At 42.8% G+C, this 72,089-nt stretch overlaps 2 protein-coding genes across 2 annotated transcripts; both read right to left on the bottom strand.

Moving 5' to 3' along the window:
• Nucleotides 1–2,395: 2,395 nt before the first annotated feature.
• Nucleotides 2,396–3,157, bottom strand: olig1 (oligodendrocyte transcription factor 1; the record flags this gene model as incomplete). Its single annotated transcript, XM_080497747.1, has 1 exon — nt 2,396–3,157. One exon carries the CDS (start codon nt 3,155–3,157, stop codon nt 2,396–2,398), a length of 762 nt encoding a protein of 253 aa, XP_080353873.1.
• A 16,080-nt stretch (nt 3,158–19,237) lies between these two features.
• On the bottom strand, nt 19,238–20,059 carry olig2 (oligodendrocyte lineage transcription factor 2; the record flags this gene model as incomplete). The annotated part of the gene is made up of 1 exon (XM_080498359.1): nt 19,238–20,059. The coding sequence occupies one exon, from the start codon at nt 20,057–20,059 to the stop codon at nt 19,238–19,240; it is 822 nt and encodes a 273-aa protein (XP_080354485.1).
• Between the last annotated feature and the right edge of the window lie 52,030 nt (nt 20,060–72,089).

Genomic DNA, 72,089 nt, shown 5'->3' on the forward strand with positions numbered 1-72,089 from the left:
AGTTTGCAGGAGTGAACCCCATTCAGACGGACACATTTTCTGGGCGTTTGAACATATTGTGGAGTGAGTGTAATGAGTAGCACCAAATCACCCCGTCCCAGCTCCTCCACACAGAGAAACATCAAGAATTTGAGTATGGAGGAGCAAGAGGGGGCGAATAATCAAAAGGCCTTCTTTCTGTGGAGCAGTAATTACACGGGTGCGTTTTGATCTTTTGCTTGTTGGAGCAGTGAATTGGTGGTGGTGGTGGGGGGGGTGGGGGTCCGTTTCACTGTTTTAGGGTGGGCCGGAGGGAGGATGATGCTTTTCAGCTCAGCGTCTGAATATATATATCCAAAACAAAGAAATCAAGGTGGCGAAGATCCAGCAGAAGTGGCTCCAATCCATTAGTATGATGAAACCTGTGTGGGATGATGGAGGGACGATTCTGTGTCCATCGAAGCTGAGATCGATCACTGGACACGACACCGCCAGGAAGGTTTCAATCAACAAATGTGAATTTGACTGCAAACCAGGAGAGGAACCAACAAGGCCTTTGTAGTTGTTGGATTTGTTGTTTTGGGGTTTTTGTTTGCAAGTTGTACTTCTGTGGAACTTATTGTATAATACAGGCATAAATTCACTGGCTTCCGCCTATTCCTTCTGTTGGTCATTAAAGTGAACATTATTTGTTGCTGGTTATATCTATGACTAGGAATAAACCATTCATTCAAACTATTCACTCATTCATTGAGTGTAGTCATGGAGGGTGTTTTGTGTTATAATGAGGTTAAACCAGGACTCCACAACCTTTATGACCAGTCGAGACGTTTTCACAATTTTCCTCCAAATAATGTTTGTCTGGAGCTGCAAAAAATGCTAATGACAAAAAACAAGGTTATATTAATGAAGTGGCTCAGTTTCCATTTAGATATATTTTATTAAATGCTTTGCTTTTGTTGCCAGTTTTGGCTATTTTAGCCATTTAGCTCGTCAGCTGTGTGTTTCCTATAGCATTGTCCTTTTAGTTTGACTTTTTTCATCTATCATTTCGTCTATTTTTCCTTTTTTTCTTGTATTTTTCCCTAAGAAAGAAAAGAACATGTTTATTTCCATGATATTTTGTGAAAGTTTCCTGGAGCCGCTGCAGAGGAGCTGCAGAGCCACAGGTTGCAGACCTGTGGATTAAACTAAAGCTGAATAACAAAAAAACAACAACCTGAAAAGAGAGCAGATTGTGGCAGTTTAGTTTTTCTGAGCTCTCCGCTATCAGGACAGAACCGACTTTCCAAACCGTCACATTGAAGATGGAGATGATTTAACATTTAGAGAATCCACCAGTAAACAGCAGTGAAGGTTTGCACAATCCTAAACAGCAAGTTTAGAGTTGCAAATGTAGAAAACTTGACAAAAAACACAAGTGCTGCAAACAGCTTGGAAAGGTATTGGTATTGGTTTTTAGGGAGAAATTGATGGGAGACAAAGATGGGAGTTTTATTTTCATTGGCATAAAGAAGCTTATCTCATTTCAAGTTAGCTGTTAAAACAACCATCAACCTGTTGCCATGTTCCTCGATTGTTTATTTTTATTTGCACTGTGAGAGGATCAGCTTTTTAATCTCCTTGCACATTGTATAATGATCATACATATTATTCTATTCTATTCTATTCTCAGTACTTGCAATGAGGTAATGAAGGAACATTCAGGCCACCTAAACTGCTCATCATATCAATTTTATACATTTTATACCATTTTGCTTTTTTTTTTATTATTATTTTTAAATACAAATTTGCACATCATCTGATAGGAAACACAAATTGTTAAAGTTGTCATGTTACCTCATTAATTGTTTTTTGTTACATCTCTATTCAGTTTCAGCTCTGAGACCTCTTGACGTCTTTACTTTGTCTCCACCACACGCCAACAAACCTGCACAAATTTGAACATAAAGATGAGACTTTTGTAAAACAATATTTAACGGTGGTTGGCAGTTTTAAGGTTATTAAACACCACACGTCTTAAATTGATCATAAAATGATCTCAAATGATTTTCTGAGTCTTGCTCAGAAAATGTTCACCCTTAAGCAGCAGTGTTTTCACTGGATTTTCCTTTATTCAGCCATTTCTTCCGACCAGCAGTCACGACAGTGAAGCACAAAACAGAGGATTTACGTTCAGTCTTCAGTCAAATTGGATCCGACTAGAATCAATAAACTAGTTCAGGACATGAGATGTTTAATAAAATTCCCGCAGCGAGCAATCAAAAGGTTTGGTCAAACTTCAAAAGGCAAAGTAAATTCAAAGGATAAGAGTGAGTATTGTAGTAAAATAGTATAAACGTTAAAATGTTAGAAAAATAACTTTTGATATAAAACATGCAGCAGTCGTTGAGTCCTTCACTCTGATGATAAAGTGTCACTTTGGGAATCTGGGCGCTGGGGTGGAGTGGGGGAATCTGGGCAGTCTGCAGACGCCGCAGGGGCACAGGGGCCCTGCCGGGGCCCCCGCCGAGCTCCACTGCACCGGGGCCATGGAGGCATCCATGGGACTGGGAGACAGCAGGGGGCATTTACCTACTGCCGAGGATGAGGAGGAGGCAGAGGAGGAAGAGGCAGAGGAGGAGGACACTGCTGAGGAGAGGAGGGACTCCTGGGTGAGGAGGAGAGGCCAGCCTCCGGCGAGCAGCAGCCTGGGAACCGGCCCCGCGTTCACCCCCATCCCCATGCTCACCTCCCCCAGCAGCCGCCGCATCTCCTGCAGCGACGAGCCCAGCAGCAGGATGTAGTTCCTGGCCAGGACCAGGGTGGAGATCTTGGAGAGACGGCGGCCCGGAGGAGCCCCGGGTTGGTGAGCCTGAGACGCACCGGGTGCAGGCGAAGAGGCGTATGGCACCATGACCTCCCTCAGGGCGTCCATGGCAATGTTCAGGTCCTGCATCCGCTTCCGCTCCCTGCTGTTGATCTTCCTCCTGAGCTCCTGCTGCTCCTCGGGACTCAGCTCCCTCTGAGCTTTAGCTGATCTCTGAGCACTCTGGAGGCTGAGCATAGCTGCAGGATTCAGGCGGGAGTTCAGGTTGAACCCCGGAGGGCAGCGGGACAAGTCCTGGACAGACGCAGGGCCGCAAAGTGGCCGGGTCTGCTCCTGGGCCCTGATGGAGGCGTTTGACAGCACATTCATAGTCTCCTGAGGACGGCCAGCTGCTTCACCAAACCACCGTGTTGCACCTGAAGCCAAAACACACTTAAGAAAAAATCCTCAAAGTGAAAAATGAAATCTTCATTCCTTCCGCCTGGCTGATCTCCACTCTGCTCGCAGACGACCTCCAGCTGACCTCCAACTCAACAAGAACAAATTCACGTCCGGCTTCGGAGGTTTGAGGCTTCATAAGCAGTGAGGAAATGAGAGGTTCCTAAAGTGGCCGCTCGGTTTTATCTCATTACCACGGCTGCCTGAGGCAAGAATGACAGCTCACATGGTGGAGAATTGAGCTAAACGCTCCCCTCACATACCCCCACTTCAGCTCAACTCCTCCCCACACACACCATGAATCACACACTTTTGCACGTCTGACTTTGTGATTCTCGACGCTTCCAGGAGAAACACAAGGATGTGCTGATGTGTGAATCCACACAATACCAGAGGATGATCGTTTAGTTTTAACCCCATAATAAACATGCTCACCAAACACCCAAATTACTTTTATTAGTATAATTAATAGAATCAGATTAATCAAGTGAATTGAAGTAAAAACATTAGAAAGTATTTGTTGATTGCTGTGAGTCAATGAAGTTGCAGCTATAATATTTATGAAAACAAAAAACATCAAGAATATTAAAAACAGATGTTATATTAGACATTTTCAAGAATACAAAGTGATAATTCCTTATTTGCAGAGAATATTAGATAAGACAGTAAAACAAATAATAGAGATTATAATTATCTAACTTTAGCAGCAATGATGATTACACAACGTTAAGGCTGAAATCTAAATTAAAGTACATTGAACTCAGTTCTGCTGTTCATAAACAAACATTTTAACAAAAGTATGGCACAATTACTGCTTTTGCTCTGCATTTGTAAGAGCCTTGTATTTATATTCACTAACATGTTTTGTTTTAGTTAAATTATCCCTGAAGAAAAAGATTTCCACACGCCAGCCCATATTTCTTTTTTTTTTTTTTTTTTACCTTGATGCATGCACAGTAAAGTAAATGTATTCATAAATTCAACTGAATGAATCAATGAAAGCCAAACATAGTAGAAAACTGATGAACCATGTTTGATACCATTATTAGCTTTTGATGCAACTCGGGGGATTAATATAATCTGTTTCTGACAGCACACATGCATTTTCTCTAGGTCTTTTTGGTTGGATTTCTTTGAACAAAAACAACATTGTGAGGTGAATTGAATGCACCACCAAAGCCATTTAACAGCTTGAAGGCCATTAAAGTCATCAAGACTTTGTGAAGTGATGGAAAGCAGGTATTAGCACCATTAGCATTGGTATTAATTGTGTCAGAGAACAGTTTTGGCAAACAGTGAATGGCTGCCTCATTGTGTGTGGGAAGTTAATTGACAATTTGGAGGTGGGGGTTATTGTTGCTGAGCCCTGAGCGACTACGCTAACCAAATTGGTTGGCAGAGGGCCGGGCACCGGTCCAGACCGGCAGACAACAGGCCAATTGACTCCAACCCCAGGTGAAGCTGGCTTGGGGCACCGAGCAAGGCTGGAAACCTCAAATGTGCCATTCATAAGCCACAAAAAGACCTCGGCATCACTCGGTCGCACAGCGAGCCCGGCCGTCCTCCGTTTGCCCTCCCCTCCCCACTCAGCTCCTTGTAAAACCCCATCTGAGGGGGAGAAAAGGAAGGCAGGGGGAAGAGGAGAGGGACAGCAGCGTCACAAACAGAAAGCAAGTTGTTTACGATGAAAGCAGAAGGAGACTCCGAGGAGGAAGACGCTTTCTTTCTTCCCAGCCGCTCCTCTCTTGTCGCTCAAGCAGTGAAAGATGTGTGTGTAGGCGCTTCCCTTCCCCACCAGTGGTCCGGTGGCGTCCGGCTGGTGCTGTGATTGAAGCTGAATGGACGGCTGCAGACGGACAGGAAAGAGAGGGCTGCATGAAAAGGGCCAGGCGGATGGCCCTCGCACCTGCAGGAGAACAGAGTGCAGGCAGCCAGGGTGTGTGCGTGTGTGTGTGTGTGTGTGTGTGTGTGTGTGTGTGTGTGTGTGTGTGTGTGTGTGTGTGTGTGTGTGTGTGTGTGTGTGTGTGTGTGTGTGTGTGAGAGAGAGAGAGAGAGAGAGAGCTCCATTTGATTTCTAGTACCCTGCCAACAATGGGATGTAATACACTGAATAATGAAAGAAAGCGAGCCACGATGGTTTTGACTGTATTTCGGGGTCGCTTCTGTGTCAATGGGGGGGGGGGGGGGGGGGGGGGGGTTGAGAAGAAGGACACCTGCAAGGAGCAACACATACAGAAGTCAGAAAAAAAGGAGAAATAAAGAAGCTGGTGTCTACCAGAATGGCGCACCTCCCCCACGTTTTCCCCACCACTTACAAGGGGATGAAAAGTGGGCTTGATTTGGGGCTGCAGCCCAGCATATCCGCCTCCCAGCTTCCAGGCTCCTTTTGATGAGGCTGGGCCAGGGCAGGAGCACCGGTGGCTTCAGGGCAGGGGAAGACTAGTGTCTTTATGGTGGAGGGAGTATTATCCATCTGGGCAAGGCCGTCCAATGGGGGGTCTGCACCTGGGAGCTAAATGCCTCGTCTGTGTGCAGCCGTTTCCTGCGGCTGACAGACAGGAAGACACCTCGGCCAAACTCCTGGCTCAGTTTGTCCTCCAGTACAGGATGAAAAATACACCATGAGCGATGCTACTGAGAATAACGTCTTGCTTGTTTTATTTTTGATAAACCGCAGTCGTTTCTCCTACGTCATGATGAATTTTATTTAAAGAGTCGTTTTTGCCAAATTGCAAATTCTACACAACATAAAATCTAAATTCATTGTTACTTCTTGTTGGTTTTACGTCATTTCAATAACTGAATTAAATCAAAGGTTTGGATAATCGGATCTCTACAACTCTGATCACCCACATTCACTCCTGGCAAAAGCAATTGGTTTGCTTTTCTCACACTTAAGAAAAGTAAACCCAATAATACGAAATATTCCCTTGATTTTGCAGAGAACGCCGACACAAAACAAAGTGATGATTTGTTGCACTGAAATTAAATTAAAAAACTCAAAGCCCCTTTGTTGTTACACTATTAATGATGATCATCTGCACTGATGGGACTCCGTTTGGACCCCCCACAGAGTTTCCTTTCTTGAGCATCATCTCTGACAAAAACATCTTCAATTGGCTGAATAATCGAACACTAATGGGAATAATTAGAAACGCAGTCTATTGGCTGGTTGCTGCACAATCTTGACTTAATGATGTAAATTTCCATCAGGTGTCTGATAGGGCTCTTTGTGTGTGTGTGTGTGTGTGTGTGTGGGGGGGGGGGGGGGGGGGGTTGTTGCCTCGGTGGGAGATCTTCTCATATCATTAGTGTCTCAAGGAGTCTTTCCAATTTCCAAATTTGGCACAATTACAAAGCTATTTATGTGTCTGTGTGGACATGCTTATATTCAGTCCTGTAGTGAAGACAATCTCTCTGTCTCACATTACGGACAGTTTCCATCCTTGTGCATAAAATTAAAAGGTTAAGATATGCTTGGAAGTTAGACCTACATTTAAAGTTAGGCAGATGTTCAGTTTCTGCAGCACATCTCAAAGATTCTGGATTAGATTTACATTGGAGGAATTTGGAGGCCGAGTGGTGTCCTTCCATCAGGCTGTACAAGAGCACAGCGATGTAGTGCATGTGTGTGTGGTTCAGCAGCTCACAGTCAAAACGGCCCAGAAGGTCGCTGGCTGTCGTCTCCAACACTCCAAGGACTACACTGTTCCGCTGCCTCACATCATCATCAAGCTCTATTTGAACCACTGCCGTCAGTCAGACGATTCAGAGCCTGAAGCACAAGTACAGTCAGGTCCAAGAACACGTTCTACACAACAGCAGCTGCCACACTGAACACTGAAAAAACATTTTGATGTGCAAAATGTTTCATAAGGCATCAGTGCAATGACATAATGACTGAATGTATCAAGTGGTGGCTGTCTGCTTGTATTTTCCTACTTTTGTTCAGAGCTTTTGTGGATTTTTAGAAATGATTTACAGTGAATTATCATGCTTCATAGATGAGATGACACTTTTCAATATTGGTGTACTTGTTACATGGACCATGCAGATATTCTATTCTATTCTATTCTATTCTATTCTATTCAGTTCTATTCTATTCTATTCTATTCTAAGTAAACACCTAAAGCCTGTTTTCTTCCTCCACTGCTGAATCGGTTTTTCTTTCCAGCAGTGTGAGCTGTCCTGCTGAAACAGGCCACTGCCATCAGGGAATATTTTTTTAGTCCACAAATGTTTGTGCCCTAAACACAGTGTGTATTCAGTCCAAGGGACATTGAAAAGCAGGACTCAAAGTTCCCCAGCAGGACATTCCTCAAAGCGTCACACGACACCCAATGCGTCTCGGAGCTCCAGAACCTATAGACGTGTTGTGTGATGAGCGGCTCCTGGCCAGCCACATGATGGGCACCAAGCAATGAGACCGTCTTCTATCAGTGCAGTTCTGATGCTCAGGCTCCCAGTGTTGATGTTTCCACGAGTGCACGAAAATTAGTATGAATGCAGTGCAGCGATGTCGACATCCTGGTACCTTTAAGGTCATCTGAGCCACTGAAAGTGCAACTTTTTGAAAATGCTCTCACTCTGTCTTCGTGGAAATGGTGGACATGCAACTTTTCTAAAATGCTGCACATGCACACCACAACCATACTAACTAGTTGATGTAGTAACTAGTCCATATTCTCCTGGACTTGGTAGTTTTATTTTGACAGTCAGGGTAATAACGATCCAACTTGGTGGTCTGTCCGTAGCAAACCTGGTAAAGGTCTGTAGACTTCATGTTACAAAAGTAAAATTTGAATCCCAAGAATAAATAAGCGTGCCTTGCTCCAGGAATAGTGTGCTAATCTTTTCAGACATTGACTGACAACCTGTTTCTGACGTTCTGAATGAGCGTCATCGTCAAAGCGTTACAAAAGGTGGTGCACCTGCTATCAGCTTTTCCATGCCAAAGTGTTTTCTGTTTACAATGAGGAAAGAGAGTTCAATGAGAAATTAACAGTTGCCAGTGACTGATTTTCTCCATGTGTCCCTGTGGACAAACAGGTGCAGCAGCAACAATGGAAAGTACAACAGAGCAGGACTTTTCAGAGGGAAACGGCTCGTCTGCATCAAAGCAGTGACGGAGCACATACTCCTCCATTGGCTCTAACTCCTGCTCTGTGAGGCCTGGCCAAAGACATGAGAAGATTACAAGCTGTTAATAAGGTGGAACCAATCGGCCGAAGGTCTGCTTTTGTGCTTCCCAGCATGCTTTGTGAGCGCCGGCCTGGGATAGTCGGCATTTGGTGCTGATCATAGTGTGGCAAGGATAATGACGGAGGGAGGGGTGTAAGGTTTTAGCCCTTGGGCCCTTTGTGAAAGAGAGCCTAAATGCTGCACTTTCAATAGCTGCACACGCTCAGTTGGTCACGGTTGTTTAAATACAGATGGGCATTTGTCACATTCATATTTCATGTTGTTAACTGCACCACGGACACTTTGTGCTATTTGACGTCTCGCTTTTTATGTGCCAGACGGCTCGATTTCCTGTCGCATTTAGATGTGTTGTCATTCCGAATGAACATCGATATCCAGCATGTTTCAGGATTTCACGACAAGCGCTTTTACATTTCGTTAGAATGCCTCTAAAATAGCCTCACCTTGTGATTTTCTGTTGTCGTGGCAGATGTTCCTCGTGAAACAATACCACGAGGGGTTTGCAGGCTGTCTGCTAATAGGAGAGTGTTGGTTAACCCGTCCCCCACAAAGTATCCTTGAAGCCTCCGATCCCATTTAACCGTGACATTGATGGATTCACAGTGACTCAACTTCCACAGGAATCCTCCCGAAAAGTCAAACACAGAGCTTCTTCTTCTCCTCACCAATTGATTGAAGGCAGGGGCAGCCCAGTTAAAGTCTGAATGTTGTTGAGGGCATTGAGGGCTCGATTCAGACGTTTCCTCCCAGGTTTTATTAGTGGTACAAGGCCAAGGGTGGGTTTTCAGGGTTATTTCCTTCTATACCGAGGGCGGCCAGCGAGACCAAAGTCACTGTTAAAGTGAAAGCCAATAGCTGTATGATGGATGAGGATACTTGGAACACAAATTAAACTTTCACATGCGAAGCAGTGCAATCAGTGAAGGGGGGTTGGAGGTGTGTGTGTGTGTGTGTGTGTGTGTGTGTGTGTGTGTGAGTGTGTGTGTGCGTGTGTGTGTGTGCGTGTGTGTGTAGGTTATCCAGTTCTTTACGTGCTCATGTTGACAAAAAAGGTACAATCCACAGCGTTCCTCTTAGTTAAACTGATGTGAGCCTGCTTCACGCTCAACCAGCCTCGACATCATGAGACAGAAGCAGGACACGGTGCAGGAGTCGCGTCCACCAGCTGACTACCTGAAACACCCAACAGGAAGAGCCAAAGGACCTGCTGGGGTTAAAGAAAGGCTGTTTTGCATTTTAAATGTCCTTGTCTGTTGCTCCATAATCTATAGAGACAAAGAAAGTGAAGAAGGACTGGACAGGTGACAGCGTTAAATCGTAACTTGCCCAGAGGAAACTGGTATCTGATCAATGAGCCTGGAACAAAAGCCAGAGTTACAATATCAAAATCACTCAAAGATAAAAAAAAAAAAACATGAATAGTATCTATACACTAACAAAAAATATTCAATGTAAAGAGAGATTTTCTCTTTCTTGAACTGTCCTCATCTATAATTCTATAATTCAGTTTTGTTGACTGTTGGTTCATGTGTCGTGGTTTCCAATGCTGCCATGCCTGAAAACAATTAATGCATTTAGTATTTCTATAGATTTTGAAAATAGGAGTGTTTTAATTGTATGGATTCGAAACATTTCAAAATAGATCCATCCATCCATCCATCCATCCATCCATCCATCCATCCATCCATCCATCCATGACTCAGCACCTCAAGGGAATTATACTGTGTTCCAAAAATTGATGGTCGCAAAACGTGTCAGACAATTTTACCAAAATCATTGTTAGATTATATTTTTGTTCCTGTTTACAGAGTAATTTTAGTTTGTTGATTTTATAATGTGAAGATGTAATGTGTCCTTCTTCTTCATCTTCTTTTTATTATTATTATTATTATTATTATTATTATTATTATTATTATTATTATTATTATTATTTAATTATTATTAATGATGATGATGCGAATAATAATATTAGTAATAAAACAATAATAATAATAATAATAATAATAATAATAATAATAATAATAATAATAATAATAATAATAATAATAATACATATTATTTTGTGTATAGATTGTATTGTCCAGTTTTTTTGCTCTTTAGTCTTTTTTCCCCAGAAAATAAAGTCACACGACTCTCAGCAATCAGGATTGTTACATCTGTAGTTTTATTTCTTTTGTTCTTCTGCCATTGAAGTGCCGCTGCCAGTTCTGTGTCCAGTTTTGGTTTGAGTTGTTAAGATCGAAATCTTAGTTCAATTCATTAAGTTCATTATGCTTTTATTTTATTTTTTATACAAGTATTTTCTCTTTCCTCTCTTCAAGCTAGTTGGTTTTCGAACATGCAACCATCTGAATAAAGAACATATTGTCCAACACCACCAGTGGAGGACGTTTCTGATGAACACAGGAAAATCCAGTTGAAACATGTCAAAGCTCTGCTTTCAAAAAATGACTTGCCTAAAGAGAAGAAAGAGAAACTGCTTGGTTCAGATGTGCTGATTAAAGCTAACAAGGTTGTATGATACAGGAAATCCTTTGCATGTTTCACTTTTCTGTTGTGTTCATGTTGTGTTTTGACAGTACTTGACATTTGTGTATTGATAAACTCCTCGTGCATATTTATATAAGAGGTCATTTAAGCCATGGTTGCATTACACAGCTGATAAGAAGTGTAAATTGTGCTCAATGCTAAAAAACACAAATAAAAAAATTTGCATGATCTAAACGTTTTGGGTTCATTTCTGGAAAACTATTTGACACATTGCTCTGCTTTGACTCAGCGTTTCCGTGCTCGGCTGGCAGATGGATGCGCTGGATGTAAGATGATTCTTTCAAGCATTGATGGACACATCTGTCAGCCTGCACCCGGCGTCACACACACAAACACACACCCGGTTCACCCCCTCCCTGTTAAAACACACCAGTATGCCCCCAACGCCTTACAGCCTCCTGCTGCTCCTCCTCCTCCTCAGGCCGTCCACCTCCTACTGTGCTCCTGCTCCTTAAAGAGTCACATTAACATCCTGAGCAGGACCTGGGGGGGGGGGGGGAGACTGACTGTCCATTCAGTCTCCATCTAACCAAAGTCGTCTGTTTTCACTTGTCCAAAACTCGCATCGTGGTACAATTCAGTTTCATCTTTTTTCTATACTTCATGGTCACTTATCCATAATATTCTCCCTCCTGTCGGGTACAGCCACTTCTTGGAAATCAGATGACAGCCCTCCCGACCGCACTGCTAATTTGATTTATGAAACGCTGGACCCCAGGGAAGCAACAACTCGGGGAGCCGACATATGTTGCAGCGCAACATGATAGCAGGCTTCAACAACTTGACAAATTGGAGTTGAAGTTATTGAAACATCTCATAGTGGCGAGACTGCAGGAAAAACCTGGGAATCTGCAAACTTTACAATTGAAAGGAAGCTAACGGTTTGTTTGTTTGTTTGTTTACAGGGCAAAAATACTATTCTACCCAGGAGGGCTCAGTGTTGAATTCATACACTTGAAACAACTTTGTTTTTTTTTGGTCCAAACCAAAGTAAATGGACAGTTAAAATACAATAGAAATGCAGAAACAAGACATTGATCCCAAATGGTTTATAATTGCATCTGGTAAGAATAAGAATAAGATATTATTTTCATTACATTGTGTTTTTAATAACAGGCCCCATTTATACAACAAGGTTTTCAAGTGAAAACAGAAAACTTTCATATCATTTAGCGGGGGTGTGTACAGCATGGTGGTGCTCAGATCAGTGAAAACACAACTTTTTGAGATTACTCTGACATGCAGACAGAGTCAGACGGAACATACAACTTTCATACGAACCATGGTTGTTGTCACTTTGTCTGCACATGCTCAGTAGAGATAAGCAGAACAAAGTTTCCTCCACAGTGTTTTTGATTCATCATTTTCAGTGTTTCTGCGTGTAAACATATCAAAATGTTGCTGTGTAAACGTGAAACCTTTGTATTTTGATTGTATGTAATATGAGTATTGACAACTTTGATCTTACTGAGAGACACCATACTTTAACCAAACACTTTTACCTCAAGGATAAAACAGAAATGTCTGTGGACTGATTGTGGTTAAATGTTGTAAAGGCTGCAGACGTCTGCCTCTGATGCTGCTTCTTGGTTTTATGAAGGGATTTAAGATTCCACTTTCATGTAACTTGGTAAGAGAAAGTGAAGAATGAAACGTGTGTGTGTTGTGTGTGTGTGTGTGTGTGTGTGTGTGTGTGTGTGTGTGTGTGTGTGTGTGTGTGTGTGTGTGTGTGTGTGTGTGTGTGTGTGTGTGTGTGTGTGTGTGTGTGTGTGTGTGTGTGTGTCGTGTGATCAGGTCATTTGCTCACCTCCAGTCCTCCTCTCAGCTGCTACACAGCAGTTAATGGGAGCTAATTTGTCTCTAAACTTATTGCGTGTGTGTGTGTGTGTGTGTGTGTGTGTGTGTGTGTGTGTGTGTGTGTGTGTGTGTGTGTGTGTGTGTGTGTGTGTGTGTGTGTGTGTGTGTGTGTGTGTGTGTGTGTGTGTGTGTGTGTGTGGGGTTGTGGCAGGTGCTCGCACGGCGCCGCAGCATCTCTCTGCTGAAAGCCATGCAGGAGGCCCTCATGTCGGAGTCAGTCAATGTGTCGTCCAGCCACCAGAGCAGCCCATCACCTCCCTCTGAGACTCTGTTACTGCCACGGCTGATTCATGTCCTGCGCTCCTCACATTCACTTTGATGTTTAATCCCATCCTGACTGTGTCCTCCTCCAGTCCGCCGAGCCGCTCGGCCAGCCATGAATATCCAAAGGTCTGCTTACTTGACAGGATTATCCCTCCTTTCAAAGACACTGGCGACGATTCTTCAGCCACAAGAAACACACTCAATGGATCTTCTGCTCTCTTGCTTTGTTTCTTTCATTTTCCTTTTACTGCTTCGCTCACTCCCTTCTGTCTTTGTCCATGTTGGGCTTTTGGTAAATGCATTGATCCACCCAATCGAAGAGTTCATCTGCTGCTCCTCTAGATTATCGGGCACACATACACACAAACGTGGACACAAGCACCACTCAGGGGTTTTAAGTATTAAGCTTTGAGTTGCGATGGGTTTATGAACGCCCCGGAGTTCCGACACTTGTGATTTATACGTCTGGTATGCGCGACTTGGAATAGAAACACGAACACGCCATAGACTAATCGTCATTTTTGGAATTTAGCATGCATCCCTCTGTCTATCATATGTTTTTATAACTTCACATCAGTTTTGGGACATTCCAAGTGCTTTCAGTTTTTATTATTAATTTGTTTCCAGAAATCCTACAGTTTATCTGGGGCCACATAGTAATAATTGTTAGTATTCCCACTTCACAGTAAGGATATGCTCAGTTCAGTTCTGGACTTGTTGGTCTTTCTGTTTCCCATTTCCCTCTCAACAACTAGAAGCATATTGGATTGACTTGTGATTCTAAGTTGTTGGGCCTGTGATGAAGGAGGGTTTGGGTCTTCTGATTAAAGAGGTCAGTCCCTATCAGACCCTACCTACGAAAGACTTGATGTTCCAACCTGGTCACGATAGGTGCTGATTGACACATAAGCAGTCTCTCTGGTTTCAAATGAACTTCACCCATTTCTCTGCATTGATTGACCAAAATGGGTTCACTACAAGGCCGCCATACAGTATGTAGAGAAAAACTCCATCAGAACTACAGGAAACACTTATAGACCAACACATCAATTCACATAGTTCCTATGGGGCCCCGACCTCCTTCCAGAAATACTGCTGTTCAGTGACAAGGCCATGGTGCCAAATATCTCCATATAGAATCTCCTGTAGTGTACAAACACATCTCTAGATTATTTGAATCAAACAAGTCTGGAAAACACGACGCTGGGGTGTAAATCGGGGATCATCTTCTGGAATCCTGCCCTCCATGCTCCATGATGACTCCCAGTGGTTACCAGAGCTTTCACAAAGTCTTGATCAAATCACAAGCACATTTAGATTCATCAATAGTGTTATCAGATTCTCAAGCCTACTCTTTGGTAGTAAATGAGGATTTAACACAGCAGGGGTGTCAAACATAAGGCCTGTGAGCCAAAATTGGCCAGCAAGAGGCTCCAATCGACCAAACCACCAAGGAAATGGAAGTAAAATGTCAAGGAAAACATAGATTCTTTAACAAACTTGTTAAGATTTGTGGCGACAACACAACCCTGAGACCTGAGCTGAAATGTTGGTGATGCTGCCATAAAAGTTAACAAACTAGCATTCGTCTCCAAGCCATGCTGTCAGGGTGAGTTTGTAAAAAAAAAACCCAGAATGCAACAGTTCCAGGAGAGGTTTTTTTTGGACATTTAACTGTATTTTGGACCAAAGCATTTCAAGAAAATTGGCTTTATGTTGAGATTGTAAAAACAGTTTATAGTATTGTTTGGTTTTGTTTAAACATAGACGTTTTCATCACAAACACTCTGAGTCAAAACAAAGAAAAAGTTTAAACTTTAAATTTAAAGCTTATTACAGCTCTCAGCCTGCCCCGCTCAAAATAAAATTGGACTTTATGGTGTGTGTGTGTGTGTGTGCGTGTGTAAGGCTGGTAAAAACAGACTGTCCTCGTCTGAGCAAAACGCCAGATATCTCCATGTTTAGCATTGCGATGGTGATTCCATACAGGAGGTCCAGGCTTTGCACGCTGGACTCCATCAGTGTTTGAATGTGAGCAGATGAAGCTGCTGGAATCAACATCAGCCCCATGGGAACCAGTGACCTCCCAGGTCTCATACTCACTCCGGAGCTCCGGCGATTCCCTTGTAACAGTTAAATCCTGTCTTTGTCTCTGACAGCTTCTCTGTTTGTTTATCTTCTCTCTCTTTTAATTCCTCGCTTTCTCTGCATCATAGACTGTTTCTCTTTCTGTTATCCCGCCACTTTGATGCATCCACCAGCGTTTAATCCCTTCAGCTAACACAACATGATGCGCCGAGCTGAAAGGGTGTACATCTGTGCACTGTTTTCAGGAGGGTTTAAATCCAGTTACAACAGTGTAAGACTGATGGCACCCCTTCTATCCAAAGTTATGAATATTTAAAGTGTCACAGGATCCACCTTAGTCTCGCAGCACACGTACATAACTCGGCTCCTCATCCACCGTTGGTGGCAAGCTGTTTATTCTAATGATTTCGTGGAGAGATGAGGCCCTGCTGCTATTGGCCAGAGAGTTGTGACAGATCTGAAGAGATGTTAGGAGACGTCAGCTTCTCTTTAGCATCATGTTTAGATGGAGAGCTCAGAAAAAGAAAGAGAAAACTCAGGATTGAACTTGTTTTACAAAGATTCCAGAAACTTTTCTGGAACAGTTTCTCCTGGAATTCTTCAAAAGGTTCCATGTCTCAGAAGGTGTTCCAGTTTAGAGGTACAATCAGGACAAGAGGACTCAGTGGAGCAGAATCATGTTTACAGTCCTGAACTACCTTACAATCAACACATTTAACCAGCTTTTCACACGAGTCCTTGATAGGGCTGACCACAGAGGGGCAGGGGTGTCCAACTCATTTCAGTTCAGGGAAACATATGAATCCCAGGCAAAACAGAGCCATAATTACCTTTCCATTTCAACTGTAAAGTCTTTCGCTGCTGTGGTGCAAAGTACACATGAAATATAGACAAATATCAGCGAGGTAGCTAGTTTACGTGGTAGCATCACAGATTTCTCAGCTCAGGTCTCAGCGTTGTGTTATGCTACTCTTAAGACATTTGTTTAAAAAAAATATATATAATAATGTTTTCTTTGAGATTTTGGCCAGATTGGAGCTGCTTGTTTTCTTTAACACATCTGACTTGGTGTGGCCTGCATTGGTCCATAATCAGCGGATATCGGCTCCAACATTCACACACTATGTGTTGAAGATTCACATAAGATGACTTAAAAAAACAGTCACACTTGGGTATATAGCGTTTAACTTTAATTCTCCTAATAGTTTAAAGATTAGGGAAGTGACGTGTGACCTGGTTTGAAAAACAAAACTGTTCAGCTGCATATTGAACATGCAGATTACCTCTGAAACTCAGTCGTCCTCATATTGCTCTCATGCTGCGCTGCACTTTTCTCCTTTTAAGGCTAAAGAAACCTCTGAGTCTGATTTGCTTGCTTTTACCACCTCAATTTGTTGATATTCTGTTTAACTTACACGTCTGAGATTGTAAGTGATTTGAACTCAGGCAATTGAGAACAGGGAGGGAAAAAATGATGTAACTATTTTGAAACCCTGATGTAATCCAGGAGTGTCAAACCTGTGGCCCGTGGGCCAGAAGGGGCTCCAATCCAGACAACAAGCTCAGTAAATTGTAACAATAAAAAAACCCAACAATGATTTTGATTAAGACGCCATCATCTTTAGGGACGTGGACACGACACAGCAACTCGCATTAGCCTCCAAGCCACGCTGCCAGGGTGAGGGTTAAAAACACCCTGAATGCACCAGATTTAGGAGACGTTTTTTGGACATTTTACTGTATTTTGCACCAGGTTTCAATCGAATTTTCTTTATCTTCAAAATGTAGGCACTTTCAGTACTAATTGTTTAAAAATACAATATAGACATTTTGCCACAGCAAAGAAAAGCCTCAAGTTTTAAACCTAAAAGTTATTATGGCTCTATTTTACCCAGTCAAGATGAAACTGAGCTGTTTGTGACCCCTGAACTAAAATGTCACTGACACCCCTGGTGTGATCCATGTTAACTTGATTTTCCACAAAAATTGATGCCTTGATGGCTCTGGTTGGGAAATGAGCACAGAAAAGTAATTCCAGCCGCATTAAGCTTATGAATTGACCAATGAGCTGCTGAGACAACCAACTGAAGAAATTGTTGCTTTTTAAATGAGGATCTGCTTATCAAGTTTATTTATTGTTCAGTCATTAGACTGAAGGGTAAAGAAATGGTCCTGTTAACAAAACTTGCAATTCTTGTTTTCACATGTTTCCTCATAAGAAATGTTTTTTTTACAGTTTACTTGCAAAATATAAAAAAAACAAACTAGTTTTGTTGCATTGCACCAGGTGACCTCTGCTTCTCTCTCATGCGTCCTACAAACACACTGAAGGACTTTGAATAATTCAATTCCAGTAATGAGATGAATAAACAAATGAATGCATGAATATTCAGGGATTTAGTTCATATCGCTCCAGCTTCAAAAGCCTTTGTAAAATATTGCAGCAGCATGCACAATCTGCTATGCAGCTGCTTCGTTTTCCAAAAGTGTGCTGGTCTTTGCTCGTCACTGGTTTCTTTCTGTCAACAGAGATTTTCAACGAACTGCTGTTCGGAAAGATGATGATTCCCAATATGTGTTTTTCTTAGCGGGCATAATCTTGTCACTGAGGTTGTAATTGTGAAAATCCTCCAGTATCAGTGAATGACCTGATTCCAGTTGACAAATGTTTCATTAAAGAGTCAAAATCAGGCCGATGAGAGTACTCTCTATTCAATGTAAAGCTAAAAAGGTGAAATACACTCTTTAATTCTCCATTTCATTTCATTCTTTCCTTTGCAACAGACTGTATTTGGTCACTTCCACCTTTCTTCTTGTCTCTTTCCATCTAGATTAATGATTGCCTTAGAATACAAGCTTAATACAAGCTGTGTTTATTGAAATTGGTGTGAACTGGGCCAAGTCATGGCAGCACTTTTGATTTACACTTCTCAGGATTCCATAAACACATCTAATTATGCCTCATTGATTTGCCTAAAACATTTTTTTTTTTATAATTGAGTGTTATTGCAGGACAATAACACTCAATTACACATACAGCTGTTAAAACGTTTAAGTTATAAATCATCCCAATTTTTCCAGTCACATATAGTACTGTTTATTTAAACTAATTTATGAAACAATACTAAAAGTACAAATATAGCTTTCAAATATCTCTCAACAAAACATTTCCCATATTTTGAAAACTGTTTAATTATTAATGTAACCTGCTAAAATTGTTGAATTTATATTTAGTCAATATAACAAAGTTGTTTTTAAAAAGAATCCTGGTAATTGTTTAAATACTGTATAGTACGTAAATGAGTCCCCAACTTTAAAAAAAAAGTCAACGTCCATTACCCATTCTGCGTATAATGTTTCCTCTATAAGCAAAAACCATCACCAAAGACACTTGTTCTTTTCAATTATCCGTCTTTATTTCACATTTCAAACCCCAACATAGGCAGAAATTCATCTGAAATTCCAGTCCAAAATAAGTAAATAAATATCATTTCTCTTTTTGTTTTTATTTTTTATTACAAAAATAAAGAAGTGGTCATTGTGTGCGTCGGACAGTGAATGACAACCTACTGGAGAGGAAAAGAAGGAGAGAAGCGTTGAAGAAGGACAGAAAAGAAAACCGCAGGTGCAAAATGTGAGACGTGGGGAAGAGTTTCCCCACAAGATACCTAATATATATCTTCACTATTTAAACTGAATATTCCATCTACATATTTACACTCTAGTTGTAGTTTGATTCAAGTTTGGCCCAAATTCTGGAGAGAAAAAAACAACAAAACAACTAAGAATATATTTAAATAATTGTACAAAGACACACGGATGCCTGGGCCGTCACATATTTTAGGATGGAGTTGTGCTTGAGGAGCTCTGTAAAGAAACACTTGTAACAATAGAGGTTAATTACCATAAAGCACTAAGTTAGTAGCAGAAACCCCAAAAAGTCCCAGTAAGGAGAATCTGTGGTCTTTTATGGCTCCGTCGACGCGACGGAGATAAATAAAAGCGTATCGCCAAGAAGGGCACAAAGTCTGTAAGAAAAGTTCCTTTGGGTCACTTGGAGTCGCTGGGCAGCCTGGGCATGGTCACGGAGCTCATGCTGGACACGTGCGGCGGCGGGACTTGGCACATGCTGCACGGACAGGGCATCCCGGTGCCGACGCCCCAGTGCTGGAAGCTGCTGCCCAGCGGCCCCGCGCCGGCCGAGGGCGCTTTCAGGAGTCCGTGGTGGGCTCTGACGGAGGTGACTGCCGAGATGCCGGGCGCGGAGAGCGAGGCGGTGGAGACTGCGGCCGGTGGGAGTAGCGGGTGATGCACCGCCGGGTGTGACGCGTGGGACGCGGCCGGGTGTCCCGGCACAGGGCCCGCGTGCGTCATAGTCCCACAGGCTGACGGGTGGAAGCCGCCGTGGTGCCCGCTGCTGCCGTAGATCTCACTGACCAGCCGCTTCATCTCCTCCAGGGAGTTGCTCAGCATCAGGATGTAGTTTCTCGCCAGCAGGAGGGTGGCGATCTTGGAGAGTTTGCGCACGGACGGCCCGTGCGCGTAGGGCATGACCTCCCGCAGCCCGTCCATGGCCACGTTCAGGTCGTGCATCCTCTTGCGCTCGCGGCTGTTGATCTTGAGGCGGATCGTCTGCAGCTCGTTCTCCGACAGCAGCTTGCGGTCCTTCTTGGAGGCCAGACGGAGAGCCAGCGCTTCCTCGTCCGAGACGGAGAGGCCGCGCAGCAGCGGGTTGTCGGAGGGAGAGTCGCTCTGCGTGGAGGAGACGGCGCCGGAGAAGCCGTGCACAGACTTCTTCATGGTCGACAAGAAGATGTCGTCCACCTCTGGAGAGGACGGTCGGCTCGAGACGCGGCTGGTGTCTGAGTCCATGTTTCTGGTGATGCAACTGTGCGCAAAAGAGAGAGAACGCGGTTAAAACTTGATCGAGCTGTCCTCATGGCACAGTCAGCCTGTTGTCTAATTTAATCCTGCATCAGAGGATAATTAAAGAAGATAAACGTGCACGTCTTTCAAGTGTTTGGACTGTGACAGTACAAAAAGTTATCAACAAGCCGTTTCTTTCTTTTATTAAGTTTACGCACAAGAGCTGCTTGATAAACCAATATCAGCCGGCACAAATGATCAAAAGTCAAGCTATAAAACACCTACCGGAAAGGGTTCCAAGCGCGAAGGTGAGAAAACCTAAACCTCAAATCCACTTGTTACTCCGGATCGCATCTGACAGCCCTTTTGGCACGCCTGCGTGCGGCCGCTGGCTTTTATAGGCGCAGGAGAGCAGAGAGAGGCCGGGTCACCGGGACAAAGCGGTGTCTGTCTCCTCTGCCTCCCCGCGACCAATCAGCTCCGTGGAGCCGGGGAGGAGAGGGAGGGGGGAGGAGGGGGGGGTCAACGTAAGGCATCGTTATTAAGTGAAATCAGACACACTCCCTCAGACTTTAAGGCCATTTCTGACCAAAATGCGTGCGTGTGGATGGATTTTTGCTGAAATCTCTCACCAGCCACAATTTGACGCGTAATCTGTCAAATTTTCCCCAGAAATCTGGTAATAAAAGCTTTTTGTGATTAATATTCAAGGATTTTTTTTTAACCCACAAAACATCTGCGCGCATGTGATTAAAATTGTAGTGCAAATAATAATGTAATTTAAAGAAATTTGTACGGATAGATCGGATCCAACCTTTTTTTAATTTTTTTTTTAATTTAGCATCATCAAATTATTTTCCGCTTTTTTTTTCAAAATGATTTTTCTGTTCTTTTTTGTGCTAATCATCCAGGCGTGAAATCTCGTCAAATGAACAGTAATACCCAGTGGAAGCCTAATAAACAGCGCAATATGTTGCTGGGTTTGAGTTAATACGGCGTTTTCCGTTTGTTTCCCCCTCCCACGGCTGTCGGCCCCGCAGCTGCCGTTGAAGTGCATCTTTAACGTTAATTAATGAAGTGTGCAAAATTGTCTTTAACGGTTATGATCCGTCATTTTTCAATTAGTCTGCAGAGAGCGATCTACTGTGGCCTGCTGGTGGTGCTGCTGCAGGCCTGCGGCTGACAGAAGGGCCAGAACCGGTGATTTGTCCCCAGACGTAACGCAAACTGACAGCGGCATTGTGCGCAAATATGACAAGTTGCCTGTTGTGCAGTCGGACGCAATAAACGCTAATTGCCTTTACAAGTGTATCTGTTTTCATAGGAGTTACAAATATCCTCCCTGCAATTAGGAAGGCTAATGGGATGAAATGCAAACCGGTCCGAAACACATGAGGTTTAATAATATATATATTTATGAATACATTCAAGCAATGTAATGCTTTTTTGCGTTATTTTGATTTATAACAAACACGCTACACAATTGAAATTCATTTGAAATAACTGCACTCAATCTTATTGAAACAATGCTTTGTTTGTTTGAATTCATAAGTCCGCTATGAAGACATTTATAAACTGACATTTAGAGTACTTAATTTTCTTCATTCAAAATTGTATTTAAAAAAAATCGCAACTAAACTCAATATTCATATATATTTATATGTATCAATATTATTGTTGTGTTGCTGCATTTTCTTGCTGTCATTGTTGCTGTTGCAACAATGCAGATTTCCCCATTGAGGGACAAATAACATTGAGGGACAAATAACATTGAGGGACAAATTGTGTCGTATCTTAAATAAAATGCCCCAAATTAAAGCCTCATGGTGATCTAACAAAGACAATGAGATTGGAAAAATATGTGTAACTAATTGGCAGACAATGTTTATTTTAAAAAAAATTAAATTTATCTATTTATTTATTTATTTATTTATTTGTTTACCTTTTATTAATTATGTATATTCAGCAGTTTCACTGTCAAGCTGATGTGCCCACTATTTTAGGAAGTTGAAGACACAACACAATATAACAATATGTCATTTTAACTTAAAGTAATCCGTTTAAAATTCTTGACATTAGGAAAAACACATAAGATGATACATGTTGATTCTTTGAGAAACATATTTGTATTATTTGCCCAAGTTAAAGCGGTGTGGACTCGTCGAGTTTCAGTTAATTGGGCATGGCGCACTGGTTTAGACGGTTAAACAGCTGAGTGTGTGTGTGTGTGTGTGTGTGTGTGTGTGTGTGTGTGTGTGTGTGTGTGTGTGTGTGTGTGTGTGTGTGTGTGTGTGTGTGTGTGTGTGTGTGTGTGTGTGTGTGTGTGACTGTCAGGTGTCAAGTCGCTGGTCCAGGTATAGGTCTTTGCGCGCACCAACACGCGCTCACGCGCACACCCGGTTACCCCGTGCGCGCGCCGAGTTCGCTCCAGTTAAATCAGATTATGGTAATGAAGGCGGCTGAAGTGCTATTTTAAATCAGGAGGTATGTGTGTGTGTGTGTGTGTGTGTGTGTGTGTGTGTGTGTGTGTGTGTGTGTGTGTGTGTGTGTGTGTGTGTGTGTGTGTGTGTGTGTGTGTGTGTGTGCCACCGCTTGCTTCATTAGACATTCCCACAGTCTCAGCGTTGCTGTGGCCTCATACAGACTCATACACAGACCAAATATTTTACAAAACCCACCATAATATCAAATTCTTTTTTTTTGCCCATATTATTATATAAATGTGCAATGTTTTTTCTTTCCTAATTATTGTGCCTCTTCAACATTGTCCTGACAGAGTAAAACTTGTAAGTTATAGATCAATGTTTCAACCATAAATTATAAAATTCAACATATTTGTATATTATATATTTTTGCATACATGTCTTTTTTTGGCTTTTCCCCCCTGCGCTTACACCTGCCCAAAACAACTTCTCCCACTGGACAGGAAGTTGCAATGTACTTCTTTGTTTTTTTTGGTAAAATCAGTGGGTGAACTTTCTGGAATCTCGTTAAAATACAGCAAAATTTCAGTTCTGTTTGAAAAATGTTGCAAAGCACAAATGTTTCGTTTTTAGTCAAATCAACCATTATTCATGTTGCACTTTCTGTACAAGAAAATGCAACACAAGCTGTTGATAACAGACACCCACCCACCCCCTCACCCCTTCATAAATACAAAAAGCTAAAACACAGTAAGAATGAAGAAAACGCCATAAATATAAACGAGGCAAAGCAAAGTTGAACCATTTCCAGCAGCTACAGGCTTCAGCATGTGTGATTAGACATATTTCACATATTGCAAATGTAGATTTTATATATTCTCTTTTTTTTTCAGAAAGGAACTATTGTGAAAAACAGAATAACATTTACCACATGATGAAAACAAATCGTCATCTGATGCAGCACATGTTAGAAATGTTGCCGATGCTGCAAAAGAACCTGCCCAATATGATGATTTCATCTGTTCCTATGGTTTCTTGATTTCTTCAATACATTGTTGTGAACCACAGATGATCTTGCAGCCAAAATGTGCCTACTTGTGTGCACTGTTTAAAGCACCGAGTTACTTTTGTACTTTCATATTTTTGTGACTTTTGTAAAATCTAATCTCCAACACACAATATTTAGATATATCACAATCCAGAAATCACACATAGTTAACCTTTTCTATTCTCTGTAGAGTACATGCAGTTTCCACAGTCTGAGTACTGCTATAGTACAATTTGATATTCACATGAACATCGGCAGCAATAAATAGGACTTTTCTGTACTAATGTCTCTTGTTTCATATTCATAAGAGAAATTCATCAAGAAGACGAAAGGCAGAAAAACAAGCACAAGACTTAACAATTACCCTTATTCTGAGTTTGTTACTTTAGTTTAGCCACTCAGGATTTAGTTACCGATAACATTTGAATACAGGCCAGGATTTGTGTGTGTGCACAACTTCATGGAGCAGAAAAGGCCCAGCCCCAAACTTCTGACTTAATTAAGGAAGTAAGTATTCGTTTCAGTGACTGGCAGCCAAATTGGGGGGAAAAAACCAAAGCAGACGTTGAGAAGAGGCAGTTCTCAACATTTCCAGCATCACCTCCGTCTTTCTCTCTCCTCTCTCGGTCCGTCAGTCTGGGTGGTGGTGCAGTGGTGAATACCAATAGTGAGGAGGAGCATATGTGAGCCATACTTAATCCTGCTAATCTTCCTCCAAAATAAAAAAAAACGAAAGGGAACAAAAAAATAGAAAAGAGAGGAGGGTGCAAAAACAGGAGAGCAGGTTTCTCTTTCTGTCTGGGGAGCGGCCCGGCCCGGCCAAATGAACTAAAAGACATGAATAATGTCCTGGCTCTCCCCCTCCATCCTTTTCTCTGGGAAATCTTGGAACGAAATGAAGCAAAATTCTCGCTTTTGTTAAATTGTGTGGTGAGGAACGTGAGATGCCGCCTGCCACCGCCACTGCTGTTACTGTGTGTGAGTTTGTGTACTTAGTCTCACACTTAGACTCACATGCAGCCCTCCTGTATTCGCAGTTCACTGTATATTTAATGCAGAGTTAAGTGCCAGTGAAGGAAGTGGAGGGAAAACCTGAAAGAAAACTGGCTATTAGGAGTGTTTCATATCAATGGGGATACATTTTGAAGTTATCTGTGACTGAATTTAGACGAATAAAGACTTTAGCGCAGCAGAATGATTTCAGATTTCAGTGTTGTGTTTTGTCATCAACTATGACAACAGCAAAATGACTTCTTATCCATGTGTTTCTTACTCTTTTAAATTTAGATCATTGAGGCGTCAATACATTTCAAGTTCAATACTGAAGAAGACAAAAGCTGAAACACACACACGCACGCACACACACACACACACACACACACACACACACACACACACACACACACACACACACACACACACACACACACACACACACACACACACACACAAAATCCAATGACCAAAATACCGTCCATGAGCTCACCGGAGATAAGTAGTGAGGCACAGGAACACAGACTGAGGTCCCGTTTACACAACAGAGTTTCAAGTGAAAACACATCATTTTGGTGACACATCAACGTTTTCTAAACGATGTACCGTCACATGGAAAAGGCAGAAATGCTGAAAACTCTGCAGTTAGCATGCCAGGCCACTAGTTTGCACTCTTGGTTATCTTTGTCATGAAACCAGTGAAAACAAAACACTACAAACATTAACCATGGCAGTACAGTGTGTCTGGACAGACGTCCAAGTCGGATTACAGTGACTGCCAATGTCACGGTTTACAGCAGTGGGTCACCCAGCTGATATTTAGACGTTCATTTTGTGGGAAAGACGGCAAAATAAAGTAGCGATATGATTCTTATATCCATCTAAAATCTGTGTAGAACATCCATCACTATTTTCACCCTCTAATTTAGCCTAAAAACATGTTTTCGCAAAAATATAGTGACTTATCATCTTTAGTAAACAACTCACAACAGAAAGGAGCAACGTGATTGGTCAGTTGATACCATGTGGTCTATTCCATTTGAAAGGAGGCCTCTGATTGCTTCATAATCCCTGAACTCTGATGAATTTAGAGGAATTTCCTTTCCAAGATACTGAGGAATTCGATCTGCAGAATATCTATAGACCTATGATCGATCTAATATTTAATTTCCAAAATGTTGACACATGTTTGAATAACTGCACATCATTCATGTTTATTTATTGAAGAACAAAATGTTCTTTGCTGTGAAAATGTGGATTTTAATCCAAGTATTGACAATCATGCTTGTTCCCTCAGCAGTTTAATTCAATGTGACTGTGACTGACTGTAAAGTGTTGGACTGAGAATAAAGGCCTGCAGAGAACTAATGAGAACTAATATTCTATTAAACATTAATAAGAGGAGAATAGAAACTATTTCATTCCTTGCAGCGTTTATGTAAAATCAAGATGGCAGAAAAAGGAGCAGATCATGTAAGTTACCAAAGCAATAATCTGCATTGAACAATTTTAAATAAATTAAAACCCAAATGTGCTTTTAATAGTAAATTTTGTGAAACTTGTAGTTCTTTCCCCGCCACAGCAGACGTCACTAACCTGCGCCGCGTCACATTATTATGACGTCACTAAGTGTAAGTATCCGACTGCGACACTAACATGATCGCCTTTCCTAACTCCTTTAGGAAGCCTCCAAACACCTTTCCTTAACTCCTTTAGGAAGCCTCCTAACACCTTTCCTTAACTCCTTTAGGAAGCCTCCAAACACCCTTCCTTAACTCCTTTAGGAAGCCTCCTAACACCTTTCCTTAACTCCTTTAGGAAGCCTCCTAACACCTTTCCTTAACCTCGTGACATCATCCACAGGGTTAAAGTCCATAGATCAGGTAGGAGGGACATTTCAGACGTACCCCAATTGAATTGTGATCCTTGTTTTGCGCAGCAGACATGAAAACAAAAAAACAATTCCCTCTTTAAGTTTTCTTTTGAGTTCTGTTACAAGATGTTCAACCTGAATAAGGAAATGAAAATGCAGTTTGGATGATGCATTAATAATTTTATTTATGACTCAAACTATGCAGCCAGAACCTTCAGATGAAAAAGCATTTCTGCTAATACATTTTAATTTTCAAATTTGACATTTCTAAATTAATTTTAGTCACTATTTGCTGGAATGTCTTTTGAAAATGAAAACTTAAATGTCATTTTCTTTTTCATTTTAATTAAGTCACCGAATAAGGTGTCTTGTATAAGAAAATTAAAAAGCAGTTTGCATGAAAGACCATTCATTTTTATTTATGAGTCAAAAATGCAGTTTAATCTGAAAACTGCATTTTACTTCTGTTAATACATTTCAAATTGATTTTTGAGCCACATTCACTTCCATGTCAATGATATATGGCAACGAGCACCAAGCATTTTCATAAAGTTGAGTTTACGCCCATTGTCATGGAGACGGAGCCTGAGCATTTCCAAAAAGTTCCACCTTGGGAGCGTTTTCCGTTACACCGTTGTCATGAAAACAGAACCTCAAAACGCAATGGAAAGTTTTGCTGATTTCACTTGAAATTGTTGCTGTCTTGAATCTCCGGTTCTCTTAAAACTCCGGTTCAGACCTGAGACGTTGTGTTGTCAAGACGACCTGCGTGAAACAGGATCATTGAATGTAATATAGATGTGACTCACTGGCCCGTCGCACCTTGTTGTGGTCCGCCGCCACGTTCAGTCCAGAGTCCACAGCCCGGTTCAGACTGGGGAACCACACCTGTTCATGAGCAGGTGCACATTCGTGAGATTTGCATTCATTAGCATAATTGATGATCTATAATTCAAAATACCAGTTGTCCTCCTCATTCATGAGACTCTTCACTGCACTTCATGTGGAAGAACTTCAAGTCCTGTTTTTCAGATTCAGCAGACAAAGGATAACATTTTTGTAGTGTGAGGAGTTTGTTCTAATTGCAGCTGCCATCAAGAAGGACCGATTTGACAGAAAGTGGCTTGTTGACGCTAACAAATCCAGAGACGTTGAGTCGAGACACACTGACAACTTAAGATTGCTTCACTTTTATGTTGAATAGTAGCAAACAGGTTGTTTTCATTACATTTGATATCTACTTTCTTCATTGCATTTCCTGTTTGTTGCCCCGGTGGATCACCTTCTTCTTCTTCTTTCATCCTCTCACCTGAGACAAACTCCTCACCTGGAAGCTCCATCGTCAGTGTTGTTTTCCCTACAAAGCTTTATTCTCTCCAACGTACACAAGAAAATAACCACAACCTCGTCTTTCTCACTTTCACACCAAACTGGCTGACATGAGCTCTCCTTCTGATGTAGGTAAACAAAGTTGTTGTTGCAATAATAATATATGTTTCATATGATTTTGCATATATCTTAATGATGTGGACACTCCAACTCCTAAAGCTGTAAGTATTGTATCACCAACTGACCTACAACTATTTTATTCAGATTAAATGACTCATATTTGATAAGATAAACTTCTATAAAGTATAACTGTTTTTCTCAAACTTTAAAATGGAACTTGAATGAGAAAATGCCAAATATTCATTCTTTGCTCTTTTGTCTTCATTTTGCAAAAAAAATATTGTCCTGGGGATTTTTTTTCAGCAAAACTCTGCATTGTGGTCAAAGTATATCAAATGTTTCTGGAGGGAGTCTTTGAATGAACAGTTGGTCTGGTTTCCACGGCAACCTTTCAAGTGAAAACGCAGCATTTTTGCACATGACTCTTGTATCCATTTCAAATGGCAACATTTTGAAAACAAATGTCCAAAACTCAATTTTTATTCTAAAACGTTGTGTAAATGGAGCCTAAACTGCCTGCAAGTGAGACGAACTCCTGACCGGACGGTCTTTGTCCGGAGTATGATCTCCAGCACCCCACATGTTGGGATGAAGCAGAAGACTGATGAACGGCACTTGCGTGCACACGTGGTGGAGAATTACCAATTCTACTATTGTGTACTTCTGTGAGAGAAGTTCAGGTAATCCAACAGTTTGAATGTGTTCAATGAATTTCAATGATGTTCAGGTAGTCACGTCATCCAATACATTCTGAGAACAGTGTGAGGTCTGTGATTCCAGATGCGTTGAGCCTGGTAGCTCCCCCGTCCAGGTGTGTGGCAGGTTGTACTGTTGTATCGAGGAGCGATGGCCCTCCAACAACATGAACTGTGTGGATCTTGGCTGCAGAGGGAGTCTGTGTGGAGCCGGTGTGTCTCGGGGGCCGGACAGCGTTATGCTGGCCGGCCGGGGCTTTATCTCTACAACAGCTATTAGGAGGTAATTAAGTCCTAACACTGCAGAGCCTCCCATGGTTACTATAACATAACTGCAAATGGGAAGCTTACAAGCTCCTTTAGACGGCATGACAAATTGAATGGAACTCATTGGGCTTCAGCTATTATTCCAGCGGCCCCATCTGGCTGGGAAAAGATAAAGGGGATTTGCTGGAGGTTGTGAGGGGTTGAGCCTCCGTGCTCAGCGTGTGTGTGTGTGTGTGTGTGTGTGTGTGTGTGTGTGTGTGTGTGTGTGTGTGTGTGTGTGTGTGTGTGTGTGTGTGTGTGTGTGTGTGTGTGTGTGTGTGTGTGTGTGTGTGTGTGTGTGTGTGTGTGTGTGTGGCATAAGGAATGAGGGGTGGGGCTGGAGGGGGAGTCCTGGTCCAGTGTAGGGAGGTTTTTAAGGGTTCCAGGGGGATTTTTTTTTACTCCCCTCTTTGGTCTGAGCTTCAATTCAACAAGCAGCCTGAGATTTGCTTTGGCCAAATGTTACAAATGTTTCGACAACCTGGTCTCTGATCCTCTGGGGTCACCCAGGAGGGCACGGGGGGTACAACAGCCCTGACGCACGGAGATTTAACAAAGCAGCATGGGGATGAATATATTCTCTCTTGTATTCACTGCTTGGGCCTCCAGATGCTTATTTTAGGGAGATGAGGACTCGACCGAGTTGCGATTCACACCCAAAAAGCAGGCCAGCTGGCGATTTGTGTCCAAAGTGCATCTCCTATCGAACTTATGCGGACAAAACAGCGTCACGTTCAGTGGACTGATGGAGTCAGTTGTCAACAGGGGGGAAAGGTGGACAAGAACGTATTTCAGAAGGTTTAGAGAGTCTTAAATAAGCATAAGAAGTGATCTATACAATACCTGAACAATACTGGGAGCATCTTTTTCCACTCAGAAGCAGATGGGAGAAATTTGGGAGACACAGTGGCATGTTCCTGGTTTCCATCGCTAATGGGATCCTCTCCATTATGTCAAGTTTCAAATGGAATCATGAATTGTAGGATTAATATCTTTAACTTGGAAAAGAAAACTTCATTTTTTAGGTTAAACACTATGAGGTTATCTTACAGATCATAGATCTGACATACAGAGAAACAGAAAATTAATTAATCAAGTAAATAGCCTCCATAGAATGGACAACTGAGACCCCGTTTACACGGCAGCGTTTCCTGAAGCAAAGAGAGCAAAATACCCCAATCTGACCATTTATATAGAGATCAGAAATTGCCATTTATATTTGCTGGATTATTTGTTCACGATAACAATAACTCTTGGCAATAAATGTTATATTAATGAAAAACATGCATTTTTTACCTTCCTCGTGGCGTAAATGTCATCAGCTGATGCCAAATGACTTATTGTGTATCTTTATTGCTCATCCCATAAATGTCTGCTGATTACAAATGTGGCACTATTTAATGGGGGAGTAAAGAGTCTTTCCAACTGTATTAACACATAATTTAGATCTGATTTACTGTGTCTACAGTATGTTTACTTGTAGTATCAAAAAGAAGAACAGAGGGTCAATTCAGTCCAAATTCAAATTTACTGGGCCGGATCGGTAACATAGAGCCATCATAACCTTTAATTTTCAAATTACAGTTTTTCTTTGCTGTGGTGCAGATGATACATGAAAATCTCTACATTTTCCACAAAAAAAAACAAACAACTATGCTTAAAAATGACTACAATTTGAACATAAAGCCAATTTTAATGAAACAAGATGCTGCAAAATACAGTGAAACGTCAAAAAGCCTTCTCCTCTCGCCGTTACATTCTGGGTGTTTTTCCAGACGGCCCCTGACAGCGTGGCTCTGAGGCTAATGCTAGTCTGCTCTGTCATGGCAGCATCACCGATATCTCCGCTGAGGTCTCAGCAGAGCCGGCCCAAGGCATAAGTGAACACCAGGAGGCCCCCGAGAGCAATTAACAAAATATATATTACTTTTTATATTTTGCACGTATGCCTGATGATTTCAGCATGAAGGGGATGTGCGCCCCCTGCCGTGCAGTACCACTGTGGACATATCCTTCAGGTGCAGAGAAAAGTAAGAGGAAGAAAGTGGAAGAGGAGAAAAAATGCCAAAATAAAGGTATGTTTGCATGACTTGGTAATGAAAAGTTTATCTAAGAGATTTGTGTAGCCGTCAGCAAATTAGCTAGCTCGTTTAAAAACCAGAGAAATTAATCTTTATGATGAGCCACAATCTGATGAAGAGGCTGGAAGTATCATTTTTTAATGTTGTGGTAGACTGTACCATCTCTGGAGGACAGTAGACTGTACCATCTAGTCTCTGGAGGACGGTAGACTGTACCATCCAGTCTCTGGAGGATGGTAGACTGTACTATCCAGTCTCTGGAGGATGGAGGACTGTACCATCCAGTCTCTAGAGGACGGTAGACTGTACCATCCAGTCTCTGGAGGATGGAGGACTGTACCATCCAGTCTCTGGAGGACGGTAGACTGTACCATCCAGTCTCTGGAGGACAGTAGACTGTACCATCTAGTCTCTGGAGGATGGTAGACTGTACCATCCAGTCTCTGGAGGATGGAGGACTGTACCATCCAGTCTCTGGGGGACAGTAGACTGTACCATCCAGTCTCTGGAGGACAGTAGACTGTACCATCTAGTCTCTGGAGGATGGTAGACTGTACCATCCAGTCTCTGGAGGATGGAGGACTGTACCATCTAGTCTCTGGAGGACGGTAGACTGTACCATCCAGTCTCTGGAGGATGGAGGACTGTACCATCCAGTCTCTAGAGGACGGTAGACTGTACCATCCAGTCTCTGGAGGATGGAGGACTGTACCATCCAGTCTCTGGAGGACGGTAGACTGTACCATCCAGTCTCTGGAGGACAGTAGACTGTACCATCTAGTCTCTGGAGGATGGTAGACTGTACCATCCAGTCTCTGGAGGATGGAGGACTGTACCATCCAGTCTCTGGAGGATGGTAGACTGTACCATCCAGTCTCTGGAGGATGGAGGACTGTACCATCCAGTCTCTGGAGGACGGTAGACTGTACCATCTAGTCTCTGGAGGACGGTAGACTGTACCATCCAGTCTCTGGAGGATGGAGGACTGTACCATCCAGTCTCTGGAGGACGGTAGACTGTACCATCCAGTCTCTGGAGGACGGTAGACTGTACTATCCAGTCTCTGGAGGATGGAGGACTGTACCATCCAGTCTCTAGAGGACGGTAGACTGTACCATCCAGTCTCTGGAGGATGGAGGACTGTACCATCCAGTCTCTGGAGGACGGTAGACTGTACCATCCAGTCTCTGGAGGACAGTAGACTGTACCATCCAGTCTCTGGAGGACAGTAGACTGTACCATCTAGTCTCTGGAGGATGGTAGACTGTACCATCCAGTCTCTGGAGGATGGAGGACTGTACCATCTAGTCTCTGGAGGACGGTAGACTGTACCATCCAGTCTCTGGAGGACAGTAGACTGTACCATCCAGTCTCTGGAGGATGGAGGACTGTACCATCCAGTCTCTGGAGGACGGTAGACTGTACCATCCAGTCTCTGGAGGACAGTAGACTGTACCATCCAGTCTCTGGAGGACAGTAGACTGTACCATCTAGTCTCTGGAGGATGGTAGACTGTACCATCCAGTCTCTGGAGGATGGAGGACTGTACCATCCAGTCTCTGGAGGATGGTAGACTGTACCATCCAGTCTCTGGAGGATGGAGGACTGTACCATCCAGTCTCTGGAGGATGGAGGACTGTACCATCCAGTCTCTGGAGGACGGTAGACTGTACTATCCAGTCTCTGGAGGATGGAGGACTGTACCATCCAGTCTCTAGAGGACGGTAGACTGTACCATCCAGTCTCTGGAGGATGGAGGACTGTACCATCCAGTCTCTGGAGGACGGTAGACTGTACCATCCAGTCTCTGGAGGATGGAGGACTGTACCATCCAGTCTCTGGAGGACGGTAGACTGTACTATCCAGTCTCTGGAGGACGGTAGACTGTTCCATCTCTGGAGGACAGTAGACTGTACCATCCAGTCTCTGGAGGACGGTAGACTGTACCATCCAGTCTCTGGAGGATGGAGGACTGTACCATCCAGTCTCTGGAGGACGGTAGACTGTACTATCCAGTCTCTGGAGGACGGTAGACTGTTCCATCTCTGGAGGACAGTAGACTGTACCATCTCTGGAGGACAGTAGACTGTACCATCCAGTCTCTGGAGGATGGAGGACTGTACCATCCAGTCTCTGGAGGACGGTAGACTGTACTATCCAGTCTCTGGAGGATGGAGGACTGTACCATCCAGTCTCTAGAGGACGGTAGACTGTACCATCCAGTCTCTGGAGGATGGAGGACTGTACCATCCAGTCTCTGGAGGACGGTAGACTGTACTATCCAGTCTCTGGAGGATGGAGGACTGTACCATCCAGTCTCTAGAGGACGGTAGACTGTACCATCCAGTCTCTGGAGGATGGAGGACTGTACCATCCAGTCTCTGGAGGACGGTAGACTGTACTATCCAGTCTCTGGAGGACGGTCGACTGTACCATCCAGTCTCTGGAGGACGGTAGACTGTACCATCCAGTCTCTGGAGGATGGAGGACTGTACCCTCCAGTCTCTGGAGGGTACAGTCTCTGGAGGATGGAGGACTGTACCATCCAGTCTCTGGAGGACGGTAGACTGTACCATCCAGTCTCTGGAGGACGGTAGACTGTACCATCCAGTCTCTGGAGGATGGAGGACTGTACCATCCAGTCTCTGGAGGACGGTAGACTGTACCATCCAGTCTCTGGAGGATGGAGGACTGTACCATCCAGTCTCTGGAGGACGGTAGACTGTACCATCCAGTCTCTGGAGGACGGTCGACTGTACCATCCAGTCTCTGGAGGACGGTAGACTGTTCCATCCAGTCTCTGGAGGATGGAGGACTGTACCATCCAGTCTCTGGAGGACGGTCGACTGTACCATCCAGTCTCTGGAGGACGGTAGACTGTACCATCCAGTCTCTGGAGGACGGTAGACTGTTCCATCTCTGGAGGACAGTAGACTGTACCATCCAGTCTCTGGAGCACAGTAGACTGTACCATCTCTGGAGGACAGTAGACTGTACCATCTCTGGAGGACAGTAGACTGTACCATCTCTGGAGGACAGTAGACTGTAATGAAGGACCAGTGCAAACTTCTCAGAGACAAACTCACCTTTGGAGAAGTGTGATATTGGTGGAGAGCACTGGCCACCGAGATGGAGAACCTTCCAGAACTCCCTAAAGCACAGAAGAACCCCTCTGAACTGCTCACTTCCCTCTCAAAATGAGACGTGTGAGTTGTTCCCAAGTCTTCGTGTCGCTCTCCAGATATCCTGACCCTCCCTGTGACTGGAGCCTCTGCAGAACCGAGCTTTTCCAAGCTCACATTAATAAAAACGACCATCATTGCTGACCACTCAGTCTGTCTTGTGCCTTCCAAGGCACAAGACAGACTGAGTGGTCAGCAATGATTAGTATCAACAACGTTGGCCATCAGATTTCTTACAGTGACGTCATAAAGGACTTTTCCTCCAGAAAAGCCAGGAAGCTCAGGTTTTAAGGAGAAGCTGGATGATTGAGGACGAACAGAGGAACAACAATGTGGTCGTCAAATGTCAAATCAAGGTCGTTTATCTCAAAAACATTTTCACATAGTTACATAGTTTTAATACCTAGTTTTTCAACTTTATATTTGTTTTTAAAGCATTTTATAATCTTGTTTCTGGTAACTGTTCATTAACATTATTGAAGTATTTGCTTGATATTTGGTTTAATTCTGTTTGTTTTTGTTCGTTTGAATTTGTTACTATTTTTATATATCTACGTGATTCTTTTTTTGTTGTTGCAGTTAATTGTTCCTCTTAGACTACAGATAATTTTTTTTGTAACTTAAAATAATAACCAGATGACACTTTTACTTTATCACTTGGGATGTTCGACCCCAGGCCGCGCTTATAACTCAATGTTCTACATTTTGAGATTTAGAACCATATGTGGCTTCCTGGACATTCATCATTCATTCATTCGTTCATATTTTTTGTATTATTATTACTGATACTGATGTACAAGTTGGTCTAAGTGAACAAGAGGCTAAAAATCGGTCACCTGTGAGATGGACAGATCAAGATATTTTCGGCATACAACTACAGTAGAACTACATTCAACCTCCACTGGGAAAAATGCTGATCTCTGCAGTACTTCCCTGGAGATCAGTTTCAAAAAATCTGATAGTATTTTCGTCTGAACGTACAGTTTAAAAAATATCATGTGTCAGGGTATTGTGCGGCTTCAGTCTTGCTTCATGTCACCGGTGGCCCTACAGCACTGTTTTTCAACCTTTTTGAGCCAAGCCACACTTTTTTGTTTGGAAAAATCTGGAGCCACACCACCACCCGAAAATGTTAAAATTTTAAACTCTGTAGCCGAAATTAACAATATAAAGTCATTCTCATCAATGTTTTATCAACAGGAGTCAAATAAATACAGAAAGAAAAGTATTTCCCAATTTTTTTTTTTTTTTCACTCCCTCAGTGTGAAACCTGGACCTGATGGATGAAGAGCTGAGATCCTGGTTCACATTCTTCCTTTTCAAAACCTTCTCCATCACTGTCACTGACACAGTACTTTGATACAAGATGGGAGCAGCCGCAGGTGGTGGTGATTAACGAGACTGACGTCTGTCAGTTTCCATTTCACCGGCAAAGTTCTGTGCTGCCATCTAGTGGTGAAGAGTATTTATACATGATTACTCTGCAACACACTGCTCTCACAGCTGACAACGGCTGTGAGAGCAAATGTTTTTTTAGAAAGAAATGTGAAATTGGATAATTTCTCACGTCACACCTGACTAGATCTCACAGAACACCAGTGTGCCGCGGCACAGTGGTTGAAAAACTACACTATATAACACTATAAAGTCCCATAATGTGGTTTTGCCACAATCGATTAAGATACTTTGGCAATAAATTGTTGTTCGAATTATTTGGAAGACATTAAACGTTTATAGAATTTGTATCCAAATCAAACTACAAAGGCTCCAGCACTCCGCCTTGAGGAACTCCACATGTGTGTGTGTGTGTGTGTGCGTCCGGCCCTCGCCCACAGTTAAGACGGATGGGTTGGTGTCATTAAGGAAAGGAACGTCACGTTTAAGAGCACAGGAAGTCGTCTCCACTGTCCCTCAACGTGAAGCAGGTTAAAACTGAGTCAAAACCACATGCCTTCTCTGACTCATTTCTTTTTTTGCGTCATCCTGCTCCTCCACCGTCTTCTGGGGCCTCGACACAGACCTGCTGACTGACGCATGAACTCAGAGCCTTCGAATCACGGCAGTCACGTCCCCTCGGGTGAGGAAAGCCTGCCGGGCCTTCAGACTCCATGCATCATGTCGTGGTGCCGCTCAGGGAACTTTACTGGGACCACAGGTTTTTTTGTTTGTTTATTTGGGTGGACTCCCAACGGGACGTGGAGCAGCCAGCTGTACGGAATGTCAGCCAGGTGCCATCGTGTGCACAGGCCTGAGGAATGCACTGTGTTTGATACAAAGCATGGACTGTTGAGATCAGCTTGGTTTCAAACTGCTTAGTGTTGCATTAAAGTGTCAAGGAGAGGTGAAGCGGGATGTTAAAATATATCACAAGAAATCATTATCGCAGTGGGTAATGAGTAAACGACAGATTTCTACTTTAAATTAACTGCAAGTATGATCTATACAGCACGCGTCGCATGAAGATCCGAGATGTGAGCTGATGATTCCGTTCACTTTGTTCATCTAATAAGTGATTTCATGCAAAATTATGAAAATGATATTAAAAAAGAAAAAGAGAAGCGGCGTCAGGTTTAAAGTCGTGTGTAAACTTCCCCCGTCTGATTCTAACATGCAAGCTTGGCTTGACTGAACAGCTTCTATAGAGACTCATCATGGCTAATGGAGCCGTTTCGGTCGTCTCACCGTCGGCATGGCGACGGTTAGGATTCCTTCTTCCACTGCAATACTTCCTCTAACCCTCAGGTCTTCTCTTCAAGAAAAACATCAAAAAAGACTATATAAATATAATATGATTTTTTTTTCCAACCAGAGTTGAGCTCTTCAAAACACTTCAACTAAAGCCTGACTTTAAAATTACCCAAACTTCTTTCAACTAAAACCCAGACTATTTCAAATAAATCAAGAATATTTAATCAGATTTAATTTAGTCAATACAACTTCCACAACATGTTAAACTACAACCACTGCCACCCCCTTCTGCCCTTCTGTGCTGCAAATTATTTGATTTAAAATCTTATTTTTGGACATGATAATATAATTTGGCTTCTTGTAAAAGCTATTTACTTATTTTTAGTCCTTGATTTTTCTCTTATCTGGATTTTAAAATAAATCTTACTTCAAGATTTAAGATAATTTAGAATGCACTTGCTGCATGGACAAATAAATTCCCGAATTCCAAGTACCGGTAAGTTTCTTGTCAAATTTTAGTGTTTATATGTAATATTAAAATTTCTTTACATGTTTTTGCAGCGTGTCCCGTTTGCCCCAGCTCTCCATGAATGTTGCCTGACTGGTCTCGTTATGAGACATAAACTTTACATAAAGTTCTATATCCTTTTCGAACATATTTCACTCTCGAAAAATGACAATAACTGTCTTAAATCCTCCCTTGAGGCGCTTTTGTGTTGCAGCGCCGTCGCAGACGTGTGGCCGGCGACGACACGATCAGCCAGCGTCTCCTCGATTACTAAACATCCTTCGAGTCAGACGAGGCGTCTGGAGTTGTTCCCGCGTCGTGACGGCGACTTTACAGTTCGGCTGAGTCACGACTCGCCTTGCCTCGCCTCGCCTCGCCGCTGCCACCCTGACGACAAGGCCCGGGGGAGTACAGACATGCGCTGGAGTGACACGAGGGCCCTGCCGGGGTTCAAAGGCAACAAGAAAGGGAAACAATGAAAAGAAGATAATTGTTGAGAAACGCGTTTCCTCGTATCACAGCTGATTATCTGGTGACAAGTCAATCAGCCAAACGTGAAAAACATCTGTTCAGAGGACTGTGATTGGTCGCGGCTGTACGCCGAGGTGGTTTTTCTCCCTCTCTCTCTTTTTTTCTCTCTCTCTCTCTCTTTCCCCTTTTTTAACCTCACAGAACTTGCTGAACCGGATCGCAGATTGCATCTGCGGGGAGCTGGAGCAAGCCTCAGCATGTGGACGTCGCCTCGGGGTGAAAAGGTGGATCTGGGCGCCGATGAGTTAGAAGATTTACGGCCAACCGAGCGTCGGATTGACAGCCGCGGCTGTGTTTTCGTCCGGTTCATCACTTCGGTGACGTGCGTGGTCACCGGGACGGACGGAGCGGCTTCCCCTTCGGAACGGGACGCCGTGAGGTCGAAGCGTTTGTGTGGTGGGGGGCGCTTGTGTCCTCAGCATGTGTCCCTGCCGTCCGGCCACTGGAGCGGCGCCGTGGAGCAGCACGGCGACGTGTCCGGATCTGCTCCGGGATGACATCAACAACACCAGACTTTGGTTCCTCCAGGAACTGAACATAGATGTGTAGTGGTGCCGTCATCAAAAAAAATAAAAAATAAAAAATCAGGCCAGGTACCTGATTTTGAACACGATTGCATGCTCACGTGTTTGACCCTCCACCTGGAAAGCGGCGATATTTGGTAACAAATTCCTTGAGGTAGCGACGGAATCCAAGCTCAGATGTGCCGAACGGTTTAGCGAATCATAATTAGACCCTGTCGAGAGAACATTTCAAGTAGGAAGGCATCGCCGTTGTGTTTTCGAAACACAGAAATGGCAGTAAAGCTGAAAACAATGTAGTTTTGCTCCTTGGCCACTAGAGGCTGCTTTTTGTCCGAAAACATTCCAGTGGAAAAGTTGGATTGTTGTTGCAGGTGACGGTCAACTATAAAACTAGCAAGTCCCAGGAGAATATGGACTGGGAGTCATGACGGGTAAACATTGTTGTTATTGTCCATCTACTGAGCATGTGCAGGAGAACTATTTATGCAGATTTGTCGTGTTGCTCGCCAGCATTCTCAGAAAGTTTTTTTTGTTTTTTGTTCTCTTGAAAATGTTGTCTTGTAAACAATGTTTCAGGGTGTTTCTTGTTGTTTGTTTTTTTATTTGTCACTGTGTACAACTCACAATAGTCAGGGGTGTCAAACACATTTTGGTTCACCTTGAGAGGACCAGACCGGCTTTAAGTTTTTCATTTATTGTTTGTTGTAGGGAAAAATGTCTACATATGAAAATGTCTATATTATTGATATATAATAATATACATATTAAAACCCAAACTATTATTCATGAAAATGACAACAATTCAATTCAATTCAATTCAAACGTACTTTTCAAGTCCATTGTACATCATTTCTAGGTTGTTGGGTTTTTTTTTTTTTTTTTTTTTTCACAGAAATAATCCCCAAAAATACTCAATCCACTCTGCTACTCTTAAATAAACTGTTAAAAAAACATTTAAAAAAACAAACATTTTCTTTGTATTTTTTTTATAATTTGATGGTTTGTCCAGATTGCAGGTTGGTTTTGACCCACGGGCCTCATGTTAGACCTCCAAGGCTAAAAGAACAGCAGAACACTGTCTCGTACGTAAAAAAAAAAAAAGCTATCGCAGAACAGTGTGAAATGTCAGAAAATATTTCTGTTTCTTCATTTTTCTTTACTTTACTTTTAGAAACATTTTAAAAAAACATTTGTGATAATAATATTAATTAATTTAAACTTAAATTTAAACATTTAAAATTCACAATTAAACATAAAACTAATTTTCTTAAAAAACAAAAACACTCAAAAACAGGATTCAAGACGAAATCTTTTTGAGTGTCATCTCATTTTACGGAACCTTCACAAAATTGTAAGCTTGCTTCATGTTTTGAGCCCCGGACGTTTCTGTGATGTGCGGGTTGAATGTATCTGTTTTAATGGGAGCACTTTGACTTTGAATATATTTATCATTACCCCATGTCTGATAACAGTCAAAAGACAATTGCAACCATCAGGCATAGCTCCACCTGCTGTCCATGCTCCGACTGGCCCCAAACTTCACGTTCTATTAGATGGCATACATATGTCTACTGCCATTCTCGGCCGGAGTCCCCCTAAAAACGAGGACCTGTTCAAGGCTGCTTGTAGCTTTAATTTAGCGTTATGTCTGGATCTGCTGTCCACCCATATCTTAGTGATGTGATGCTGAAATGTAGCAAAGAATTAATGGAACTAGGGATGTGAATCAAATGTGTCTGCACCATTGCCAGCTTCAACACATATTCAGATACACAAATGACACATATTTCAGTAGTATTTTTCATTTATTAAAACAGAACTGGTCATCAAATAACATACATGCATGCTTTCTGTACAACAAACATTCTCTTCAATGCACAATGCCAGAACTGTACACAGTCCACCACCTCTCCACAGGACCCGAGTAGTTGTATTTATAAAAAAGAAAAATATATTGATATTATGGACTGTTTCTGAAAAATATACTTTAAAACACAAACACTGGGTAGGACATCACTGGATGTGACTTTTATCTAATTGTCTAACTGATTTGATTTCAAGGCAAAAAGCGTGATGTCATCACGCTTTCACCGTGATGTCATCAAGATGAAAGCTTGATGTCATTAAGCTTTGAATGCAAGATGAAAGCATGATGTCTATAAGTAAGTTTACCTGCAGAACACGAAGCATTCTTCAACAACATTCATAGTTTTATTTAAAACAAGTTTGAGAAATGGCTCAAAGGCACAATCCCAGAGACAGAGAAGATTATAAACAGGGCCCACCCTGTGCTCAGTACCCGAGCATTGCTTGTCAGATTAAGATGCTGCACTGTGAAATCAATGAACTTATGACGAAACGGCAGCAAATACTCCAGCTGAAAAATGCTTTGAACAGCCCGGAATTGTTGAAAATTGAAGACAAGCTCAAGATAAAAAAATCCAGACTGGAGAATTTCCAGCTGGTGGCTGGCCTGCTGGAGGAAGACAGACAGAAGAAGACTGAGGTCTCTTCAGACAGCCAGTCAGCTCAAAGCAAAAAGAAGGACTTCAAACGACAAGTGATCCAGTTGAAGGAACCACTCGTTGGTGGTCAACCAGACAATGTTGAACTCCTGAAGATGATTGAGCGTCTCTCTGCAGGTCTGGGGGAGAGGCTCCAGCAGGTAGTGGAGGAGAGAGACAGGCTGCTGGCTGAGAAGGAGAGCCTCCAGACTAAGTACAATACAGTGTTTGATGAGAAGGTGACCCTGCTGGCTGAGAAGGAGAGCCTCCACACTCAGTATGAGACAGTGCTGGCTGAGAAGGAGAGCCTCCACACTGAGTATGAGTCAGTGCTGGACGAGAGGGATGGCCTACTCTGTGAGAACAAGTCATTGATGAAGAAGATACAGTCGTTCTGCCATTGGTGACCCCGTTTTGAACATGTTTGAGAAAGCAGAAGACGGTCCACGTCTCCTCAGCCTCAGCAGCCGGCAGTTTTCACCGCAGCTTTGAGGCTTCGTGACTTTTGGCAGAACGACCCAGCGTCGTGGATCGCGTCGAAGCGCTTTTCCGACCGCGCGGAATCACCAAAGATGAGTCCAGGTATTACTTGATCGTCGCAGCCTCAGACCGGCAGTCCACTCGCCGGGCCATGCAGCTGTTGCTCCTCCGCGTCTTGAGAGGTGCGCCGCTCTCAAGCAGCTCCTGCTCTGGAGGTACAGCCCGTCTGCCGCTGAGAGGGCGGACAGACTCCTCTCCCTACCTGGTTTGGGAGACGGCTCGGCTGTGGACCTGATGGACAATATGCTGCCGCTGCTGGGCTCGGACGAGGGTGGATTCGTGGGCTCGCATCTCCCGCCGCCCGTGGGCACGGCTCCCGCCGCCCGTGGGCCCGAGGGCGGCACAGCCTTGGCTAACTCCCGGTGTTTAGCCCAGGGGGACTCCCGCGTTTTGGATGGGTTGTGCTGTTCTGTTTTCGGTGTTTGACGGTTGCGAAATATAAGACAAGTTTACTTTCAGCTCCAGCGTGTCCTTTATCCTGCCACATTGGATATTGTTTTTCCCTCCTACATTTTTCCTCTCGCTGGTCTCTTCCATGCTCAATTTTTCGTCAAGGCTCATAAAACGCCGACTATAACTTCAAAACACTGTAAAAACTTCGATATTTAAGACGGTGAAATGACGCAAGCCAATATGAACGCCACACGACAGATCGAGATCTGTCAAACTCTTGACATCATGCATAGGCTCCGCCCACAATGGCAACGATAAAATTCAAATAACTTTGTTATGCGATATGTTATGCGATAACAGTGGTGGGGCAGAGTCGGAGGAACTGTCAGGAGTCACACACCTCGCTCCAGCACCGGATCCTCTCTGGCACTCCTGCAGGCAATCAGCTAATTGATTGTCAAGCAGTCTTAAGCCCTGCAGGGAGGAGGGTCCAGGGCCAGAGGATTGCCTAGTCTTCACTCCGTGTGGAGGTGAGTCGGTGTTGTCCTCCCCGGGGGGTGAGTGTCCTCCCCGGGGTGGTTCCCATTCCTGTTCCGAAGCCAGTTCCAAGAAGTCCCCCCGGGTCCCGTCCCGGCTCCAAGAAGTCCCCCCGGGTTCCGTCCCGGCTCCAAGAAGTTCCCCCGGGTCCCGTCCCGGTTCCAAGAGGCCCCCCCCCAGAGATTCCCCCGGGTCCCGTCCCGGTTCCAAGAGGCCCCCCACAGAGATTCCCCCGGGTCCCGTCCCGGTTCCAAGAGGCCCCCCTGAGATTCCCCCGGGTCCCGTCCCGGTTCCAAGAGGCCCCCCGGAGTTCCCCGGGTCCCGTCACCGTTCCAGCTCCCCTTTCCCTGTTCCCTCAATAAACATTTACTGTTTGCAAACAACTTTCTGCTTGAGGTCTGCTTTTGGGTTCAGGACACTCCACGCGCCGGCTCCCAGCCGTGACAGGAACCTTTCAACTAGTACCCGAACTATCGTTTTTTGCATAATAGGGTGCTACATTTCACTAGGACTTTAATTGAAGTAATCAATGCCGGGGAAAGGAAACAAAGCGGCACCAGGAAGCAGCCCTTCGAAAGTCGCTGAGCCGTGGCAACAGAGAGAAGAATTAAATATTTGACCTATTTGAAGTGTGTTTGGTCCTTGCTGTTTTGCTTTTTGGTCTTTTCATGCTACTTCTTGTTGATTTTTGTTGTGTAAGACTGTTTTAGCCATTAAAAGTAACATATTTGGTTGAGCTTTTAGTCATTTTGACTTCTTTTGTACTGATTTGAAGCATTTTCTTTTCATTTACTTATTTTTAGCATTTTAGTCATTTTAGCATCTTCAATCTATTTTTTGCTTTATTACAATTTTAGCCAGTTTTCCTGCTCCAACATATTTCAGCCAGAAGAAAAGACCTCTTTAAAAAAATAGACAGAACACGTAATATTTTCAGATGGTTTTGCGGAGCCACTACAGAGCTCAGGAGCCACATGTGGCTCTAGAGCAGTGTTTTTCAACCTTTTTTGAGCCAAGCCACACTTTTTTCTTTGGAAAAATCTCGAGGCACACCACTAACCAAAAATGTTAAAATTTTAAACTCTGTAGCCTCTACTAACAATATAGAGTCATTCTCATCGAAGTTTTATCAACAGGAATAAAATAAATACAGAAAAAAAGTTTTTCCCAATTTCTTTTTTTTCTTTTTACTCCCTCAGTGTGAAACCTGGACCTGATGGATGAAGAGCTGAGATCCTGGTTCACATTCTTCCTTTTCAAAAACTTCTCCATCACTGTCACTGACACAGTACTTTGATACAAGATGGTAGCAGGAGGTGGAGATGAACCACACTGACTCTGTTAAGTTTCGTTTTCAACGGCAACTTTCTGTGCTGCCATCTATTGGCGAAGAGTATTTATACATGATTACTCTGCAACACACTGTCGGCTGTGAGAGCAAATGTTTTTTTTTTGAAAAAATTAGAAATTGGATAATTTCCCACAGCACACCTGACTATATCTCGCGGAAACACCAGTGTGCCGCGGCACAGTGGTTGAAAAACACTGCCCTACAGTATCTTTACTGGTGCATCACAATGGGTGTAAAGGGGTCTAATGAAGGAGCTCTGCCAGCCTTAACAGGCTCTCATTCACATGGCGATTGTCAGAAGGCAGGAGACAAAAGGCCGAGGAATAACAATGGTCGTATACAAGCAGCCCAGACCATCACTGTTCTGTTGCAATTAGCGTCATACGGAGGGACTGTGAGTCTGGGTGACATTCCTTCACTCTCACTACCAGTATCCTGATCCCATCACACACACACTCTCACACACACACACACACACACACACACACACACACACACACACACACACACACACACACACACACACACACACACACACACACACACACACACACACACACACACACACACAGTCTCCTCAGCCCTAACAAGGGGGTGGACTATTTTATTGCCACCTCACTGCTAACCAGCTGTCACACTCAGGACCCTCACAGACGGGCACTGACACTGTCAGACATGCACTAAGCTGAATACACACACACACACACACACACACACACACACACACACACACACACACACACACACACACACACACACACACACACACACACACACACACACACACACACACACACACACACACACACACACACACTACCTGCCTGATATCATTGAAGTGCAACTCAAAGCTGGCAGTTCTACCATGAAGGTAAAGGTAGAAATGTACACCCCAGACACTGGAACGGTTCAGTTTGAATGCTAAAACAAGGAATAAGCCAAATACTAAAAGACACTGGGCTGCATTGGGGAAGAGGTGAGGCTCTGGATAGGGACATTTTTCAACAAGTGTAAGATATTGTTTTCAGCTTGATCACACAACTATTATTCCAGTGATTATAATCATGTATCATAAAACAGTTAACATATTGCTCTCAATATAAAAACCTATGAGGAAGTCACTATAGCAGCTTTATTCATAGCCCATGATTGAACTCTTGTTTTGATTTAATTTACTTTTTATTTGCCTGTTGTATGTTGGCACATTTTCTCCATTTGGATTTACACATAAAGAAAAAAAAAGTTGATTGTCTGATTTCAAATAAATGGTAGGATTTGTTTTCTGCAAATTAGCCTGATCCTAGTCATTAATAGTAAAGTAGATGTAAAGACTTGCAGAGTTATACTGAATATTCACTTTTCTTCTTACCCATTGTGATCATTCATTTTAACAATGAATGTTTCTTGTGTTTGCTGTCCCGGGGACCCAGCTGACTGTAAACACATGTATCAGTCACGCTTTTATTGTGGTTAGCATGTGTGAGCCTGAAACTCTTAGCATGTAGCATGTAGCATGTAGCACTGAGCAGATAACTACTGAGCAACATCAGATAAAGTTCGCTGGTCCAAATGTCTCTGCTGATTAAGTTCCTGCTGTTGCACAAACTAACTTTCTCCTCCTCTTGATATTTGGACAGAACTTAATTTACACTCTGTCTTACTTTTATCATTCTCATTAGTATTTTAGACTGACATGGCTTCTCCTCTCTTGCGTACCGGTGAGCGACAATATCAGCGAAAACGTCATATGATATTCAGCGAGTTGTAGAGATTTTTCTACGTACGAGGACTCTGTGCATTATTAGACTCAGTACCGGTGCATCCCTTAACAAAATACATCGACAATACAGTAAAGGAGCAAAATTCAATATTATTAAAATGACTGTATTTGCTGCTTAATGTACCATATTTTTGATCAAACCAACTCAATAACACACTGGTTCAAAGTTCATGGTTCAGGATACATAAAAGTTTGATTTTCAAAGTTTGAAATCAATGATTCATCCTGATGATTTAAATAATTTCACATGATCAAGAGTTTGGTGTTTAATTCTGACGGTGTTGTGACTCTGACAGCCTTTGAATTGACTGAGACTGTGATTGCCTTTTGTTTTAAACTTACAGTTACCTTTCCCAAGATTCATCAGGGACAATGTCGAGAAGTATGTCCTGAGCACAGGTTGACCAACTTTTAAGCAGTGAGGAATCGATAAACTGACAGCGGGACTGGAAGGCCTAGAAAGCTGCAAAACTTAGGAGGGGACCAATGAGAGGGGGGGGTTAGGCTCACTTGGCAGCTTAACATAGTAGGTCTCCTTCAGTTATTCAGCAATTAGGCTGTCATCAAGCCATTTGGCCTTTTTGAGAATGAAGAGAGGGACACAAATAAGGGCCATGCTGGTTTAATTAAACTAATACCAATTCATGTTCCAGCAAGATGCTTGAGGCGTCATTAAGAGAGGAAGGACAGAAAGGCTCTGTTCTTGTGTGTGTGCCTGCGCGTGAGCGTATGCCCATTATGTATGTGAGAAATTTTCAGTGTGTGTCTGTGTGTGTGTCTGACTTCCAGTCGGTTGAGCCTCGGTGCTGTTGCAGGCTCTCTGCTGCCCTGGTTTTGGTCCAACAGGACAGAATGTGTGGAGGGAAGGAGGGAGGCGATGGGAGAAACCAAAAAGAGGAGGAGAAGGTGGGGGTCTGCTTGGGGGGGGGGGGCTGTTTGTCACTGTGAATCGGCTCAGGGTGGTTCACATCATCTGGCCATTGATGGCTGCCCCTCCCCTGTTGTAAAACAAGCTCCTGTGGGCCTGCCTGAACACTGGGGGTATTGTGTCCCACCCTCGCAGGAAACATACCACCCAAAGTGCTGCTACCCCCACCACCATCCTCCAACAGCATCCCCAATCCGTTGCCATTTCCGTCCATTTCTATCTCTTTTTGGCGGCCGAAAGGGGGCAGGACACAAGAGTGTGTTCATTCGAAAGCAACAGGTAGGACTAATGAGGCCCGACTGCAGAATGGACGGAGCGAGATGGAGGAGGCAGAGGACGGTCCAGGCAGGAAGACAGATTTGAAGGGCTGGAGCAAAGTGGGCGTTCCCCACAGTTTCCGTAATATGGAGCGCTAATGGAAAGATTGATGGATTGAGACAGCAAAACAATGCAAGGGGTGGTGATAAAATGTAGAGTGGGGGATAAAGCAAGTGGGCATTGGTCTGAATGGCGTCTTGAAGCCGCAATTCTGAGGATGTGTGAGTGTGTGTGTCACAAGGCCAGGAGAAGGAGGAAAATTTACTGCCTTTGGGGGCAGGGAGTGGGTGTGACTCGTTCCCTAATTGCCAGGGAGGTCTCTGGAGCTTTGGGTACAAGACGAGTGTGAAGGGTGGGAGAATAAGACAGGATACAAGAGGTTAGTACAGGTCAATGCTGACCACCTAAGATGCCCCTTGGAAAAGACGTGCACCCCCATTCCATTTCACCCCTCCCCGAGCGCCTTGGCTGCATGCTATAAATAAATATCATGTCCTCTCCTCAAAAAGCTGATAATTTACTGCCCTCCCATTCCGTTCTGCCCATCTCTTCACCATTTCTCAGCATGGTTGCCAGGCGGTGAATGGAGCTTCTCCTTTGAGTTTGGAGAGCCAGGCCTGTGTTTTCTGGAGGGGCTGTCCTCAAAGTTTGGAGCACTCTGGAGTGGACACACACAAACACACATATGCTTATATGTTGAATGCCACACATGCTCCTTTTACCAGCCACCTCAAGAACGACTGCGTTCTTGTCTCATGGCAGGACGTAGAGAGAGTGCAGGTGAGGAGAGCCCACTCCTTTCTTTCCCAATTAAACATGAGAGTAACAGGTGCTTCAGTCTTAACCGGGTGACGGCTGGAATCGTCTTTTCATGTTCATTTCTCCTGCATTGTTTTCACAGATATTTATCTGTGTACTGTAATTAAAATAAATACATTTTAAAATGACAGAAATCTTGTTCCTGTGGTGTTTTGATAGATTGTTCCATCCTATAGACCTCCAAAAGTAATTTTTATTGATACAATAGTTTAGTGTTTATAATATATTGCTTGGACCAAACCATCGCAGCCTGTTTAGGCTGTCACAATTTCAAGTAAAAACACAAAACCTTTGTTGCCTTTAGGGTGTCTGTTGACATGACGACGGTGGTTGGAGCCACTGGAAATGGAACTTTGTGGAAAATGCTCCCATATGGAACTTTTCAAATACAATCGGTCTCCATCGCCATGTGAACGGTGGAAAGGGGCCTGTCTCCATGTTGACGGCAGATACGCTGCTACTGTACATACTACTCCTACTGACCGTGGTGAACTGTTCTTCTGCACATGCGTGAGTACATGGACAACAACAAACATGGCAGCCGCCAGAGTGGCACGACTCCCAGTCCATGTTGTAGTGTCATAGTCTATATTGGTAGCTTCAGAGTATAGCACAGGACACATAATAATAATAGGACACACAGTGGAGTGTGGAGAATGTACCTGCTTGAGTCCAGGTTAGTTTTTACTTTTCTTTTCTTTCTTTTTTTTTTTTTTACTTCTTTGAGATTTGGGGTTTGCATTTTATTTCCAGTGGATGCTTGAGTTTTCTGTGAGCACTCTTCGGGCTAAAACATGCAGCTGTCAGCTATGGGCAACCCTAAATTCCTGATTGGTGCAAGAGTTAGCGTGTGACTGACTGTCTGTCTGTGTTTGTTCTGTGTTGGACTGGTGACCTGTCGGGATGTTCTCCTGCCTTCTTCCAGACCTCGGACCGGCTCCAGACCTCCACAACCCAAAACATGTTTCCACAATCTGACACAAAGACACATAGATAGACTTTAATCTGAAACACAGTTTCCACGTTGTAATTATGTAAGAGTATCTCATACATAACTGTTGCACACTTTGAAATGTTTGGAGATAATGTGTAGTATCGATACACTCTTCTGCATACTGTACAGTAGGGTACCGGTCAGGGTTCTGGCCTACAACCTGGCCTATAACTGGCCAAGATAAGACAAGATAAGACAAGACAAGACAAGACAAGACAAGACAAGACAAGACAAGACAAGACAAGACAAGACAAGACAAGACAAGACAAGACAAGACAAGATAAGATAAGATAAGATAAGATAAGATAAGATAAGATAATCCTTTATTCATCTCACAAATGGAGAAATGCACAGTGTTACAGTGGCAGCAGGACAACAGAAGAAAACCACAAGTCACACAGTGAGCAGAAGAGAACTATAAATCACACAATGAAAAAAAATGTTGATAAAATATATAATAAAAGAAAGTAGCACCAAAAAATGGTTAAAAAGAGCCAGGAGGTTAAACATGCAGCCCGTATACACTATCATGGACTAGTGCAGGATTATAATATCATTATCATATTATATAATCATTAATATTAAAGAATCTCCAAAATGCTGACGTTGCTCATGCTGTCTTGCCTACGATGGTCCTGATGCCTATCGTAGAACTCACCAGATTGTTTTGGGGATCTTTTATGAGTACAAGTATCAAACTTGATACCCAATAGTGTCATTGGTATCTGAGCATCCCTTTAGATTATGGATAAGAGAGACATTCCTATGTTATTCTTGCTGCTCCTCTTGCACCATAACTTTGTATATAAATCCAAGTACAGTCCAGATTATATTTCCTATTTGATCTTCATGATAACTCTAATTTATACAAAGTGAATAAAAACAGAAAACAAATATGGAAACAGCTGACAAATGACCTCAACCAATAGTTTACCTCCAATGTGTCTTTTTCTGACACCTTGGGTAGTTTGTGTGAGAAAACGTGTTGCTCCATTTGCCGTGATGTTAAATAATCTCCTCTGGGCCTCTCAAGCTTTAGTTTTAGTGACCGTGTCTGCTCTCCTTCCACTTTCCATTTCGTTCTTGAAGCCATCTGCTTCCCTGGCACCCTTTCCCACATGACATTCACCTGAAGGAACAGAGAAAAACAAAGACAACAAAAGAAAAAAACAGAGAGTGTGCAGCTTAGACAGATACAAGTTTGAAACTGCCAGCGCTGCCATGGTGCTGCTCACTCGACCAGCGCAGCTCAACAGAGTGAAAGCACGAGAGACAAAAACAAAAAAGAATCAAAGACGAGGAGAGTGCGCTGGCAGCGCCGCTCCACCTCGGCTGCCATGGCTGAGTCAAACAACTAAGAAATTGTAACCCTCACCGAGGGCATGGAGAGGGCAGAGAAGGATGGGAGAGGGTCTGTGGGCGTCTGTTTCCCCCAGTAAATCAGGGTTGCTGAGGAGGGTGCCAGTAAAGCGGAGGAACGGCCGCGGCAGCTGCACCCAGCTGACAGAGACTACGCTTTTGTTTGCGGCACAGTGAACAGCGTAGGGTGGCATGGTCTGGAATGTGACATTATTGTTTTATTTAATAGAGATGGGGTCAAAATGGGGCACACCGAGGGGGCAATTAATAGACAGATTTTTGTTTGTGTGCACATACGTGTAATGTATGTGTGCCAGTTGTAGGGTGGACGGTTTAACTGCCAAAGCCGTGGTGGTGAAAATGCTGCCGTGGCTTGTTGCACGACCGAGTTCAAGGTTAACACATAATTCATCACATGAAGCACTTTAACTGTAAAGCTGCTGTCTCTTCCCACCCTGCTCATTGAATACTGTTAGCTTCAGTCGTCAGTGTTGTCAGAATGATCAGTGTTTCACCAAACTCCCGTTTACAGTTTTTCCCAAAGGTTAACACACTAAAATGACATGCAAAGAACAATTATTTAAACTGGCATACAAAGAGAAAAACCTCTTCTCAAGTCTCCAAAACTCTAAACACATTTTCTGCTTTACACACATTTTGCAATTCAAAATGCACTGAGTACTGTTCTCTGCATGAGACACAACAATCTGGCATAAAGTCACTCGTTTCTCATCTAAACTGACACTACATGAGCTAAATGGCAAAAATATGTTAAATCTGGTAAAACACTTCCATGGCAATTTGTTACCACTTCAATCAGGAAGAAAGAACAAGACCACAGGTGAGAACATTGTAGAGAGAGGAAGAGTGAGGTTGAGAATGAGGAGGAAGAGGGAGAGGGAGAGGTAGAGATGGTAGAAGAGTCTGTGGCCAAAGAACACACACACACACACACACACACACACACACACACACACACACACACACACACACACACACACACACACACACACACACACACACACACACACACACACACACATTCTGGTGGCATTCTGATGACCGGTTGGGGTGAGAGGATAAGACAGAGAGATAGACTGGGTGGGGAAATACATACAATACCCTTGTTAGTGATACATATAGTGAACAATATATATATATATATATATATATATATATATATATATATATATATATATATAATACACACATATAAATTGCTGTTTCTGGAATCAGATAAAGCAGAAGTTTTTATATTTGGCCCAAAACATCTGAAAGACTTTAATATATGTAAATATATTGATCTGTCCATTTCTTTCCTTCTGTCCCCTAATCACGGAAAGTCTCCAACTCTGAACCTTGTTCTGTAAAGAAATGTGGCACTGCTTTGCTGGTGGCTGCACACATGGAGGAACATTAATTTTTTTGGTGCAGGCAGTGTAGGTTTGCAATTCCACACATACAGCATTGCGGCACGTGACACAAATGCTTGCTCCTTATAAATGTGACTCTATTTCCAATAGTTTTATGGCTCATGAAATATCCTACACAAATCTCCTGACTTAGTTTTTTTGCAAAGTTCATTTAAAATCTTGGTCTGAATATGTTGCCTGAGCCATGAATTAAACAAACTTCTGTTCTACAAATCAAGTTAATTTACAGTTAATGTAGCTGAAATCCGGTAAAAACAAAACGTCTTAGAGGATGCCTGTTGATTACTCTGAATGAATAATGAATGATGTGCCGAACACGCAAACATTTACTTTCCGCCATCAATCAGTTAACAAATCAACACCTGACTTCAATCCGGCAGCACCTGCACTCAGCCGCACCATTTCCCCTGTGTGTGTGTGTGTGTGTGTGTGTGTGTGTGTGTGTGTGTGTGTGTGTGTGTGTGTGTGTGTGTGTGTGTGTGTGTGTGTGTGTGTGTGTGTGTGTGTGTGTGTGTGTGTGTGTGTGTGTGTGTGTGTGTGTCAGTTTAACAGGCAGGTGGTAATGAGGAAGACTGTGCAGTGCAGGCCTCTATAATGAGGAGGCAGGCAGCGAGGGGCAGGGCCACAGCCACTAATGGGCTCCTATAGTCTCTAATAAGCAGTAATTATAGTGTGTGTTTACCAAGTGGCCCCAACACGGTTGGAAATGGTTACCATCACACATCACTACTCCACAACCGTCCCTCCCACCCAGGACCACTAAGTGAGGTGAGCGGAGTGAGCAGTCTGTGTGCTGTGAGTGAGCGTTGGAATTAGCATGCATAATAATTCTAGTGAAAGAGAAATATTCCGGGAATATTTACAAATAAATACATGTAAAATGTTGAACTGGCAAAGGGTTAAAACCCAGATGAAACTTAATTTAAAATGGGCACAATGTAAACATATGACATGCCTTCACCTCCAGGTGTAAAACACCAACGGCAGCTTCAAAATGTTTCAGTTGTTAGTTGCTTTGGAAGCGAATATAAATCTTTCTGCACCTTTCAGCATAAATTACTCCACGCTGTGAAGGAGTCTGCTCTCCCACCTGTTTACTCGACGGCATTTCAGGTGAAAAGTGTCTGTTTTCTCAGCAATGTCAGACAAACTTTAATGTTTACTATAGTTGAAGGTTATCATGGCACTATGTTACTGGTCGGGGTCTTTCTAGACCACATTGGGCTGTGTGTGGCCCCTGAACTAAAATGCTTGATGTCACTGATCTATCCAGTTAAACTCCAAATGGAGAAAAATAACTCTGGAGCTACAAAAGATAAACATCGGATACAGAGAATGACATAAAAACGGTCCTCGTCACATAAATTAAGCAGAATCTGCATTTAAGACATTCCTGAGCAAAGTTTAAAAATTACAGCTACAAAATAATAACAGAGTAAATTTAGTCGCATCAATCAAGATTAAACATCGTGTTTCTGTTTCCCAGAGCGCAAAAAGCCCAGCTGAGTTACCAATTATTTTCTTTCATTAAAACCTTCTAACTTAAGATTTGAATGGATTTATGTCATTGTGTATCAGTAAAGTAGAAAATTGACTTTGACATCAGTAAAAGAGGACATTTCAGAAACAATACTTTTCTGAATCGGTATTTTTCTTGTCTGTTTTAGTTCTGTGGTTCTACAGAGATGAAGAATGTCCCACCTCTGAAAAGCAGTTACCTGAGATTGACATGACTCGTAGCACTTCGCTGCGTCTCCCCTCTGGTTGCACTTTAACCTCCAGCCAACCTCAGCCTGACCCCCTGAAGGCACCCCACGTTTTGGGGAAGCCCCCTGACTGACCCCATCAATCAGCTCCAGCAGGCCGGCTGCAGGCTCACTCTGTCTGTGTCTGCCGCTGCATTGTGTCCTCTGGTCCGTATCATGCTCTTTCTCCTCTTTCCCCTCCTCTCTCGCTCTCAAAGCGCCGTCAGGTTGTGATGAGTGCACGACTGCCAAACCTGACAAATCACGAGGCATTCCTTCAGCTGTGCGCTCCACAAATTGATATTATTGATGACGATTCTCTTTCACTGATTGAACCCCTGAACCTCCCCCAGCTCCTTCCAGGCCGTCTTCCTCACAGGTCTCAGTGCTCCTCTTCCTCCTGAATCCTTGGGAAAGTGAAAGCAATTACACATCTCATACAGGAGATGCGTTCAATGACATACGTTATCAGTCACTGTGGGATGGTTCAGTTCAGTTTAATGTATATGGTCCCAATTACAATGTAGCACGGCACATTTTCATCTAGAAAATAGAATCCTGTAAGATTGTGCATTGGCAATCTTTACTAATGCTCGCTACACACTTTGAACATACTTTTCATTTAAATTATCCTATAAGTTCACAGCTCGTTACATTGTACGATATGACTCTCATCACTTTAGACACAACCTGGAGTTTACTGTGTGCAGATCAAACCAAGAAGCACGAGCCGGATCGCAACCGACAATGTCAGTCGACGTGATTGAGCAAGAAAAGAAATCGTGATGAACAAAATGTGACTGTCTGGGTTTCCTCACTGCTACTTCCTCACTGCTGCTTCCTCACTGCTACTTCCTCACTGCTACTTCCTCTCTGCTACTTCCTCACTGCTACTTCCTCACTGCTGCTTCCTCACTGCTACTTCCTCACTGCCGCTTCCTCACTGCCGCTTCCTCACTGCCGCTTCCTCACTGCCGCTTCCTCACTGCCGCTTCCTCACTGCCGCTTCCTCACTGCCGCTTCCTCACTGCCGCTTCCTCACTGCCGCTTCCTCACTGCCGCTTCCTCACTGCCGCTTCCTCACTGCTACTTCCTCACTGCTGCTTCCTCACTGCTGCTTCCTCACTGCTGCTTCCTCACTGCTGCTTCCTCACTGCTGCTTCCTCACTGCTACTTCCTCACTGCTGCTTCCTCACTGCTGCTTCCTCACTGCTGCTTCCTCACTGCTACTTCCTCACTGCTACTTCCTCACTTCTACTTCCTCACTTCTACTTCCTCACTGCTATTTCCTCACTTCTACTTCCTCACTTCTACTAACTCACTGCTGCTTCCTCACTGCTACTTCCTCACTGCTGCTTCCTCACTTCTACTTCCTCACTTCTACTTCCTCACTGCTGCTTCCTCACTTCTACTTCCTCACTTCTACTTCCTCACTGCTGCTTCCTCACTGCTACTTCCTCACTTCTACTTCCTCACTACTACTTCCTCACTGCTGCTCAGATTTGAGTCAAAATGTCCGGTAGTTTACCGCACGGTTTTTGTCACCTTTTACTGAGTGGAACTGAAAGTGACAACGCTGCAGGTTCTGCTCTCTGCTGCTCTCCTGCTCTCTGCTGCTCTCTCCTGCATGTCCTGCTCTCTCCTGCTCTCCGGTTGTTCACACCCTCACAACTGACATGTCAGTGTTGCCAGACAGTCTCACAAAACAAAATCCCAGTTTACTAATGCAGTAACGTGGCTTGCTCATGGGAAAGTGATGTAATTACTCTTTTTGCTGAAGTAATCCCTTACTTCACTCATTACCATGAAAAAAGTAATCAGATTACAGTAATGCCAATCAGTGCATAGGATATTGCTATAGTGTGACTGTCAATCAGCCTTTGTGTGCCAGACTAGGGTCTAACTGACGACTGGGCCTGATCACACATCAACGGTCGTGAGCACGACGCCCGGCTCCTCTCTGCTTTTGGATCTTTATTCCAGCATGAGCAGCAGGGTCTTTGCTCCCTCTCAGGGTGGGATTCCTCTGGCCGTTGGGCTCATTTTTTGATGTGTAGATGAACGTGTAGGATAATGTGGCGTCGCGATCAGGCTGGCCATTCAAAACGTCATGAGAACAGCAAACCAGTGAGGAAACCTTTTAATCTGGTGCCCATGCTGTGTGTGTGTGTGTGTGTGTGTGTGTGTGTGTGTGTGTGTGTGTGTGTGTGTGTGTGTGTGTGTGTGTGTGTGTGTGTGTGTGTGTGTGTGTGTGTGTGTGTGTGTGTGTGTGTGTGTGTGTGTGTGTGGACATCAAATCTTTTCTAGCCTTTTCTTTTGTCTTTCTAATAATAAAAAATGCCAAATGTCATCCAAACTGGCTGCGCTCTATTTGCTCAGTTATTTGTACAAATGTACTTCGTCACATTTGGTGCGACTGGGCTGTGTGCTGCTTTTCTAGTGAAAGAATCAGGCCACATGTGAGTAGTTGAGATATCACTTGGTCCATCTCAGTTTTTTTTTCCATGACAATGAAAATAAATCCAGCTTACACTCATTTCTGTTTTCTCTCAGACTCTGTATGTGTGAGAGAAAGCCTCCCTCTGTCCTCACTCTATAAAGGCTTGATCTCTGCCTCCGTTGAATATGTTAATCCATCTGGTGGTCCCCCCCTGTTCTTTCTCTCCGCCCACGAGACCCCCACTGCCCCACTCTCCCTTCCCAAGTAGGGGAAAGGGGATGTGGGATACTTCAGCGGAGGCTTGGTGGGCCAGAGACTTCATCCCCTGGTTGATTATGTGGGCTGAAGGGAAGAGGGAGAAGGCGAGGTGCAGGACGTAATCCTATTGACCACCCCTGTCCCATATGGTGAGCGCACTGGCCTCTCCAGCGGTACAGTCGGTGGAGTGGCGAGGACAGCTTGCCTCTCCAATCAGCGCACAATTTTCACTAAAGCTGGCCGTCTCGCTCTCATGTGGGATCAGTGAGGTAGAAAAGATCAGGAGTGTTTTGTTAGTTTGTCACAGAGATGGACGAGCATCTGAATTCATTTTAATTAAATGCGTCTGTGTGTCGTCTTGTTATTGGCCGCTTGCAGATGAGCTGCACTGAAAACTAAAACAATTTAAAGTAACAAACTTTAAATCCAGTAAGGATCCAAAACTGCTTCATGATTGTATTGGTGTGCCGTCGGCAGACGCTTTGTCTCAAATAGGCAACAAAAGGTTTTCATGAAGTTAGTTAGTTTGTTAGTTAGTTCGTTAGTAAGTCTCCCAGTCAGTTGGTGGTTACATCATCAGATTGTATGTACTTAGTTACATTACCATGCCACTTGTTACATCACATTTAATTTATATGTTTGTTCATTCATTTGTTCATTAGTTCGTTATGTTACTGAGGTACATGTAACACATCTTAGTTCCTCATCTTCACATTAATTGTCAGTCAGCCAGTCAGCTAGTTAGTTAGCTAGTTAGTTAGTTAGTTTAGGTAATTGCACCATGAGATTATTAGATAAATGCAGAGTTAGTTGTAATCCTGACACTACTTGTTACATTACTTTATTACTCATCATCACATTAATTGACACACAACTTCTCTATTAATTGGTTGGTTGGTTGGTTGGTTCATATTTCTAGATTTCTGCATGCAACTGTTGTACTGGTGGTGTAAAAATAATTGTCAATTAAAATGTATAATGACAGGGTGGTGAAATAGAAAAATAAAAACCTACAATTATACAATCAGGGTTGTCCTCCATTTAACAACAGGAGTACTTTCCCCACTGTTTGTACACTGTTTGTCTTATTTGTTTTAAATTAAATGTAGAGTATGAAAATGAACACTAGAAATAACATTAACAACTGACCAATGAATACCAACAGAATAAAGACACGACTAAAGTTAGTTACACTGAAAGCAAAACCAAAGAAAGAGGATTTTTTTTAATGAAGAAATTAAAAATATGTGAGGACTGCAATTATGTGGTCATATTTCTACATTTTTGTTGTTGTTTAGAAATCTGTAATACAGCAGCAGTCCAGCTGTTGCTCTCATTTTGTTCTGGATTTGTGTGTTTGCAGCATCATATCAAACACACACACACACACACACACATCAGAGGCCTGTGTGTGTGTGTGTGTGTGGGGGGGGGGGGTCCGGCCTTGTGTTAGTGGCAGCCTGAACGTCTGTTCAGTGCTGGTGGAGGTGTGGGAGCCCGCGGGGGGCTTTTTGTCCGAGAACCACTGTTACAATCCTGGTCGGCCATTCAGCCCCAGCCATGTCAATTGGCATATGGTTGATCCACCCCCAATGTGTTCATGTAACCAGAAAATGCTGCCTTTCAGGGACCTGCATTCTCCATCAAGCGAGTGAGATTAAGATGTAATGTTGCTCTCTCCCACCACAACAGGGGGTCAGTGGAAGTGACGGGGAGAGCAGGACGATTATGAGCCTGCAGAAACTGCCCCAGGGGGGAAACCAGAGCAAAGCTGGGGGCAGAGTGGGCGTGTTGGTGTTGGTGTCACGTTCACTACAACAGAAAGAAGGAAAATCACAGGAGTCACGTGTGTTGAGGTTGTTGTTAAACATGAGTCTGTGTCAAGCTCGCAGATAAGTGGAATATAGTTTCTTTAAGTTTGCACACAGGGCGGACACAGTTTTATTATGTTATAGTACACAGTTGATTTTGGAAAAACTTTCAAAATAACTTGAAACAAACAGCAAATTATTAAATGTAAAGACTTTGCAACAAGACACTTTCATTCCATCAAATCCTCTTTTATCTTTTTAAAGTGAAATTAGGATTTTACCCGACAGAATTTAGTTCTATCACTATATGACCTAGATTACTAACTAACTAAATAACCCAAACAACTGAAGAATTACATATAATTACATTGTACAAACAATGAAAACACACACATATATATATAAAATGGTAACTGCATAACTTATATGCAGCATAAAAGGGGAAACCTGAAAACTTTATTCATTTCATTTTAGAAGCATTAACACAACAATATTTCAAGTAATGTTTTTTTTTTATATTTTTCAAGTTTCACATCTATAGACGAATGTTTTGAAAACAATATCGTTTCCACGAAAACAGCAGAGATGCCGAAAACAAAGTAGTTTTCATGTACTGCCACTAGTGGGTGCTGTTGTTTGTTTTTGTAAAGAAACCACCATCATACATGCAGAGAACAACACACTATAAACATTAACAACAAGAGAACACAGGCATTCATATGGACAGTTGGATTGTTATTATGGTGACTCTCAATTATAGATCTCATTTGCAGGTCACATGTCTTGATTGTGGATCTCTTGTGGATTGAGTTTAAAATGCTCCCAAACTTTGGACGACTTTTTTTCTTCATAATTTCTGTCCGGATGCATCGTTCTTCTTCTGTTTCTGAAACCTTTCGCCTGCCGTCTCCACCATCTTGCTGAAAGGCTTTTCTCTGAGTGCCTTCAGAAGTTGCCTGATGACTGCTGAATGATTGAATGTTGACCTAGTGACTAAATAGAGTCCACCTGTGTGTAATCTAATCTCAGCACAAATACAACTGTTCTGTGACGCCTCAGAGGTTTGTTAAGAGAATATTGGGGAGCAAACAGGAACATGAAGTCCAAGGAACACACCAGACAGGTCAGAGATAAAGTTGTGGAGAAGTTTAAAGCAGGTTAGGCTATAAAAAGATTTCCCAAGCTTTGAACATCTCACGGAGCACTGTTCAATCCATTATCCGGAAATGGAAAGAGTATGGCACAACTGCAAACCTACCAAGACACGGCCGTCCAGCTAAACTTCCAGGCCGAACAAGGAGAGCAGTGACCAGAGATGCAGCCAGTTTGGCAGAAACCACACAACAAACATGTGGAAGAAGGAGCTCTGGTCACATGACACCAACATTTTACTTTTTGGCCTAAATGCAAAACGTTATGTGTGGCAGAAACCTAACACTGCACATCACCCTGAACACACCGTCCCCACTGTCAAACATGGTGGTGGAACCGTCATGCTCTGGGGTGCTGCTCTTCAGCAGGGACTGGGAAGTTGGTCTAGTTGATGGGAAGATGGATGGAGCCAAATACAGGGCAATCTTGGAAGAAAACCTGTTGGAGTCTGCAAAAGACTTGAGACTGAGGCGGAGGTTCACCTTCCAGCAGGACAACCATCCGAAACATAAAGCCAGGGCTACAATGGAATGGTTTAAAACAAAACATATTCATGTGTGAGCCAGTCAAAGTCCCGACCTAAATCCCATGGAGAATCTGTGGCAAGATCTGAAAACACTCGTTCACAAACGCTCTCCATCTAATTTGACTGAGCTTGAGCTGTTTAGCAAAGAAGAATGGGCCAAAATCTCAGTGTCTAAATGTGCAAAGCTGGTAGAGACATACCCCAAAAGACTTGCAGCTGTACTTCCACAAAGTATTGACTCAGGGGGCTGAATACTTTTGTACGCTGCACTTTTCAGTTTTTTATTTGTAAAAAAAATGTAAAGTCATGTATAATTTTCTTTGTAATTCACAATTGTGTGACACTTTGTGTTGGTCTTTCACATAAAATTCCAATAAAATATATTTATGTTTGTGGCGTGTAACGTGACAAAATGTGGAAATGTTCAAGGGGTATGAATACTTTTGCAAGGCACTGTATGTAAATAAATGACTCGAATAAAAGTAAAAAGGTCTGATCCAACTATCTACTCAAGTAAAAGTAAAAAGTCCTCAGAGAAATAAATACTTTTGAAAGTACAAAGTACCTGAAAAGTTTACTTAAGTACGACAATGAAGTATTTGTACTTTGTTACTTGCCATCTCTGGTTATTATCTTTGGTTTCGTAAGATAAATTCCATCCCCCTCCAAAAATGCAGGCACAAAACCTTGTTTTCTTTCCCATAAGCTCATTTAATGTTCTCCATACTTTTGCACCTGATTTAGCTTCATTAATCTTTTTTTTTTTTTACTTTAATTTGGTAACAAAATTTGATGATTTACAATATTCATGCAGTTTTGTGTTTATTGCCTCTGTTTTGACTGTATGCCTTTGTTTCATGTATTTATTATTATTATTATTATTATTATTATTATTATTATTATTATTATTATTATTATTATTATTATTATTATTATTATTAAGTATAGCTTGAGGTCGGTCTTGAGACAGTTCTCACTGCTTGTTTCCTCATGGGAGCAGGTTTATTCATCGCCTGTGTCATCAAATTGTTAAAGACCACAGCCTTACTTGAAGATCTTGTTCTTGTGTTGCTCCAGAACAATCTATATTCCTTACTTCTGCTACAAAGTCCTTCTCATTAAACCTTTTAAAAGTCCTTAAACAAATACATTTCTGTCCTTGTTTAAGCACTTTTGTTTTCCTAGACAGTGCCTCAGAGCAAAACGCTGCCATATTAGTAGAAATTAAATCAATAATAGTCGCAGAATGTGTCCCACCGGTTTTTTAATGTACTCTTGTGAATTCACTGACACGTTGTGACAAATTACAAGTGTCAGCAGATGAAATTAATTTGATCCTTAATGCATAACTTTCAGATTTTTAATCAATATTTAAATCTCCTAAAAAGTAAATGCCACCTCCTGTGATACCATATCCAGCGTTGGGATGCCATGGCAGCATTCTGTAACAACATCCAATAATAACTGGCCTCAGACGAGGTTACTGGAGCTGTAATCAGAGTACTTCCACTCCCGTGATGGTCAGATCTGTTGTTGTTTTGACTGGGATGTGATTTGGGACATAACAAGCGACACCTCCACCATGTAGATTTCCCTCCAGTCTATAAATATTATAGCCACTTATATTTAATACAGGGTTGTTTATTGTCGAGTCTAGATGTGTCTCTGATATTGCCAAGACCTGTAAATCATAGTCCTGTAAAACATCCTGAATATCATTTATTTTATTCCTTGTACTACACACGTTCAAATGAGCCATTTTAAACCCTCCTTTAGCAACAAAATATTTTCTTTAATCATCTGATATTTCTAACTTTATTATTTATGTTTTCCATTGAGCGTCCACCAAAACACTCCTCACATTCATACACACATCCACACAAACAAAAATCTTCAGCATTGTAATGAAATGAGAGATAAGATGTGACATTTTCACATGTAAATATTCTATATTGGACTTACTTTCCAACACACAATTAACAATAATAATCATACAGACCTTTCTTCTGATAGTTAAAGTCTTATCCATTTCTTCATATCCGTCCGGCTGTCCTTCAGTTTACCGTCACACTCCTCCAGTGTTCCTCAAGCCAGGTTTTATCACAGTTTGGTAATAAACCTCAGCATCTCTTCGCTCTGAACTTTTCAGTCTCACCTCTGGAAGTCAGTTTCAGCGTGGCAGGACGAATGAAGCCGTGTCACTTCAGCTCTTATATCCCAGAAGCTGCTTCGTTTCTTTGCCGTCTCCTTGGTCAGATCTGCATTTATTTGCAAATGTAATTCATAATTCAATCCGTTTACACACAATAACAACTACAGGTTGGATGGTGTCCTGCATCGTTAATGAGGTGTTTATAATCACACCAACAACAGGTTGAATACCTGTGCGAGATATTAACTTTACATTACATTTCCAAATAAATGTAACATAGTCCAGAGCAACTTATGCAGGTTTTTTAACCTCATGCCGCATTTTCTTATGCAATAAATGAATTTCTCAAAATTACTTTTGATGAAAAGCTCGGCTGGAAGCTGCATATAAATATCCTGAAATCAAAACTAGCAAATAATATTGGCATAATGTGTAAAATCCGATCAGTATTCGATCAAAATTCACTCCACTTCTGATATAACCCCCTCATTCCTCCATATCTGAGTTCTGGTGGAAATATGGGGAAATAATATGTTGATAATAAATCATTATGAAAGTGAACTAACAGAGAGAAGCTTCACAGTGCAGCTGATTCATATCCAATCGTTGTCAGTGACAGAGATTCACAAGCCTACTTCATACGGTTGATCAACTGTGGGCGAGTTGTTAGATGTTGTAAGAGATATACAGGGTTGGGAAGGTTACTTCATTGATGTAATCCATTACAATCACAAGTTACCTGTCAAAAAATGGATTCAGTAACTTAGTCTAAGTACTAAAATAAAAAAGGAACTTACCAGAGTACTTTTAGTTACTTTTGGAGTACTTCACCAGCAAACATAAAAAATAAAGACAAGAAAGAATAGAATGTGTCGTCTGCTCAGTGTGTTGACACATCTTAACACAGCATTGCACATATTGCACTGAACAGAACAAACTCAGGACAGAATACCACCTGATTCTAAATCACATTATGTGGCTATAAAAACAGCATTGCTTGCAAAAGTAGCAGAAAATATGCCCTCTCAAAATAAACATGAAAAATGTTCCCTATACATGGTTAAACAGAGAAGAGCTCTCAGTGTATTGACATTCAGCATATTCTTACAAGAAATCAGGCATCCTTCTATATGTTTTTCCCCCCAAAAATTAAATAATTATAAAATTAAAAAAAGTTCAAGGTTCAATTACTTGCAAATTGAGACCAAAGAAAAGTTTGGATTTTAAGAAGAACCTGACTTAACTTCAGTTATTGAAGACTTTGGTGTGTAGACAACAGCGGTAACCCAACTTACATCCAATCAAAACTAAAGTTCAATCAAAACTTCACTTTGGGCAAAATCTTCTGTTATAACGAAGGAGGAGGACTTGTTCTATGTGCTCATCAGACATTCTGCCACGAGATGAGGTCAGTATGTTTCCTCCATGACTGAACAGACGTTCAACTGGATCACTAGGCATTGCACTTCAGGAAGAGCTGCTTCACCAAAGGAAAGGCATGGAGGGAATCTAAGGTCTTCACAGTTGCATCGAGGAACCGTCGTACCTCTTCTCCAGCCTTGTGTTTTAGAAACACACAAAAAAATCCTCATCTGATCCATCAGTCTCATTAATACTGTCCATCTTCGCTGTAGGAGCTGCTCTGGACTCCAAGGATGTTGCCTCCTGAACCATAACTTCTTCTCCGCCGGTAGCATGGCACCAAAACATCTGTCCAGTGCCTGAGTGACAGCAGTGATGATGCTTGCTGTGTACATCACATGTGGAACTTTGTCAGAGTTTAGACTTGAATGAGGAACCCCAGATAGCAGTCCCCCCCCCCCCCCCTTGTAGGAGCTCACTGGATTGAGCAAGGGGCTGGAACACAGCTACATATTCCCTGAGGAAAGCCAGCTCGTGGGGCCTTATACAACTGTCACCCAGCTGATCTTCTGAAAGTCCAATCAGTTTAGAAATTGCCGTATATTCAGAGCTCCATCTTGTGACACATGGGACAGAAACGTGATAATATGATTTGCTTAAACTTCCAGCATGATGTGAAAAATCCCAATTTGAGCTTGAAGAAATGCAAACATTAGTATTTTTTCTAAATTCTTGGTCTGGACCAGTGAGTCACACCACCAGTGTGAATACTGCCTGGATTTACACCAGTGAGGGCCTCCTGCAAACCTTTTATTAGGAATCCAGCTTCAGGCTGCAGCTGCAGCTTTTATACAAGTGTTTTCACGGCCTGGGTAGTGCCCTTCATGTCAACTCAAATGATCCCCGTGTAAAGTTGATGAAGTGGCTGTTTAATGAAGCAGGATGCCACAGAACCAAATCTGACCAAAGACCAATTTATTTTTGATGAGTCAAAAAAAAAAAAGGTTTTATTTTGGGGACACACCTCATCTTTACAGACCCCGTGTATCTCATTGACCGTGACTCGCCAGAGTTCTCTAGTCCTGCTTCAACCTTTCTGCTTCACTTCGGAGTTCCCACAGTTTCGTTTTTTCCCACCGGTGAAGCTGCTGTTAAGAGAGCAGCTTGTCAGGAAGCATCGACCCTAAACCTGGTAATTCCATTGTCCGTCGTGTACAACAACTTCTAGCCAGAGCCCCTCCGGACTGACCTGCTGTATACGCACACACTCAGACACACTCACATGCACGGAGCTTGTCTCACCCCCGTCAACCTAATTTGCCTCCAACATGAAGAATGGACACGCCCTCCTCTAATGAGAACAAATCTCTCCCCTTTCTCCCCGCTGTCTCTCCATCTCCCACCAGCCTCTGCTTCCTGCCTTTTGATATTGCGTCCATCTCACTCACGCCACCAATTAGCAGCATAATGGAGCAGCGGTCCGCTGCCTGCTTGGACCTGATCAACTGCTGCTGGAGGAACACAGGGCCAATGTAGACACGAGAAAAAAGCTCGGGAGTCGGTTGAGCAAACAGGAAAAAGGAGAGAGGAGAGGGTGTGAATAATTAGTCCCCAAATACCATTAATTGGTTCCTAATCCTGTTTTTTCTTTACCTCACGGAGAGACATTATAGATTCAGAAAATAATTTGAACAGTGACACTTAAATGGCAAGTGAACGCTCAAGGAAACTCGTGTTTTTTGTTTTTTTTCCAATTCATTCATTTAACAAATGGAAAAAAAAATACTAAACTAATGCAATACAAAACAAGTTTCCAAACTTCACAATGAAAGGGAGCAGAAGAAAGAAGAAACTTATGTGATCTGCCCTTTTGTAACAAACCATCAATTTACAGGGTGGATTAAAAACAAACAACCAACAAAAGCTCTATGAAGTGTGAGAAGTTTGCACAGACTCACTCATATCAAGGTATTTTTTGCTTGACATCGCTGATACGCTTACATTTCTTTGCATTTTAATAACATGCTGATTTAATTATATTTTCTAATCTTGTGCATATTTAACATTCTCTTGCTTCCTTGTCCAGATTGTTCCCTGAATTGAATCCTTGTACAAAAATGCTGCTTTCCAATAATTTGATTGCAAATCTTGGTTTAGATTTATTTTGGCGCCTGCAGTACCCTATATCTTAAAGAACAACATTTTAATCAAATATATGTTTGGGTAATTCATAGTGAATTATATAGTTTTGATCATTTAGAAAAAATTCACAATTTGCTGACATTTAAAAAAAATAAAAAGCACATTGGACATAATTATTAGATGACTTGATGTAGAGGTAAAAACAAAGAAAAGCAATAAAAGAAGAATTTTGAGGCAAAGTGGACGATTCTCTCACGTTGTGGTTTGTATCATCTGTTTATTTCTGAAAGACTCAAACTGCCAGTCTTGTTTGAATTACCTGTTTACATGATCGCCTGAGATATCCCTGTGTTAGCTTCTCCTTTCTGTAAAGACTCAGAACGCAACGTTTCCAAAACGATTGTCGACATGGAAACACCAGAAATACTGTAAATGTTGCAGGCGGTCATGAATCTAGTGGATGTTGTATTTTTTGCAATACAACCACCCACACGTGCAGAAAACAGTACGAAACGTTCAGACTCCTTTAAAGGCCCATTCAGTATGGACGATGTGAGAAACGTGACTCGGATGTTGCAGTAAATCTGCACTTCATTGGAGACAAACTGTTAATTTCAAAAGAATGAAGTTAACGCAAACACTCCGGAAGCCATTTTAAAAAAGTGATATTTTCAGTCACCCTGAACCTGAAAACACATCGAACCTTTCCTGTTTCACTTGTTGCCATGTTGCCTCAGAAGATGTTCTATGTTCAGGTTGAACCTATTGTAACGCAAGGTGGTGGCATCATCATGTTGTGAGGTTCCTTTAATGGTTGTTGTTTCAGGGAATAATCATACTTGGATCTTTTTCATTTTTTAACTTTTTCATAAAGAAACTTGCAGGACAGAACTGGTATATATTTGCATTTAGGTTTGAAGGTATTCAGGTTTTTATTTAAATAGTTTTTAACAATTTTTTATCTTTCTTATGTATTCTTTTGTGTCTTCAAAATAATCTTTCAATATCTTGTTGTTGATACGTTGTTGTTGTGCAATGGGGTTTTTTTGTATTAGATCTTCAAGAGACTGAGTTTATTCTTCTTTATTGTTCCTTGATGCTAGTAAAATTTCATACTTCATTCAAATCCAAGTCTTTACTCTAACTTTGCATATATTATATCCATCAAATCCTTGAGAGAGAACAATTTCCCCGATCCTCTTATAGATAAACTGGTTACAGGTAGGTCTTGTAAGTTTGCTGACATTTCTGTACCAAGACATTATAAGATTCATCAGTTCAGAACAGAACGAGGACATGGTTGGTAAAAATAGTAAGGCGATCCTGCATCCAAACTCATTAACATAGTGCCACTGTTAACCGTTTTCTTGGTTTTGTTGTCTAAATGGCCTGAACACATTTAGTCCAGTTCCCATCGCCACTCATCTGAGGAGATCTGTTTAATGTAGGTTAATAACCAACGCATTGAAAAGCACTTATTCAGACAAACACACCGAGTGTCTGGCCCCAGATCTGTTTCCCGTCTCGTTAATATCGACGGCCTTTTTTCAGCTGACTTGTTGGGTTTCATGTTGCATTTGCACTTTCTGCTGAGAAAATGTTTCCTGTAGAATAAACACAGCTGATAATATTTCATAAAGTGTTTTATATTAGGCCGTTTCACACACTAGCTTCTCTAACGGCAGCTAGTGTGTCATTAAAAGGAGGCCATTGTTGCCGATTAATTAATGAGCATTTTTTTGGTTCATGCTAAACTGGGATTAGCATATTCATAAGGGCAGACATCTTTCAGACAGCTTTGAGCGAATCTGGCGGGTCTGTTTCCTCACTGTGTTGTTGTTTGTGCCCATACATAACCCCGTTTGTTGACCAGAGTCCTACCCCATTAACTCCCATGATCCTCCATGTCAGATCGAAATGAGAGAGAGAGAGAGAAAGAAAGAGAGAGGGAGAGAGAGAGAGAGAGAGGGAGAGAGAGAGGGAGAGAGAGAAGACGCACGGCCCCGTTTTCACACTTGAGAGAGCACGCCCGCTGGATTACAGACTAAATTGGTCCGGGTTACAAACTGATTACCATGTCGTGTTACATCTTTATTCACATACATAATAAACAATGAGCGACTATTAAAACATGTTGCACTCAATCCCCCCCCCCCCCCCCATCCCCACCAGGCATATCAAATTAGAACGAAGAAGAAAGATGCAACCACGATCTGCATCATCTGATTTAAACCTCATAAAAACAAAAAGCCCAGCAAATCAAATAATAATGCTCTTGAATGTACCATGTTCTTACTGGTAAAACCCATTAAATGCATGTGAGCATTCACAGGGTTTTTTTTATTGAACTTCCTAATTAACAGTCGAGTCTAACCATTTACTTTTACTTGGTTTTATCATTTTATAGTTTTTGCTGCAGATGTGCTGCATGTGTCACCCACAAACAGTTGGAATATTAAATTAGCAATCAATATTTCTTTTATGTGTGGAAGCCATTGATAATGAAATTTAATGTTCAACTTGGTAGTTTTTTTGTAATTAATTTTAATTTTAATTTAATTGTAATCACTGGGGATTTTAATATATACATGGATAACACCTCGGACTCATTATCCAGAGAATTCTTAAACTTTCTTCAATGCCTGGATTTTCAACAACATGTCACACAGCCAACTCACAGCAGAGGACACACCCTGGACCTGGTCATTTCTTATGGCCAGACCAGCAGTGTGTCCTCTGTTTTGACCTGGTTGTGTCCTCTGTTTTGACCTGGCTGTGTCCTCTGGTGTTGACCTGGCTGTGTCCTCTGTTTTGACCTGGCTGTGTCCTCTGTTTTGACCTGGTTGTGTCCTCTGGTGTTGACCTGGCTGTGTCCTCTGTTTTGACCTGGTTGTGTCCTCTGTTTTGACCTGGCTGTGTCCTCTGTTTTGACCTGGTTGTGTCCTCTGGTTTTGACCTGGCTGTGTCCTCTGTTTTGACCTGGCTGTGTCCTCTGTTTTGACCTGGTTGTGTCCTCTGGTGTTGACCTGGCTGTGTCCTCTGTTTTGACCTGACTGTGTCCTCTGTTTTGACCTGGTTGTGTCCTCTGTTTTGACCTGGTTGTGTCCTCTGTTTTGACCTGGCTGTGTCCTCTGGTGTTGACCTGACTGTGTCCTCTGTTTTGACCTGGTTGTGTCCTCTGTTTTGACCTGGCTGTGTCCTCTGTTTTGACCTGGCTGTGTCCTCTGGTGTTGACCTGACTGTGTCCTCTGTTTTGACCTGGTTGTGTCCTCTGTTTTGACCTGGCTGTGTCCTCTGTTTTGACCTGGTTGTGTCCTCTGGTTTTGACCTGGCTGTGTCCTCTGTTTTGACCTGGCTGTGTCCTCTGTTTTGACCTGGTTGTGTCCTCTGTTTTGACCTGGCTGTGTCCTCTGTTTTGACCTGGTTGTGTCCTCTGGTTTTGACCTGGCTGTGTCCTCTGTTTTGACCTGGTTGTGTCCTCTGTTTTGACCTGGTTGTGTCCTCTGGTTTTGACCTGGCTGTGTCCTCTGTTTTGACCTGGTTGTGTCCTCTGGTGTTGACCTGGCTGTGTCCTCTGGTTTTGACCTGGCTGTGTCCTCTGTTTTGACCTGGCTGTGTCCTCTGTTTTGACCTGGTTGTGTCCTCTGGTGTTGACCTGGCTGTGTCCTCTGGTTTTGACCTGGCTGTGTCCTCTGGTTTTGACCTAGCTGTGTCCTCTGTTTTGACCTGGCTGTGTCCTCTGTTTTGACCTGGCTGTGTCCTCTGGTTTTGACCTGGCTGTGTCCTCTGTTTTGACCTGGTTGTGTCCTCTGGTTTTGACCTGGCTGTGTCCTCTGTTTTGACCTGGCTGTGTCCTCTGTTTTGACCTGGCTGTGTCCTCTGTTTTGACCTGGTTGTGTCCTCTAGTGTTGACCTGGCTGTGTCCTCTGGTTTTGACCTGGCTGTGTCCTCTGTTTTGACCTGGTTGTGTCCTCTGTTTTGACCTGGTTGTGTCCTCTGGTGTTGACCTGGCTGTGTCCTCTGGTGTTGACCTGGCTGTGTCCTCTGGTGTTGACCTGGTTGTGTCCTCTGGTGTTGACCTGGCTGTGTCCTCTGGTGTTGACCTGGTTGTGTCCTCTGGTGTTGACCTGACTGTGTCCTCTGGTGTTGACCTGGTTGTGTCCTCTGGTGTTGACCTGACTGTGTCCTCTGGTGTCATGTACACTAAATAAAGTACCTACAGCCCAACACCCTGCAGGGCCATTGGCCAGAGAGCAGCAATACTGGCAGATTCGCCATTGGAGCCCTGAGTTCTTCACTGATGAGAGCAACTTCAAACTGAGCACATGTGACAGACGTGAACAAGTCTGGAGACGCTGTGGAGAACGTTCTACTGCAGCAACATCCTCTAGTATTAGACATGGAGAACGTTCTACTGCAGCAACATCCTCTAGTATTAGACATGGAGAACGTTCTACTGCAGCAACATCCTCTAGTATTAGACATGGAGAACGTTCTACTGCAGCAACATCCTCTAGTATTAGACATGGAGAACGTTCTACTGCAGCAACATCCTCTAGTATTAGACATGGAGAACGTTCTACTGCAGCAACATCCTCTAGTATTAGATATGGAGAACGTTCTACTGCAGCAACATCCTCTAGTATTAGACATGGAGAACGTTCTACTGCAGCAACATCCTCTAGTATTAGACATGGAGAACGTTCTACTGCAGCAACATCCTCTAGTATTAGACATGGAGAACGTTCTACTGCAGCAACATCCTCTAGTATTAGACATGGAGAACGTTCTACTGCAGCAACATCCTCTAGTATTAGACATGGAGAACGTTCTGCTGCAGCAAGTCCTCCAGCATGAGACATGGAGAACGTTCTGCTGCAGCAAGTCCTCCAGCATGAGACATGGAGAACGTTCTGCTGCAGCAAGTCCTCCAGCATGAGATGTGGAGAACATCCATTCTGCAGCAACGTCCTCCAGCATGAGACGTGGAGAACATTCTGCGGCAGCAACGTCCTCCAGCACCGTGGAGAACATTCTGCGGCAGCAACGTCCTCCAGCACCGTGGAGAACGTTCTGCAGCAGAACGTTCATGCTGGAGGACGTTGCTGCAACAACATCCTCTAGTATGAGAAGTGGAGAATGTTCTGCTGCAGCAACGTCCTCCAGCATGAGATGTGGAGAACGTCCTGCTGCAGCAACGTCCTCCAGCACCGTGGAGAACGTCCTGCTGCAGCAACGTCCTCCAGCACCGTGGAGAACGTCCTGCTGCAGCAACGTCCTCCAGCATGAGCTGTTTGGCGCTGGGTCAGTCACGGTGCAGGCAGGCATTACTTTGGACGTCCCACAGCCTCCATGTTCTAGCCAGAGGAACCCTGACTGCCCTGAGGTACCGGGATGAGATGCTCAGACCCAGTGTGAGACCAGATGTTGGTGCAGTGGAACCTGGGTTCTTTCTGATGCAGGACAATGCCAGGCCTCATGTGGCTGAAGTGTGTCAGCAGTTCTTCATGAGTGTTTTTTTCAAGACCACTAAAGACTGACGTTTGTCTCCCTCCTCGACCTCAAGAAGTTTCAGGAAAAGCAGTCGCTTTTTTATGCAGCTGCAGCAGGAGAAGAGACGTGTATTCTGATTTTTTTCATTCTTAAGTTAATTATTCTGGCTCCACGAGTATCTATCTGTGATTTAAGGATTTTTATACTACATTTCTACAGTAACATGGTTTTGTTGCCATAAAAAGTTATTGCGAGGTGGATTGACTCAGACCAGCAGTGAAGGCCTGGGTCTGAAATGCACCGCTGCCACTGCAATATGCACAAGTTATGTTTTGATGAGCAACATCACACAAATAAAGAAATGATTTCTTTCAACATTGCAGATTTATGAATAATATGAAAAGGACAATAGCTGGTTTATTTCTTAGTTTTGGTTTATTTTCACGTCTATGATTAGCTTTACTCTGTTCTTGTGCAGTTAATGATGCAACGAGCTCACTGGTGGGATGTAAAAAGGCCAAGTTTGAGTGACTTAAATCGTCTCCATCCAATCTTCTCATCTCATCTCATCACTGTGCCGCGTCGCTGCCTTATTAGCAACGTCCATCTAACTCCACGCATACACGCATTCTTACTCATACATGCACGTGCACGCTAAAGAAACCAAGAAACACACACGCGCACGCACACACACACACACACACACACACACACACACACACACACACACACACACACACACACTCAACCGGTTGACTGACACACTTTTCTCCTCACCAGCAATTTGTTGCCTGTGACATCACATTGTGTGTTAAAGCCGCACTGGCACCAGGCTGCAGCTTCGTTAACTTTCCTCTTTAATGAGCGGTTTAATTGAGCTGTCTACCAGGCCACCTGTCGGCCTGCAGCCTCATTACCATACTAATGGAGCGGGATTGTTGCTGCCCTGACAGCTCGGGCTGCACGGCCATAACAGGAGCTAAAGGAGAGGGAGGGGCGAGCGAGAGGGAGGCCAAGGGGAAAAAGGGCACCAAGGGCCACACGGGGAGATTTCCAGACAACAAGAGGATAAAGTGAGGAGGGGAGAACTAAAATTGGTTTGACCACTTTAACAGTGTAATACTTACAATATATGAGCCAATTATGAATATTTAACAGATCGTAGAGGATAGAGAAAAATGGCACCGAAAAATGTATATAGAGGGAATAGAAAAGCACTGGCTGTGAGACATCTCGATGTATTATGAGTTATCACGTTTGGTTCAGATGCAGAGGAGGTAGAGTGAGCAAAAACTGACATTTTATTGTATTATACATGAAGTAGGGACCAACAAAGTTCAGCTTTGTCTCCCTATAGCAAAGTAGTTCACATATAACTGCACATGCATTCAGATTAAACAACATTCAGCAAATAACTTTTGGGTGCTAATTGAGAAGAATAAAGGATCAATACACATATATGTCAAATGTGTAATAATAACCAACTAATTAAACCTTTTTTTCCTCCTCACTTAAGCTAAACATACACGTAAAGCATGATTAATGCTCTGAAGATAAAAGAAGATTTTAATTGATTGCAGGTCACAGGAGCACAATTGGCCATGATTATACTGTATTTTCCAAACTATAAGTGATGCTCTTTTAACTTGTTTTGCAGGTTATGCAACATACATGTACATACCTAAATGTCCTTGGGCA

Source organism: Blennius ocellaris (assembly GCF_963422515.1).
Source record: "Blennius ocellaris genome assembly, chromosome: 6".
Lineage (NCBI taxonomy): Eukaryota > Metazoa > Chordata > Actinopteri > Blenniiformes > Blenniidae > Blennius > Blennius ocellaris.